The sequence below is a fragment of the Nicotiana tabacum genome, chromosome 5 (assembly GCF_000715075.1).
Source record: "Nicotiana tabacum cultivar K326 chromosome 5, ASM71507v2, whole genome shotgun sequence".
Classification (NCBI taxonomy): Eukaryota; Viridiplantae; Streptophyta; class Magnoliopsida; order Solanales; family Solanaceae; genus Nicotiana; species Nicotiana tabacum.
In genome coordinates, this window is record NC_134084.1 from 28,049,720 (window position 1) to 28,121,808 (window position 72,089).

General features: G+C 38.7%; 2 protein-coding genes across 2 annotated transcripts; both read left to right on the forward strand.

Moving 5' to 3' along the window:
- The first annotated feature begins 25,193 nt into the window (after positions 1-25,193).
- LOC107818567 (replication protein A 70 kDa DNA-binding subunit B-like) lies at positions 25,194-31,910 on the forward strand. Its single transcript, XM_075252795.1, has 9 exons — positions 25,194-25,364; positions 25,456-25,720; positions 25,840-25,909; positions 30,614-30,738; positions 30,817-30,898; positions 30,984-31,101; positions 31,180-31,337; positions 31,427-31,547; positions 31,656-31,910. Exons 1-9 carry the CDS (start codon positions 25,194-25,196, stop codon positions 31,908-31,910), a joined length of 1,365 nt encoding a protein of 454 aa, XP_075108896.1.
- A 2,035-nt stretch (positions 31,911-33,945) lies between these two features.
- Positions 33,946-36,030, forward strand: LOC142180730 (uncharacterized). The gene is made up of 4 exons (XM_075252796.1): positions 33,946-34,183; positions 34,302-34,630; positions 34,960-35,295; positions 35,455-36,030. Exons 1-4 carry the CDS (start codon positions 33,946-33,948, stop codon positions 36,028-36,030), a joined length of 1,479 nt encoding a protein of 492 aa, XP_075108897.1.
- Positions 36,031-72,089: the final 36,059 nt, after the last annotated feature.

Here is a 72,089-nt window from a genome sequence, read left to right on the forward strand (position 1 = left end):
TGACTTCAACCGATGAATCTCCATTCTATTCTTCAGGGGGGGCTCCTGACTTCAACCATTTTTTTTTCATTCAAACTTCTTCTTTTTTAATTATCCTAGGAGAAAATTCATCAGACTAGGATTTGATATCTTATCTTAGGAGAAAGATTCATCGGACTAAGATTTGATATCTTATCTTGGGAGAAAAATTTCATCGGACCAAGATTGTGACTCTAGGAGATAAATCGTCAGACTAGGTCCATTTTGTTGTGATCTTAGGAGAAAGATTCATCCGACTAAGATTTTATCTTGGGAGAAAAATTTCATCAGACCAAGATTTTGACTCTAGGAGATAAATCGTCAGACTAGGTCCATTTGTTGTGATCTTAGGAGAAAGATTCATCCGACTAAGATTTTATCTTGGGAGAACAATTTCATCAGACCAAGATTTTGACTCTAGGAGATAAATCGTCAGACTAGGTCCATTTTGTTGTGATCTTAGAAGAAAGATTCATCCGACTAAGATTTTATCTTGGGAGAAAAATTCCATCAGACCAAGATTTTGACTCTAGGAGATAAATCGTCAGACTAGGTCCATTTTGTTGTGATCTTAGGAGAAAGATTCATCCGACTAAGATTTTATCTTGGGAGAAAAATTCCATCAGACCAAGATTTTGACTCTAGGAGATAAATCGTCAGACTAGGTCCATTTGTTGTGATCTTAGGAGAAAGATTCATCCGACTAAGATTTTATCTTGGGAGAACAATTTCATCAGACCAAGATTTTGACTCTAGGAGATAAATCGTCAGACTAGGTCCATTTTGTTGTGATCTTAGGAGAAAGATTCATCCGACTAAGATTTTATCTTGGGAGAACAATTTCATCAGACCAAGATTTTGACTCTAGGAGATAAATCGTCAGACTAGGTCCATTTGTTGTGATCTTAGGAGAAAGATTCATCCGACTAAGATTTTATCTTGGGAGAACAATTTCATCAGACCAAGATTTTGACTCTAGGAGATAAATAGTCAGACTAGGTCCATTTATTGTGATCTTAGGAGAAAGATTCATCCGACTAAGATTTTATCTTGGGAGAACAATTTCATCAGACCAAGATTTTGACTCTAGGAGATAAATCGTCAAACTAGGTCCATTTTGTTGTGATCTTAGGAGAAAGATTCATCCGACTAAGATTTTATCTTGGGAGAAAAATTTCATCAGACCAAGATTTTGACTCTAGGAGATAAATCGTTAGACTAGGTCCATTTTGTTGTGATCTTAGGAGAAAGATTCATCCGACTAAGATTTTATCTTGGGAGAAAAATTTCATCAGACCAAGATTTTGACTCTAGGAGATAAATCGCCAGACTAGGTCCATTTTGTTGTGATCTTAGGAGAAAGATTCATCCGACTAAGATTTGATATCTTATCTTGGGAGAAAAATTTCATCGGACCAAGATTGTATCGGGAAGTAAATTCATCAGACTAGGACTTTTTATCCTAGGAGAAAAATGTAAAGATCAATGATTTGAGAAACTTACCTTCGTAATTTCTTATTTTCTTTTCTCCTTCCTTCGCGCTGCTTTGTTCTTGCTTGCTGGGGATAATACCACTGCGGGAGTCTTCTTTCTTCGCCTCCTTCAATTTTTTTTTTTCAGAATTTATTTTCTCTCAACACTGCTGGGGATAAAAGTGTTATCTTCTTGGGATAACGTTTTTGAGGATAACGCTGCTGGGGAATTTTATCCCTTCAAATCGATGCTTCATTCTTCTGAAAGCTGCTGGGGATGATAATGGCTTTTTGCTTTTCTGAGCACAAGCGTCATCCCTTTATTCTGTCTGCTGGGGATCAATTTCCTCCATTGGAAACTTATTATGTTGGGGGCAACCCTGGTTCAATGACCACTTCCTTGGTGCTATCTTTATTCTTCCCCAAATGGGTACCTGATTTTCCAGAAAATTTTCTAACTGAAAAGAAAATTTTCTGCCCCAGTTTGACAATCTTTCTTGCGGCATGCATTTCCGACATCAATGCCATTTCCTTTACCTGTTTTAACTCAAACAAAATTTGTTAGCTTAAAGCGTGGTAGTTGGTTGTGATACTCCACTGGGATGGCTTTTCCCTTTCTCCTTCCTTGCTCTGCATTCCACCAGGGACGATATTATTTGCTGGGGATAATCCTTTTCTGCTAGAGATATCCCTCTTCTTTCGTGACATGGCTCGGAGACTTGCATTTTTCCGACCTTTTAGTCTCGCATGAATTTTCCAAGTCATGCTTATTGCTCTCCTTGTTTGTCCACGGGCCTTGGCCTTGAGGTTTTAATAACCTCTTATTTTGGTAAGGATATCCCTCTCGACACTCGTTGATCTTTTTGTCAATTCCCTTTTGCTGGGGATATCTTTTTTTTTGACACTGGCCTCGCGCTTGTTCCTTGCTGACTATACCATTTGTATGTATTAGTTAGATCTTATCTTGGAAAGCTAATGGCCTATTTTGAAGTCATTTCCCACTGGTTCTGACCAAACAGACTCTACTGGGGAAATTTCTATGAAAGGAAAAGATAAAAGGGAACAAAATAAAAGACAACGGAAAAAGATGACTCTTTAACAAAAGAAACTATAAATAAAAACCTATCAAACGCAAATACCGACTCTAATGGTCATGACATGCACATGTGGCCTATCCTTCGTCATCAATCGCCTTTCGAGATCTTCCCTTGACTTGGCGATTCCCCATCTGATTCCCAATCTTATTCGACTTGTAGTGCCCGAAGGGTTTTCACTATCAAGCCTCTCTCATTTTGGTTTTTCTCTCAGCTTGCGTCGCCTTATGGTGTCCGTAAAGATTTTCACCGATAAGACTCTCTCATTTGTATCACTTTCCAGCTGGGGATTTGGAGTGTTGCCGGTATGACTCTCTCTGCTGGAGATTAGAGTCCTTTCTGCTGTGGAACAGAATGTTATGTTCGCCGGTAAGACTCTCATTTGTCTGACTTGGCATCTTTTGCAGACTGATCAGAATGTCTTTCTTTGGACCGTAATGTGGGTTTTTTGGATAGGCTTAGAAATAAAGGGTATTAAAGGCTCAAAAACAAATCAATTTGGAGTTCAAAATTACAACCTTCGAAATCATATTTGTTTATAACAAGCGCAACCCTTGCCCCAGTTTCTTGCTTGGGGATTATTTATTTATTATATATATTTTTTAAATTTTTTGGTTACACTATGCATACTACGCACATTATGCGCACTATGTACCCTATGACCGAGCCGTGAAGCGCCTACGTATCCTCTTTGAGGAATCAGGTCAAACGTAGTTCCTCTGTTTTCTTCCGACTTTCTTTTGTTTTTTGTTATCATTTTTCTCTCATTTTTCTTTTTTTTTTTTTATTTTTTTTTTGTTGATTTTTTCTTTACCTTCCAGGCTCGTATTTCCTAGTCGTTGCTATTGATTCCGAACGAGGGGTATGAAAGAAAATAAAATAAGGCTCAAAAGGGGTAACGAAGGATAAAGTGTTTAGGTAGCAGAACAAAATGCCTTCGTCATTCCAGTCTTCAAAACATGCCAAGTGCAAACAACACAATTGAACATAGATTTATAGTCTCTTCCGACGGTGCTGGCCTTGACAATTATGCTAAACACTTACTTTTCATTTGTCCTTTCTAAAGCACTGCTGGGCGACACTCTCACTCTCATGAACGACCCTCATGCCAATTTGGCGAATCTTGCATCTAACGGTTTTCTTTGTGTTTTACTTGCCCTAATTCCACCTGACTCGGGCTTCAAATAATCTCACACCGTTCTTATTTCCTTTAAATGGTTTGATCACCTTTCCAGAGTTTTATAATTAACTTTTAAGACTAGGCCCAAACTGTGTGCGCATGTCATGTCCCTAGAATCGGCATTGAACAAAAGAAAAACAAAAGATGACTGGAAACAATAAAAGACCGGCTTTTGTATTAGACTACCGGTGAAATGGTTTGAATAATAAAACAAACAAAACAACCAGAATAAAATCCTAACACAACCTCGACAAAACTTAAACAAACTGATATGACAAACTGGAAAGATAAGAAGGTTTGACACAAGACAATATTCAGATTACAACCCTAAGAATAATCCGGACAACAGAAATGACAACAAAATAAGCCACCACAAGCTTCTCTTTTGCTAACCAAGGAACGAAGCGTCCTCCCATTTTATCGAAATTGACATCTTTAGCCACTGAGCTTTGCATCAGTATTGTCCAGCCCATTTCCAACTTCGATATCATCAACCTTAGTCAACAAATCCCAATAGGATTCGAGTGCTTCTGTTATCATGCCTGATCCCCGCAAAGTGTGCTTCTGGGTCTTGTATTTCCGGCTTACCACAAACCAACCACCTTCTTTCTTTGCGATTCAAAACAAAACATGTTATAATGGACTCAGTTGGTCCCCATTATTAACAACATCTTTTTTTCATTTTCTTTCTTTTTTTTTTCGATTTTTGTTTTTCATTTTTTTCATTTTTTCTTTTTCATTTTTTTTTCATTTTTTTGTTGTGGTCGAATCTTATGGAGATTGCCTACGTATCATGACCCCGCATGAATCAGACCTTGCGTAGTTCGGACCAATAAAAGATGAACAATACTAATCATTTTTTTTCAATTTTCATATTAAAATAAACTGGGTTTCAATGGTTTGAAGATGACCTACAAACTCGAAAATCAAACAACCCACATATTTTAATCAAAAGATTTACAAACTCAAAAACAAACGGCCAGCTTCCTTTCCCCGTTTGACAAATGCAATCAAACGGCTATTTTTGCAAATGTGGCCCCTTCCAAATTTTGAGGTCGGAGAGGATTATTTTATGACACTTTAAAAACTTGTCCATTCTTTTACGAAAATAGCCTTTCGACAACTGAAAGATACTCTAAGGCTATTTCGGCAAGAACGGTTTAAGACACTGTCGAAGCTAGCTCGGCTTATTTTTTATTAAAAAAAAAAATTCACCTGACCGTTGACTCTTTGTTTTTTTTTTCAAATTACAATAAAAACCAGGTGGTGCAACACGGCCCTTCAGAGCCTCGGGGACGAAGATTTTTTAAGGCTGTGTGGGTCAACTGAACCAAATTTTAAAAAATGACCCAAAGGTGGCTGTTTATGCAAAGTCAGCCTTCCAGCGTCCCTTTCGGGAACATTCGGCTATGTCTTGATAAAACAGCGTCACCCGACTTCTTTATGACAAAACTAAAATTTGACATATTTTTTTTGGCTATTTTGTTTTAGCAAAAAGTGGAGGCTGGACACTGCCCGACTTATTTATGAAAAAAATTAAAATTTTGACATGTTTTTTATTTATTTATTGGTTTTTGGCTATTTTAGCAAAAATGGGGTTGGACCCGATGAGGGTTGCCTACGTATCTCACATCCGGTGAGAATCAAACCCGCGTAGTTCGGGCCAATCAAGAATAAAGTAAATAAACTAATTATTATTATTATTATTTTTTGAATTCGTGAAAGAACTGCTTTAACAGAATAAAGGAAGTGTTATATTTTTTTTGGATTTTTGATTGATTTTCTCTTATTCTAAAGAAGAAAGAAAATATTTTTTTTTTTGGAATTTTACCTTTACTAAAAGAAAATATTTTTTTTTGGAATTTTACCTTTAATAAAAGAAATGCTTTCTAAATTTTTTTTTTTGAATTTTCTTTTCAATTTTTAAAGAAGAAGGAAAATATTTTCGGATTTTGTTTTATTTTATTATATATATTTTTTAATAATTAAAAAGACTTTCTAAAGAAGTCAATAATGGAAAATATTTTTGGATTTTTTGTTTTAAAAATTGGGAATCAAAAAAAAAATTCTAGAGTTTTTGGCAGGACAAATATTTTTGCAACAAATAAAGATATATATACCTCTTTGGAAATAAAATTTTTTTTGGATTTATATATATATATATTTAAAATTTTTTTTGGATTTATATATATATATATTTGCAACAAATAATAAAACCACTTTCAACGCCCGACTCTTTTTATTTTATCTTGGCAATTTCAGAAACGAATAAGAAAACTATTTTAAAAGTAAGACTCTTTTTTCATTGTCATTTTCAGGGGAAGACAAACTATTTCCTTTTTATATTTTTTTTATTTTTTATTTTTAAAAATAAGACAGAACAATGACTTTTTTTTTATTTTTTTTTATTTCTATTAAAACAAACTAATAAACATTTTTTTTTATTTTCTCTAAATTTCGGCAGAGTTTTGACAGTATTTGGGCATTGGTTTTTTTTTTTCAAAAATAAACAATCATTTCCCTAACCGCTATATTTTTTTTCTTTTTTAAAAAAAAAATATTATTCCTGATATTCAAAAGTCAGTCAACACACAAATCCGAATCAAATAAATGCGCAAATAGTAGCAAGTAAGATGCATCAGGATGGTCATTTTCATTTTTTGGTACACCTGTCCTAGACAGACCCAACCCCTGTGTTGAGCCTCCAAAGTCAAATGCACGTGATGCAAGCAAACGTTCCTACTAGGGATCCGGCATGTAGCTGAGTTATTCTAAGTGAAAAACCTAAGGCATATTGTTCTAGCCCTGGCTTACCCAAGTGGACAGCTTGAGCCGAAATGGGGGCAACGTACCGGGAGCACGAAAGTCTGCCCGGCCTAGTTACTTGTCCCAACATCGTCTTATTTGGTATGACTTCTAACAGAAAGGTGGGCCACGCGCACGTGTACACCATAAATTTAGAAGACTCAGAAAGAAGAAGGGTTTCGTAGTAGTTTTATATACACAATTCAGATAATATTAAAGCGGTAAAAGCATCATTTAGCACATTAAGCATATATCATGTAAAAATCAGATAATAAATAAAGCCAACTATAACAGTTATTCTAAGCTCGAATTCTTGAACCCTGAACCAGTGGTTCTGGGTTTTATCCCCAGCAGAGTCGCCAGAGCTGTCACACCTCCTTTTTCCGCGCCCGCGAGGGTGCAAGGGAGTTTTCTCCAATTAAAAGACAGTCGAAACGGGATTTGTTTGTTTGTTTCAGAGTCGCCACCTGGGAATTTTAAGGCGTCCCAAGTCACCGGTTTTAATCCCTGAATCGAGGAGAATATGACTCTGTCTATTTAACAGTCTGCGCACCAGAAATCCGGATAAGGAATTCTGTTAACCCGGGAGAAGGTGTTAGGCATTCCCGAGTTCCGTGGTTCTAGCACGGTCGCTCAACTGTTAACAACATTTCAACAACAAATCACATGAACACAAATTGAACAACAAAGAACAACTAAAATTTGATTGAACAATATTTTAGCAACAAACAATTCTATTTTCGGATTCAACAACTACAACAAACAAGTATATTTAGATTTCTAACTTCAATCATATTGAACTTAAAATCAATTCTAACAACATTACAACCAACAATTCCTATATTAAACTTTATGAGACAAATTCAAGAAATAATCACAAATGGTAAACAAGAAATCAAGCTATACAAATTTCGGATTCAAGAACAATCAAACAAAGTATGAACATGAATTAAATCTATTTTAAACAACAAACATGATGGATTTAAACGATTAAACCAACATATTTCTCTAACACAACTAAATTCTTTAAACAAATAACAAGATCGACGAAGAAACAATTATGAACTTAAACTTGAACTTAACAATATTAACAATTTCTAACAATACATAAACACATGAAACAAATTGAAGAAATAGTTAATTAAATTTCAATTTGAATCTAACAAACATCAAACTAACAAATACTTACTTAAACAATAATACAAACATGAAATAAACATGAAAACAACTAATTAAACTTCTATTTTGAAATCTGAAAATTAATTTAACAAACAACATGAACACACTAGAAAATTATTTCAACGACGAACAAATCAAACAAGAATTAAATTACTTCTTTATTTTGGATCCGAAAAATACCAAACAAAATATGGACAAAATTTGAAACATAAACCAACTAACCGATTCAAAAACAACGACGAAGACGAAGATGATGGAGAGGCATGAAGCAGTAGGGAGCTGCTGCGACGAGCAGCAACAACATCGCGGCAGCAGCTATGGCGGATAGCAGCAGCTGGTCGAGGAGATGGAAGATGCAGCAGCGGAGTAGAAGAAGAAGCCGCGACAGCAGCGGTGTGGGCAGCGATGGGGTTTGTTTGCTCGATGATGGGGTGTTTGGCGATAATAGAAGCTTGACGAAGCATCACTAGCAACGTCCATGGTGGGTTGTGAAACTTCACGAGATGGAGAGCTGCTGGACATCAAGCAGCAGCGTGAGGTGAAGGAAGAAGAAAAAAAACAGCAACGTTTGGAGCTTTGACGAGGAAGAAGAAGGCGCAACGTTGTAACCATGGGAGCTCGACGTGACCGGAGGAGCTTGGGCGTTCATGGCTTGGGTAGGCGGACTGGAGGGTGGTTGATGTTGGGCAGCCATGGTTGGAAAGTTTGGAGCTTTGGGGAAGAAGAAGATAGGGAGGGGGGCGGATGGGTTAGTATAATTTTAGGGTTTTCTTCTTCTTCTTTTTTTTGTTTTTGTTTTGTTTTTTTTGTTTTGTAAAAAATGAAAGACAAAGGGGGCTTGGGTCTTTTGAGTTATGGACTGGGTCGACCCAGTTCGAAATGGACTGGGTCGTAGGGAAGATTGGGCCATTTTTTGGGCTTGTGGCTTAAATTTGAAGAAGAGGCCCAATTCCGACTTTCTTTATATTTCCGCTCTCTTTTCTTCTTTTATTTCTCTAAAACAAAATTATAAAAATACTTAAACTATTATTAAGAACTAAATTAAGTTATAAAAGCGCAAATTAACTCCCAATAACAATTAATGCACAATTAAATAATAATTAAGCATAAAATTGTATATTTGGTCATAAAATGCTAAAATACAAACGATGCCTATTTTTGTAATTTTTAAATTTTTGTAAAACAAATTTAATTACTAACAATTGTAGAATTAAATCCTACATGCAAAATGCGACATATTTTTGTATTTTTTATTAATTTAGCAAATAAACATGCACAAACAAATACAAATAATTATTCAAAATATCACAAAATTGCACACCAAAGAAAAATCATTTTATTTTTGAATTTTTTGGGAGTAATTCTCATATAGGGCAAAACTCACGTGCTTACAGTGGTGGGTAGAGAAGATGCAGTTTATACCCTTATCCTTACAATCTTAGAGCATTTCAATGGTAGATTTACCTCAAAACCTTGATTTATTAAATAAATGGACAATCCCTAAAGTTTCTATAAAAACCATTTATGATTATGGTTGGTTTGATAAACTTTCTTCTAAACAATTGATAAAAACGACTGAGCAGTCTTTAGCATTAAATTCGTCTGAACAGACTATTCGTTTGTTAAACAAACATGATATAGATTTATATAAACATCATTACCATTACCTGCATATTGGTATGGTTCAAATTGCATTTAAACCTTTAACCCTTAAAGGTTTACGAGAGACCTTCTTAGCAGCTCTTAGAGATGCTAGAAATCTTATAGATCCTTCCATACAGTCATTAAAACTATAATAGAATTCCCGTATATTTCGAATCATTAATGGTCGTGCGGACTACCGCCAACCTTTAAACGGGTACTAAAGCAGCTAGATCTGGACGGCCGTGCGGACTACCGCCCGCCTACCCTGATCCTGGTGTAAATCGATTTTATAATCAGAAACGGTCTCAATTTTATCAGCAATTTTTTTTGATAAATCGATAGGTCTAATATTTAAACCAGAAAGCTTTTTATCTAAAAGCTGGGCTAAGTCATCAAGAGATTTAAATTTAAAATCCTGAATCTCATGAGGTCTTTAAATATGAGTAGGAATAACTTGATCAACTGTTTTACTTCCTGAAGTGGAGGCAATGTCAGTTGGTCCTTTCTTAGTACTCATTTCTTTTATTAAAATAGTCAAATCATCAAGTTTTTTATCAAGAGAACCAATATGTTCTCCTAAAATTTTTACATACAAACCCAAATAATTGTTTTGAGAAATCAATTTATTAATTTCTACAATACTAATAGCTGCCACGTTATCATCAATAAATTTTTGAAAGGCAGTGAAAGTAATACCAATATTATTATGTAGAATAAAGGGATCTTGAGGAGGATAAATTGCTTTAGTAATATTACCACTCTCATCTTTATAAGATCTTTCCAATACCTTTATATAAAGAGGTAAATAAGTTGTTATAAACCAAGGAACAAAATACATAATTTGATTATGCAAGACACAAGTTTCATAAAATTCTTGAGATATATTGTTCAAATCATTTTTGCTATAAGTGTATATATATATATATATAATTTGTACAATTAAGTTATTAAAAAATATGAATTTAAATTATAATAAAAACACATAATTATTAATGATAGTTTGGTGTCACTGGTCCTCAAAATATCGAGCCCTGAACCCATATATATATATATATATATATATATATATAAATATATATATAATTTGTACAATTAAGTTATTAAAAAATATGAATTTACAGTTGACGACATGGACGCGACTATACAACCCGGCCCTCGGACGTTGGATCTATTAGCCCTACAGCTCCAACATAGATCCGAGTATATATGGGACGGACAGTTGCTTACGCAGACTTTCTAGGCTAGGAAAGTGGATCTATTGTGGGAGTTTTTGAGTCCTCCCCGCGTTCTACATCCCCGTGTGGTCCATTACCTAGAGGAGATGAGATTATATAGGATTATTAGGATTGACCGGATACAGCTCGACTATGCTTTGATCACGGCCTTGATTGAGCAGTGGCGACCGGAGACGCACATTTTCCATTTGCCCATCGGCGAGGCCACCATCACACTTCAGGACGCTGAGATTTTATATGGTCTGTCCGCTGATGGCTTGCCAGTTTTACTGCCTGCGACCATGAGATATTATTCGCGGCAGGCATATTGGGATATGCTGCACATGCTCACGGGTTTCATGCTGGAGAACGAGGAGGTAGTGTCTGGGTCCAGTCATATACAGTTGGTCCCCATTAGAGACCACCTGGTGCAGATCCACCATACTATCACCGACGAGTCAGCGGAGGTGGATGTACAGCGATATACGAGGCTGTTGTTGCTCCTTCTATTTGGAGGGGTCTTGTTCCCGAACACTTCGGGGAACCTAGTGAGCCTCCGTTTTCTACATCATATTGCCCGGTTCGAGGATACAGCCATCTACAGCTGGGGTGGTGCTGTCATCTCATATCTGTACAGGCAGATGTGTCGGGCTTGCATCGACACACAAAGAGACGTTGGTGGCTTTCTATCGCTTCTACAGGTGACAACATATTCAAATAATATGTCCATTAGTTACAATTCTACCTAGTTACAGTTTATCTTATACTTTACGTCAACTTTGTATGTTAGGTTTGGGTCTGGGAGCGATTTCTGCAGTTTCAGCTACCTCTACCACAACTACCGGCTAATGTAAAAATTCCGCAACTCCCTCTAGCCTGTAGGTGGGTTATGCGTCGTACTCTTGCACGAGAGTATGATGCCCATCATAATCTCCCCCTCTGCAGGGATGTGTTGGATCTGCTGAAGGATGCACACGTGAATATCTAACTAAACTTACCTGTTATAGATTAACTTAGTGTTGCGCATACTAACGGTTTGTGTTCTTATTTGATAGTTCATCTGGATGTTGTACAGCGATGAGGTGATAGGTACCCTGCCAGCGTATTGCACGTTCGGCCGCCATATTTGGAGGGCTTCTGTCCCCCTCATATGCCTCGATATTGTCGAGCATCATGCCTCCGAGCGGGTATTTCGTCAGTTTGGCCTGCCGCAGCCTATACCGACTCCGCCTGCATGGCATGCTTTATATTATGAGAGGGATGATCGGCCCAGGGCGGACGACACATTTATGGCATGGCTTAACGAGTAGTTGGGTACTTGGGACAGGCGAGGGGACTTGACTCCACCTCTGTAGTACTTTCCTATTCAACGTTATATGGCATGGTACCGCACTGTTTCCCGACTTTTTATCGGGAATCCAGTTCATCAGGCACACGGTCGGTACGTCCCATACGCCGGGAGACATGAGGCCCTGGTATGTTTTATGTTATTATTAATTATATACATGTAATTTAGTGCCAAATATGTAGTTTATATTTTTTACTTTGTGCAGGCGATTGGATTGCATACCGTCTATCATATGAGGCAGCAAATGCAGAGTTATGTCCACGATCCTGTGGCCATGCAGGAGTATAGTCGTCGATTCATGGATGTGGCTGCCCAGACATTGCAGCGAGCCCGATCAGATCAGCGTTTGGCACACGAGGCTGATTATGTGGACCCAGCACAATACCATCGGGGTCGTGGCATCCCACGAGCTGGTGGTGGCCGACGAGCTGGTGGTGTCGGGCAACGTGGTCGTGGGCGGAGAGGAGGTGGTCCCCAGCAAGGGGGAATTGAGGCTCCTACTGATGATGTTGCTGCTGATATGGCAGGTGGCATGTATGAGACGGACATGCCTTCTTATAGCCTTGGAATTTATCGCACTCCAGTGCCATCGCAGGTGACCCCATCGAGTTAATTATTGATCACGGGCTCGGATATTCAAGAAGTGGATTAGGGTAGATACTTCCCAGGTTCGTCTACCACTGTTGAGGATCGACCGACCCGAGATTTTTATAGTGGGCGCCGACTGAGTTATGGCTCCACATCACATGCGCAGGTATGAGTTTATTAGTATTGAATTTGAATTTGTTTTAACTGTAACTTATTTATTTTCTTTAACTTTATTAATTTCCTTTTTAAGGCTTCATGCGATGTAGCGACATATGACTACATTCAGGATCTAGAGACGATGATGGTAAGATAATATAAATTATTGTGAATTGTTATGTAGTTTTCTATACTAAGTTTCATATTATTATGTGGCCTTCTACTGGAGCTAACAGCACCACCGATACATGTCATCCTGCGCCACATCCGACTATAAGGAGACGATTTGATGATGATGATCCTGATAGCGTACCCGGGCGACAAGGGATGCGCCTCAGGCCAGCGGCTGCATTGAGACACACCGGATGCGGGACATATTGACATAATGTAAACAATATTTTTGTATACATTAACAACAATATTAAATCGAACATGCCCATTACTTTTTTTAATTCTCTATTCGTTTGATAGTTTCATAAAATAAAATTTAGAACAACACAAGCACTTAAACTTAACTTCCACTTCAATTAAAATAAAATTTAGTACAACACAAGTACTTAAACTTAACTTTTATTTCAATTAAAATAAAATTTAGTACAACAAACAAGGAAAACATTACTACAGCACAAACACAAGCACAAACACAAACATAGCAGGCCAACATAATAAAAATACATGAAATATGAAAAATACACTAAACACATACATGCCAATATTTAGAACTGGTTGGCATTTATTCTCCGCTCCAACCACTTAAATCGTTCTTCCAGTTGTTCTTTTTCTTCTTCTACCTCTATCAGTTTTGCCTTCACCTTCGCAAGTTCCAGTTTATATTTTTTTATGTTCCTTTTGTGCTTCACAATTCCATTGTGTTTTTCATTTTTCTTCTCCCACCTCCTTCAGTTTCGCCCTCAAGTCTGCAATAATTCTATTGCTTTCTTTTTCATGTTCCATTTGCCTTAAACACATATTATGAAGAAACTGCAGTTGTTTTCTGTAACATTCCTGATAACATGGTTCATCAACCCATTCCTCAAAATCACAAATAGGTTCGCCGGGAACCTTGTAAAACTGGTTCATATAGTGCCAGTAGTGGCGTCCAACTTCACCACCGTCCCAACAATTTTGCATCAAGCATGCTTTTTCACAGTTGCACTTTGGTGGACGAAGAGGTTGAGCCATTTGTGAAATATTTGCTTTTAGTAAAAAAAAACCTTACTTTTAATGAAATATTTGCTTTTAGTAAATTTTGAGCACACAAAATAACTACAATAAGCCCGTTATTTATAGGCGAGATAACACACACATAACGTACTATCTAATGACGCTATATTTTGCGTGTTAAATATCATGATGTTGACATGACAACTTTATATCAGCTGGTCAGCTTTTCAGTTCGACAAGACAACAAACACATAACGTACTATCTAATAGCACTATATTTTGCGTGTTAAATATCATGATGTTGACAAGACAACTTTATGTCAGCTGGTCAGCTTTTTCAGTTCGACAAGACAACACACACATAACGTACTATCTAATGGCGCTATATTTTGCGTGTTAAATATCATGATGTTGACAAGACAACTTTATGTCAGCTGGTCAGCTTTTTCAGTTCGACAAGATAACACACACATAACGTACTATCTAATGGCGCTATATTTTGCGTGTTAAATATCATGATGTTGACAAGACAACTTTATGTCAGCTGGTCAGCTTTTTCAGTTCGACAAGACAACACACACATAATAAATATACAGATAATTTTATTAAATTATTATTTAAATAGGTAAAATGGGAAAGTACAAATCATAATTAACAAGCATAATTTTATTTCATAAATCTTGCAACATAGACATAACAACTAATTATTACAACATCAACTCATGGGTAGTTAGGTACACTAGAAGAACACCCACCACGAGCTTGATTAGTTTTGCCACCCAAACCAGCTGAAGGACATTTACGATGGTCGTGTCCTGTTTGCGAGCATATACCACATTTACGCGCATAAACGGTGTCACTAACATCCATTTGGTTCCGTATACACGTTCTCTTCTGCACTTGTCTTTTACGCAAATAGGACTTGTTACACACCATTTTAAATGGTTCCGGAGACCAATAATGCTCAGCACCCACTGGCTGCAACTGACCACTATATGTGTTTAGGTACTTGGAAACACTATATTGTTGATCAACATAGTTGGTCTCCGCATAACCAACACGTTGAAAACACTTGATGACATGTGAGCAAGGCATGTGGTAGATGGACCATTTTCCACAGGAGCATAACTTTGCAGATTCATTTAGGGTATGTACATTATTACCCCGATTATTATGGATAGCGGTGCGAACTTCAAAAACACCTCTTTCGTTATCATACTGCAAAAATGAATGCCAATGTGCTCGCAGTCTGTATTTCTCAAATCTCTTCATAGGAACTGGCATAAATTCAACACCTCTCTCCATCAATTCCGTTGTAGCTGCATACCGTTCAACAAACCTCTCTGCCATCTGCTTGAATGACATCCGCACCATGGTTGTGACGGGCAATCCTCTTGCCGACTTCAATAACCCGTTGAATGAATCTGACATGTTTGTAGTAAGAATTCCCCATCGTCTGCCACCATCCGCATGCAACGTCCACTTTTCAGGGTCATGTCGCATTAACCAACGATAGGTTGCCTCGTCTTCTTGCCTGATAGAATCCATATGCCTCCGGAATTTATGTTGTTGGTGGTCTGTTGCTACCATCCACATCAAATCATGTAGATCCTTGTTGGGATGTGCCTTCTGGAAATTGGCCTTAAAGTGCCTCACACAGTAACGGTGGTATGCATAAGGTTCTTGCCATGCATGCAAGTTCTCCACAGAACTTAATATACCATCGTGCCGATCAAATATTAGACAAATACCTGAACGCTGTTTGACAACGTGCTCTTTCAGGTGGTTCAAAAACAGCGTCCACATCTCTGTGCTTTCATTGGCATAAACATCAAAAGATAGAAGAAATATCTGTCCATTAGCATCCACTGCCACGGCTATCAATAGCTTGATATTGTACTTTCCATAGACATGAGTTCCGTCTATGGATATTGTTAGCGGAAACGTAAAAGAAAGAACACAAGATTTAACGTGGTTCGGATCAAAATAATCCTACGTTCACCAGAGAACAATTGCCCTTTTAATATTAACAAAGGAAGGAGAGATTTCCCAATTACACTTAAGAGAATTTCTCTCTTAACTCTCTACTCACTACAATGTATTGTATTATTTTGGGATGATTTCTACAAGTGAAGGAGTGCATCTATTTATAGAGGTAAATACCTCCTCTTGATGTCATTGGTGACATCAAACTACCTCCTCTTGATGTCATGGGTGACATCAAAGGAGGAAGCTTCCTCCTAGCATCCACACCAACTCTTTCCACCAACTCTTCCAATTGGCATGACATTGTTGACTAAACATAAACCAACATTTTCAGCATGCCATTGTTAACTAAACATAAACCAACATTTTCAATCTCCACCTTGGTTTGCGTTTCGAGCGTGTGAACAACTCTGGCCAAAACTTCTAAGCTTACTGGGAAACCCCGTTGTAAGAAACAAGAAGAATCAAATCATTGTTGAACATACCACCTCCACCTAGCAACTGTTCTCTTCGGAGTTGCATCAGTTGATGCACACCCCCGCCAAGTCCTTGCAGTGTGCAAACTTAGCGAGCGGGACTATCTTGGTCAACATGTCTGCAGCATTATCGTCTGTGATAACCTTCACGACCTTGATAGTTCCCTCATCAATAACATCTCGAATAAAATGAAATCTGACATCAATGTGTTTAGTGCGCTCATGAAATCTCTGATTTTTCATTAGATGAATAGCACTCTGACTATCACATCTAAGAGTTGATTCCAGCTGAACCAAACTCAATTCCGCTACTAAACTTTTCAACCAGATAGCTTCCTTTACCGCCTCCGCTGCTGCCATGTATTCTGCTTCTGTCGTAGACAAAGCGACAATCGACTGCAAAGTCGACTTCCAACTGACGGCACTGCCAACGAGGGTAAAGATGTATCCAGTTGTGGACCTTTTTCTGTCAAGATCTCCTGCATAGTCAGAATCCACATAACCGAGAATTGAAATACCTGTACCACTTTTTCGAAAGGTAAGACCAACACCAGAAGCTCCTTTGAGATATCTCAATATCCACTTGACAGCTTCCCAATGCCTCTTTCATGGGTTGGACATGTATCTACTTACCACACTTACAGATTGAGCAATATCTGGACGTGTGCATACCATAGCATACATAATACTACCAACTGCACTGGCATAAGGAATCTTTGACATATGCTCCACCTCATCCTCGGACTGAGGCATTTGTGACTCTGAAAGTTTAAAATGAGGAGCTAATGGTGTACTTACAGGCTTGCACGTTTGCATATTGAATCTCTCGAGAACCCTTTCAATATACCTCTTCTGAGAAAGATGTACAACATCGTCTTCTCTTGAAATCTCCATACCAAGGATTTTCTTTGCAGCTCCTAAATCCTTCATGTCAAATTCCTTACTCAATAGTTTCTTCAAAGCATTTATCTCTGTAATGTTGTTAGCAGCAATAAGCATATCATCAACATACAACAGTAAATAAATCATTGAGTTACCAGACATCTTCTTGTGATACACACAACTATCAAATGCACTCCTTGAGAATTCATGTGTAGTCATGAATGCATCAAACCTCTTGTACCACTGTCTAGGGGATTGCTTCAAACCATACAAAGACTTCTTTAGTTGGCATACATGATCTTCTTTTCCCTCAGCTAGGAAACCTTCAGGTTGATCCATATAGATTGTCTCTTCTAGATCACCGTGTAAGAAAGCAGTTTTGACATCAAGCTGTTGAAGCTCCAAGTCAAATTGTGCAACCAATGCTAGTAGCACGCGAATTGAGCTATGCTTCACGACCGGAGAGAAAATATCATTGTAGTCAATTCCCTCCTTTTGGCTGAAACCTTTTGCAACCAATCTCGCCTTGAACCTAACATCTTCCACTTCAGGAATTCCCTCTTTCTTTCGGTAGACCCACTTGCATCCAACTGTCCTCTTCCCCTTTTGTCTTTTCACTAAGACCCATGTCTGATTCTTGTGAAGAGACTCCATCTCTTCAGTCATGGCTAACCGCCATTGTGCGACATCCTTGCAAGAAGTTGCTTCAATATACGAGGAGGGATCCAGATCTTTAATCTCTTCTTGTGCAGCTACGAACGCATATGCAATCAAGTTTGCTTGATTTATAAGGCGTTCCGGTTCTCGTGTCTGCCTCTTCTCCCTCCCCTTCGCAATTGTGTATGGTTCATTGACAGCAAGTTCTTCAACGCCTACATCTTCTGACTCATCTTTAACCTGAGTCTCTTGATCCTTTTCCTTGGCAAGCTCCACCGGAAGCTCCACCTACTCGTTGTTCTTGTTTCCTGAAAACTCCACGGAAACTTTACGGGGATCAAGTATAGAGGATTCATCGAAGGTGACATCTCTACTAACTATAAATTTGAGTAAAGACAAACACCAAAGTTTGTACCCTTTTACTCCATCCACATACCCTACGAATATGGCCTTCTTAGCCCTTGGTTCAAGCTTTCCTTCATTAACGTGATAATAAGCTGGACACCCAAATACTCGTAAGTATGAATAGTTAGAGGGTTCACCTGACCATACCTCATTCGGAGTCTTAAAGTCAATTGCCGATGCTGGAGATCGATTGACAATATGAGCAGCAGTGTGAACTGCTTCAGCCCAAAATACTTTGGACATTTTGGCTTGTAGGAGCATACAACGAGCCTTTTCAAGAAGAGTTCTGTTCATTCTCTCGGCAACTCCATTCTGCTGTGGGGTATGCCTGACAGTCCTATGTCTTGAGATCCCATGAACCTTGCAGAATTCATTAAACTCTTCATTGCAAAACTCCAAGCCATTGTCTGTGCGAAGATACTTGATTTTCCGCTCCATTTGATTTTCAACCAAAATCTTCCACTCTTTAAATGCTTCAAAAGCATCACTTTTTGCCTTCAAAAAATACACCCAAACCTTTCGTGAGAAATCATCAATAAAAATGAGAAGATACCTCTTTCCGCCATTCGATGGAAGTTTAGAAGGACCCCATAAATCTGAATGGATGTAGTCTAGCACTCCTCTTGTCTTGTGTTTGCCAGTGCTGAAGCTGACCTTCTTCTGCTTCCCTAGAACGCAGTGCTCACAGAAGTCAAGCGTGCTGATCTTCTCACCTTCCAAAAGTTTACGATTGCTCAACATCTCCAGTCCACGTGCGCTCATATGACCCAGTCTCATGTGCCATAGTCTTTCCTTGTCATCATTAGATAACTGCACTGTAGATGCATTTGCAGAGCCAACAATGGTGCTTCCGGCCAATGTGTAAAGGCCGTTCTCCAGCTTGCCTTTCAGCATGACTAAAGAACCTTTAGTCACCTTCATAGTTCCTGCTTCGCTCATGTACCTGTAGCCTTGTTCATCCAGAGTACCCAAGGAGATCAAATTCTTCTTCAGATCAGGAACATGACGGACTTGTGTAATAGTCCTCACGATTCCATCATGGCAGCGAACCCGAACTGAGCCAATGCCAACTATTGCACAAGTTGCATTATTGCCCATTACTACGGTTCCTCCACTTTTCTCGTAGCTACTAAACCAGTCTTTTCGGAACGTCATATGCAGAGTACAAGCAGAGTCTAACACCCATTTGTTTTCATAACTACTATTATTATTACACGATGTTGTTAGTACATAATCATTATCAAAATTATGTACTTGTTCAACTGTAGATGCACTCGCCTTTTCCTTGGACTTTGACATTGGGCAATCTCGTTCAAAGTGCCCCTTCTTGCCACAACCCCAACACTCTGTATTCTTCTTGTTCACACGAGACTTTGATCTGTGCTTTGATTTGGTCTTTCCCTGTTGGCTAGTCCGGCCTCTTACAAAGAGGCCACTTGCCTGGTCATCTCTATCTCCTTCAATGTGCCTCCGCACATCACTAGAGTTAAGTGTCTGCCGCACTTGCTCAAGCTTGATAGGCTCCTTGCTATACATCATTGAATTCTCAATATCACGATATCCTGAAGTCAATGAAAATAGCAAAGCACATGCAAGCGTCTCCTCCTCCCTTTTAATTCCTGCAATCTGTAAGTCCATGACAAGTTTATTAAACGCATCTAAATGATCTTGTAACGAAGTACCTGACCCCATCTTAAATGTGTGAAGACGCCGTTGTAACAACATTCTTGTTGTCACTGATCGGTCTTGGTATAGCCCTTCTAGCTTTTCCCACAACTGTTTGGCCGTCTCTTCGGTACCCGTACTCACTTCACAAAGCACGTTAGGTGCAAGGGATAGTTGGATTGCACTCAATGCATCCCCTTCAATCTTCTCCTTGTCGGGAGCTGATATATCCGTAGGATACTTTCCGTCAATAGCATGGATTGAACCTTCCCTCCGCAGTAACGCCATCATCTGGATCTTCCAGATATTGAAGTTGTTGCGTCCATTGAATCTATCAATTTCAAACTTCATGGAACTCATATTTGCTTGTTCTTTCTCCTTGGATCGTTAAAGAATCTTGTCGCTCTGATACCAATTGTTAGCGGAAACGTAAAAGAAAGAACACAAGATTTAACGTGGTTCGGATCAAAATAATCCTACATCCACCAGAGAACAATTGCCCTTTTAATATTAACAAAGGAAGGGGAGATTTCCCAATTACACTTAAGAGAATTTCTCTCTTAACTCTCTACTCACTACAATGTATTGTATTATTTTGGGATGATTTCTACAAGTGAAGGAGTGCATCTATTTATAGAGGTAAAGACCTTCTCTTGATGTCATTGGTGACATCAAACTACCTCCTCTTGATGTCATGGGTGACATCAAAGGAGGAAGCTTCCTCCTAGCATCCACACCAACTCTTTCCACCAACTCTTCCAATTGGCATGCCATTGTTGACTAAACATAAACCAACAATTTCAGCATGCCATTGTTAACTAAACATAAACCAACATTTTCAGATATTACGGGCCGGCAATGCGAAAAACCATCAATTACTAGCTTAAACGCCCAGAACACGTAATTGAATATGTATTCTGGTGTTCCCGGACTCTGCTCAAGCTTCCATTCAACAACTGTCCCGGGGTTAAAGTGTTGCAGTGCGGCCATGTACTTTGGTAGAGATGCAAATGACTTATCTCAATTACCATAGACAATTTCAAACGCTTGTTTGCGCCCGAGAAATGCCTTTCTTTTCGTAATGGTATGACCATATTCCTGGTGGACTGATGTAATGCACTCTTTGATTGTATACCTTATGGACGCTTCGAGGTGCGGAATAAGTACAAGAGAAATCGAGTCAATATCCAAGTTGAAGTGATTCCCGTTGAATGTGTCCATTTCGCATGTGTGGGTGAGAATGTATTTACCCACTTTCCACATACCTGTATTCTTCTTGGTCGCACGCAACATCCAATTACATGGCCAAAACCACCTGCGGCAAATAACCTTGTATACCATCGGACTTGACTCCCATACTTGCATCTCACGACACTCTTTTACGTTGTGCATTTTACAAGCCCTGCTTAAGCGCACTTTATCAGGAAAAATATCCCCTTTGCAAGCACCGTTGGTCTAGACTCATCCCACATTGCTGTTCGGATTTCATCAAAATCCCTTGTGAGAGCTTCTACATCCGGCACGGTTGGCAAGTTATCAATGTAAGGAATCTCCCTTGAATGAAACGACACTTCGGACTTGTACACTCTTCGTCTAGGGGGGTCTCTCTTCAAATCAGGTCCTTCCTCCTCATCCTGCTCATCACCATCCTCACGAAAAAAGGGTGTCTCATCTCCGGATTCATCGACATTGTTATCGTAATCACTGTTCTGTTCCTCACTCTGTGCATCTGCCAAATTCCCGATGTAATACGCTGTTTTCGGTCAATTGAGCGAGTACATGTGGTTCAACTTGCTCGTTTTCACTGCACAACTAACAAAAATATAAGCTACTGAATTAATAAATGCTTTCCATATGGCTATATCACTTCACTTACAAGTCGTAATGTGATAAAATTCCATGATGGACGTTTTCAATTAGGTGATGACTACCGGATGAGCCACTTGTAAAATTCATATCTGGCCGGTACCCCCTATTAAATATATGAGCGTTAATACAAAGTCAATACACCAAAAATATACATAATTAACACAAATGAAAATTGAAGTTTACCACTCATCTTGTTTATTATGGAAAATAGGGTATAAATTATTTTCTCGTTGCTCATTCGCCGGCGGTGATAAGTTTAAATCAAGGAAAACTCCTTCATCCGGAACCAGTCCGGCAAAAACTGCTACAGAATGACCATTCGATGACTGAGGGTTATCTCTACTACGCACAACCTCGTTTTTTGGAATGGCTTCGACCTTCACGTACATCTCCAACATTGTGATTACAAGAAATTCTCGGCATTCGTCTGGAGTCCTCGGAAAATCACTCAAAGTTTCATCATCGTCGATGTTAAACTCCGAGTAAAAAGCAACCCCTTGCGGAGTGACGGAATAAGAATATCTTCCAGTTACTTTAAGTATCACTGAACATTTCCTCACACTCATTTTTTTGCATAACAACAATATCAATTTATCGTACTCTATTGTAAGTGGCAATTTAACATGACACTGAACATGTAAACTGTAGCCCACAGAATTATTCTCCATCACAACTTCACCCCCTCAATATAATGAAACTCTTATTTTACGCTCTTCAGACATAATAAAAAAATTTTGGAGAATTTAACAACAATAAACGTTTCAACAAGAGTTAAAATTTTTTTTGAATGAATTTCTATACAATCCTAACCTCTTTATATAAGAAATGGCTAGCCGGAATTTTTTTTTATATATATATATATATATAGCGCCCAAAAAGTTGGCACTATATGCTTTTGAATTATTGAAGTGGAGTATAACGCTAAAATACCAGGCGCTATATATAAAACTTTTGTATAGCGCCAGGTATTGTGGCGCTATACCTGGGCGTGTCAGCTTTTTCAGTATAACGCCACAATACTTGGCGCTATACAGTAACGGCACATTTAACGTTACTGTATAGCGCCAAGTATTGTGGCGCTATACATAAAAATATCATCTTTTTTCCCACCTATTTATGTATTTTGAGTCCAAAAGAACCACAATTGGGTTCCGGACTCTAAAAAAAGGGGATGGGTCATTTTAATCATGGGAAGACGTGGCAATCCGTCCAATTGAGGGGTATATTTGAATGATAGTATAACGGTAGGGGCTGAGATGACCAAATAGTACAACGAAGTGTATTTTTAAACCTTTTTTTGATAGTAGAGAAATATATTTGACTCTTTTACGTAATTAATTATATCAATAACCACTTTCTTCAATGATATAAATAATAAATAAACTAAAAGACAAGCTTTTATTAAAAGTGAAATGCAAACAGAGAATTAACCAAATATTCCATTCAAGCATCAACAAGAGCAACAAAACCAAAGATTAGGTAAAGTTAGAGAATAGACCTCACGCAGCCGCAACAATCAAATTAATCGACAGAACCTCAAACTCGGATTACACAACAAATCGGGTATTTGTTCCGCAAATGACCAGAGATTAGAACCGCGAACCAAACCTCTCGAACCGCCCCTTAACTGAGACCTCAAACCTAAAATCGGACAGTTTTTTCACCTCCTTATCACTCAGATCGGGCATTTAAAACCTCAAACCCAAAGAATTTTGCTCAACTAACAGAAGCTTTAATCAATCAGAAAATATTTGAAATATCTGCATACACACTATCCTCCTTAAACCCCACTTAGTGAGACTTTATTGGGTTGTTGTTGTTATAATAGAGGCTCAAGGTGGTGATGTGGTGTGTTTTACATTGCTAAAAATGAGTGGTGTCTAATGATGATTAATAGAAAAGGAAGCTATGAAGATGGTATTTTTGGAGAAAGAGGCTGCGGCTCTATGGATCTAAAATTGCTGGGTTACTTTTCTCCTCCAACTGCTGCCTAATCTCTCTCTTTTCTCTATGTCTGTTTCGTGCCTTCTTATCAAAGTCCCTCCGTTTTTTGGACTGAATCATCGTTCCCTTCTCCCGCTCTTTCTCACTGTTTCTCTCACCTCCCTCACTTTGCTCTTGTGTGTATTTTTTATTGAATGAGTGTTCTTGGGGAATAAGAAATGGGTAGAACCAGCCGTGCGGGCCCTCTGTCAAAATCAGATTCCTCCTCCGTGAATTCTTGTGCAATTATCTATATTATATTAAAAGTACGAAGGCCCTTAGCGAAATGTCGTTCGTCTTTTTTACCCTTTAAGACATATAGTTTCCATAGGACAATATAGTAATTTAAGTATTTCATAAATATTTAAAAATATCACTTAACTAATTTAGTTTTCTGATTTTTTGATAAATTTTTCTTCAATTATTTGTTATTAAACTTTGCCTTAATTAATTGGTTAAATTTTGTCACGTTTCTTACCGAAGGAAAGTTAACAAAAAAAAATTCCTAAATTTTTACTCTCATTAAATTTTGTCCTGTTTCTAACCCAAGGAAACTTAACAAAAAAAATTTCCTTCGTCCGTTGCACACAAGGAAAGTGTAAAAAAATTTCCTTCGTCCGTTGCACACAAGGAAAGTGTTTAGAATTTGACTTCGTCCAGGGAAATATTTTGGTAGAAGTTTTTATTATTTGATAAATTTTTCTTGTCTCTTTAACTTACACACAAATTTACTTTATATAATTCCTTTTATGTGTCAAATTGTGTACCATAATACTTCTATAAAAGAAGCTACAATGTCACAATTTAATCATCAAAGTTCACCCTATTCCAATATCGCGATTTCAGGTGTTGTTTTTTTACTAATATCAACATCTTTTGCTACTTTGTATTTTCCAAGCACGTTTGCATGCACCAGTTTTTAGTGTTGTATCACTAATTTATTTTTATTGTTGCATCAATAATTTTTTATTATATAGTTTTTGTTTCATGTTTTTGACTTGGCTAATTTTACATCTCACATAATTTATAAATTTTGTTACAGGTTATTGAAGAATTGCAATTCATCACAGAAAATCGGTTAGACATTCGATCTAAGTCTTATCATTTAAATATTAGTATTATTTATTTCCTTTGTTGTATAATTAATAATACTTATAATTGCTATGCCAGCTCAAGTTGCTTGTTTTAAAAAGAATTAAAAATTATACTATCTGCTTTAATTTGTGTTATATTAATACTACATGATTTGCGTTATTGCAATTTCCATGCTTGAATCACTCAGATTTCAACAATTACATCTGTTCAGGTAAACAATCTTCCTTATATTATAAAAATAATCAATTATTGAATTAGTCACTTTGATAACTTATAAAACTCTTAAGCATGTTTCATTTTAGGTACACTTGCAATGGCCAGTGAAAAGGAATTGTTAGACCAATGTGTCCCAATTAATAGTCTAAGAGTATCCAATTCAAGTTGGGTAATACGAGTGTTAGTGTTTGGGAGTGGAATAGTAAAAGAGTTCAACAATAAAACAAATCAAGGCACCCGAAAAATTGTGACATTAGTTGACGAAGAGGTAATTGTTATTTTATATCAATATTTTACTTCATGTCTTTTCATATTATAGTTTTAACCATCAGATTAACTTACAGTGAAATTTTTTATAGGGAACAAAAATTCACGCTACACTTTTCAATGGTTATATTGAGTTGTGGAAAAATTATTTACAACAAAACAAGATCTGTTATATCATAAACGGACGCATCAATAGTGCAAATCCAAATTTTCAATCTGTGCACAAGGAGCTTGAGATTGGATTTAAGGAAAATATGTTAGTTGAAGAAAACAATAGTCACTTTTCGACAATTGGTTTTTCAAATAATTTTATTTCATTCGATGAGGCATCAAAGTGTACCAATGGAACAATTTTTGGTAAGTTGTTTAGATTTCATCCCATAATCTTTCACTAAATATACAAACAATATTTTATTTCTATTCTGCTTATTAATTTTTGGGTAATATACATATAATTATTTTGATATTCTTTTTAGATATAGTTGGAATTTTAGTGGATATTAAACCCTCCATGGGAGAAGGTTCAAAGAAACGAAGGGAGATAGTGTAAGCACATGATTTTTGCCCGATATGAGAATTACTCCCAAAAAATTCAAAAATAAAATGATTTTTCTTTGGTATGCAATTTTGTGATATTTTGTGATATTTTGAATAATTATTTGTATTTGTCTGTGCATGTTTATTTGTTAAATTAATAAAAATACAAAAATATGTCGCATTTTGCATGTAGGATTTAATTCTACAATTGTTAGTAATTAAATTTGTTTTACAAAAATTAAAAATTACAAAAATAGGCATCGTTTGCATTTTTAGCATTTAATATCCAAATATACAATTTTATGCTTAATTATTACTTAATTGAGCGTTAATTGTTATTGGGAGTTAATTTGCGCTTTTATAACTTAATTTAGTTCTTAATAATAAGTTAAGTATTTTTATAATTTAGTTTTAGAGAAATAAAATAAGAAAAGAGAGCAAAAATATAAGGAAAGTCGGAATTGGGCCTCTTCTTCGATTTCAAGCCACAAGCCCAAAAAATGGCCCAATCTTCCCTACGACCCAGTCCATTTCGAACTGGGTCGACCCAGTCCATAACCCAAAAGATCCAAACCCCCTTTGTCTTTCATTTTTTACAAAACAAAAACAAAACAAAACAAAAAAATAAAAGAAGAAAACCCTAGACTAAGTCATCCGCCCCCACCCCTCCTATCTTCTTCTTCTTCCTCTCTTTCTCCTCCTACCCCAAGCTCCTCCCATGGCAGCCCTTCCCCCTCACACCCCTGCCCCCCTCACGTCAACACACACACAACACAACCACTCTCACCCCCCACGACATCCCCTCGCTGCCATGGCTGCGTTTTTCAAGTTCGTCGAGCAACTTTTACGCAACCATTGTTGCTCGTAGTTGCTTCTCCTCCTGCTGCTGCATTTTTCATCCTTCATGTTGCTGCTGCGTCGTCCAAACAAACCACCACAACTGCTGCCCGCCGCTTCCAGCCATGGACGAGCTTCATCGAGCTCGAACTCGAGCTCCCATGGCTGTCGTTGCATCTTCTCCGACACTGCTGCTGCTACTGTTTCGTGCTACTGCTCCAGCAGTGTTGCTGCTGCTGCTCGTCGCAGCAGGTGTTGGACGGATTGCTGCTGCTGCTCGTCGCGGCAGTAGCTGCGGGCTGCTTCTACTTTTTCTTCGTCTTCGTCGTCCTTCGTTCGAGCTTTGGTCGAGGCTTGGACAGATTTGTTTACAATCGAAGTTCGTCGTTGATTCATCTCCGGTTAGTTGTTTTTGAGTTTTATTTTGTCCCTATTTCGTTTTTATATTTTTTGAAGTAAAAATCGATAAATGTTCGATCCTTGCTTTATTCATGTCTATCGTTTGAAATAATTTTCTAGTTTGTTCATGTGTTTTGTTGATTTTAATTTTCAGATTCAAATGGTAAATTAATTAATTTGTTTTCATGTTTATTTCATGTTTGTTTTATTATTTAGGTAAGAATTTGTTAGTTTGATGTTTGTTAGATTCAAATTGAAATTTAATTAACTATTTCTTCAATTTGTTTCATGTGTTTATGTATTGTTAGAAATTGTTAATATTGTTAAGTTCAAGCTTAAGTTCATAATTGTTTATTCGTCGATCTTGTTATTTGTCTAAAAAGAATTTAGTTGTGTTAAAGGAAATATATTGATTTAATCGTTTTAATCCGTCATGTTTGTTGTGTTAAAATAGATTCATTCATGTTCATACTTTGTTTGGATGATCTTGAATCCAAATTTTGTATAGTTTGATTTCTTGTTTACCATTTATGATTATTTCTTGAATTTGTCTCATAATCTTGTTTAAGTTTAAGATAGGAATTGTTTGTTGTAATGTTGTTAGAGTAGTTGATTTTAAGTTCAATATTATTGAATTTAGAAATCTAAATATACTTGTTTGTTGTTGTTGTTGAATCCGAAAATAGGATTGTTTGTTGCTAAAATATTGTTCAATCAAATTTTAGTTGTTCTTTGTTGTTCAATTTGTAATCATGTGATTTGTTGTTGAAATGTTGAAGAAATCATGTTCATGTGATTTGTTGTTGAAATGTTGAAGAAAGCATGTTCATGAAATTTGTTGTTTGAACATTGTTAGAAATTAATCATATTGTCTATATTTTGGTTAAGTTTGATTAATTAATGTGTTATAGTTGATGGGTAGTTTGGTAATTTGCAGTACGTTCAGGGGGTAGTTTGGTAATTTCAGTAAGGTCGGAGGGGTAGTTTAGGAATTGTACATTTTGTAATTGTTTATTTGAAGCATGAGGGACAAAATAAAATGGGGTGGGTTGTGATATGATTATTTAATATAAAGGGGGGACAAGACAAAATTTAGTGGGGGGAATCTTGCATTATTTTATGCTAGGCATGGAGGACAAAATATAATGGGATGGTGTGATATGTTTATTTAATATAATGGGGATGAGTGGGAAGATAATGAGTTTGGTAGAGAAAAAGTATTGGTTTTAATTAATTGAAAGATTTATGGGATGAGTTATATATATGAAGTCTTGAAATCAGATTTATAAGAGAATACAGATAGAGAAAAACACACACAGATAGAGAGAAAAAACGGACAGAGAATAGAAGAGAGAAAAAAAAGGGGCTGAACATTTAAGAGAAAGAAAAATTCCGAAAAATATTTAAGCTTTCAAAATAAAAATAAAAACTAAAAATCTTCTGCTTTCTTTCTTTGTTTGAAATTAGTATTAATGGTTGTTGTTTTATTTAAAGCTTAAAGCTTTTGTTTTTGGGATTACTACTCCACCGGTCGGTTATTGGGTTGTTACTGTTGCTGGGAAGTTGTTGTTGTTGTACTGTTATTACTGCTGCTGATTCTCATCTTCATTTTTCTTTTGCTTCCAATATCAGGTATATATTTTAGACTCATGTTGTGGAAAGCTTCAACATTGCCAAATAAATGAAGTTCGGAATTATAATTATGTCTTTTACTCGTTTAAATCTATTAGTTTAAATTTCAGTTTTGTTTCAGCTGGTTAATATAGTAGCTTACATTTGATGTGAGAACTGTTAGTTAATCATCCTTTGAAATTTGCATAAGCTTTGTAATAATATTATTTATTTCAGAATTTCATTAAGTATAGCTATATTCAAATTATAAGATAGGGAGCATGACAGAAAGCTAGCCATTAATTAAATCTTATGATATTGTTGGCTAAATATGGAATAGTATGGAAGTATCAAAAAACTACATTACTAGCATATTTTGTCACAAAAGTCCGATTTTATTTAAAGCTAGATTGATGAAATTTGTATGTTATTCGTACATGGCGTAATAACAGTTACATGTATAACCATAAGTGAAAGGTGAGTTGATATAATTCGTTACGAGTTTAGAATATTAGGAATGGTTCAAACGTACAACTATATTGCATGTGATGCAATTTTATTGAATCAATTTGTATAATAGTTCTCTTTCTTATCAACTTGATTCTTATCTACCATTGTAAACAAATTAACCAAACGATTACAACTTTGGATTAAAAAACAAGTAATGTAGAAGGTGATTAGGTTTATAGATTATAACATTTTTTTTAGCATTCGCTTCAAATAGAACAATGAAAATTCTTCAAAAATATCACTTCCTTTCTTACATCCATTCTTTCCCAATTTTTATACGTAATTTGCATGTTGTTTATTTGGGTAGGCAAATATTGTATTCACTAAATGGTAGTATTAATCACACGTTGTTTATTTTTACTCCTCAAATTCGAATGGTTTGAGGAATATAATTCATGCGCGAAAAAATATAAATTGCGATCAACGTCCAATAAATTGTAAATTCTTTTTAAGGAATTTAGAGACTAGAAGAATATTTATTTCTCATGATGTTCACATAAAAATACGTGGATATAATAAACAATTTGTAAACAAATTTATACTACCATCAAGAATATTTTTGTGATTAGGGATACGTTCGCGTAACCTAATTATATTTCTAAAAGCAATTCGGATTATGCGTTCGCGTGACTTCGATCGAATATTTAATAAAAGGGATTTCTCGGAGAATATCATTATTAATTTCATAAAAACCCGAGATGTGAGGTTCACTACTTAATCATACCAAAAGGGCGAATGTTCTTGATTTATTTTAAAGCATAATTTCGAAAATAATTATTTTAATAAAAATATTATCTATATTATTGTGTACACGTGCGCGTGACACAACTCCGCATGTTTTAAAAATATAATTTATAACACGAATATACGTACGCGTGATTCGATTCAAAGAAGGGTCTTTAAATCTAAATAGAAGCGGTAACAATAAAATCATGCAATAAAAATGTATTTAACAAATCAAAATAATCAAGCCGAATATAACAGTTGAGCGACCGTGCTAGAACCACGGAACTCGGGAATGCCTAACACCTTCTCCCGGGTTAACAGAATTCCTTATCCGGATTTCTGGTGCGCAGACTGTTAAATAGAGTCATTCTTTTCCTCGATTCGGGATTAAAATTGGTGACTTGGGACACCCTAAATCTCCTAAGTGGCGACTCTGAAACAAACAAACAAATCCCGTTTCGACTGTCCTTTAATTGGAGAAAACTCCCTACGCCCCTCGCGGGCGCGGAAAAAGGAGGTGTGACAGATAGTGCTTATCAACGAGATGTAAGTTGGTAGTTTTAGTTCAATATGTTAAATGTTTCTTCGTAATTAAGATGAATGTCTAATATATTTAATTGTAAATTTCAGGGTTGATAGAAAGACTGTAACCTTATGGAATGATTTCTCAGAGATAGACGGTCAAGTACTACAAAAATTGATTGATGAAAAACATGTCGTTGCGGCATGTGATGTTAGGAAAACAACATATAGAGGTAATATATCAAGAGCTTTGGTATTTTTTGTAAATTGTAGAATTTTTTATTATATTTAACCTTTTTTTATCTGTGAAGGAAATTTTTCAATATCTACTACATACATTAGTAGTATAATGATAAATCCAAAGTTTGAAAAGGCGGTAGCTCTCCAAAAATGGTAATATTTGCTTAGTTTTTCTTTTAAGTTTAAGCAATCTTAGTAAAATATAGTTATTATTATTTACTAATTACACAATATGCAGGCATGACTATAAAAAGGCAAAAAACATAGATATTAGTTTATTACCAAGTATACAACTGAAAAATGCTCGAGAAGTAAAGATTGAGGACATCAAAGATGATTCGTTCGACAATAAAGAGGTAAATTATTCCAACTACTTAATATTTATACTTTTTAAAAATGACCTATTTAACCTATTTTTTTATATTTATTTGCAGGATACATATTTTAAATTTAATGCAAGAATAAAAGATATAATGAACAAAGACGAACCATGGTATTCTTCTTGCAAGAAATGTTACAAGAAAGTGGACGTTATAAATAATATTGCAAAATGTCATCGTTGTGGCGTCGAGAATGTTGATTACCAGGAAAAGTAAAACACGTAAAAAAAAATTAATTCTTTCTCTACATTTTCACATATCAATAAATGAGCTAATTGTTTGATTATTTATGAATTTGTAGGTATATTCTAAAGCTTGAGGTGTTTGATAAGAAAGAACGTTGTTATGTTACACTGTTTGAATCTACAAGATACTTGCTTGGTTGTGATGTTACAACGTATATACAATCAATATCTCAAAAGGTCAGATTATCTCTTGATTACACCATTACAAAATATACAAATTAGTGACATTTATGTGGTTTGAATACCTTATTCAATCTTAACTAATTTACTCTTTTTTTTGTACAGAAAGAAGAATCCAAATTTTATCGCAAATTGGTGTTGAGTCGGGAAAAAGAGTTCACCTTTCTTGTCAAAATTGATTCCAAAAATGGTGGCGATCGAGATGGAAGACGATTTATTGCGGAGGAGATACAGGAAGTTGAAAAAATTGCTGCAATTGAAATAGATGAAGAGATACAAACGGAAACAGGAATCAAGAAGACCAAAAAAGTCGAAGAAGACATCAACAACCCAATAATTTGCAAAAAAAGTCAAAATTGAAAAGGATTAGTATTGTTGCATTCTCTAAGAAATATAAGCTCTTTTTTCCCCGTATTCTAGATAGTTATTGATTGTTGAAGTTTCTATTTTCTTTTAAATAATAAGGAACAACTTTTGCTGGCATAGCATATATAATATTTAAATATCAATTTTACTCGGTGTATTCTTTGTACTATGTGTGTTTTAGCTGAATTAGAATACGATATTAACTACTAATTGTATTTCACAGGCTATGATTCATTAACCACATATGGCAAAACAAGGTACATATAAACATAATTAACAAATTATGTTCTTTATAATTTTGTTAATTGCTGCATTAATTTTTAAAAAAACATTTCTTTCTATATGTATAGATCAAGGCAATGTTTCTTATGCGATTCGGAGATTTAGAAAATATAATGCTTTACATGCGTCAAAGTCAAATTATGGAAACAACAATATATATGAAGAACAAAATTCAGGTAAAATTACTATTAGCCTGTAGTTGTTTCCTTGGCAAAATTCACTTCAAGTTGCATATTTTAACTTATTACATCAGATCAATACATAATCACTTTTATTCATGCATGTGTATTAATTATTTTTAAATAATTTTTGCTCCACTAAAATATTATAGGCTAAAAATGTTTATTTACTGCAACTTCTGCAAATGAAATTCTAATTCATTATAGCATAAATCAATTTAATTGTTGGGACCATTATCCATCTAAAATCCTACTATAAATTCGTTACCCTTTACTTAGTTATACTATATTAAAAGCACGAAGGCCCTTAGCGAAATGTTGTTCATCTTTTTTACCCTTTTAAAATAAAGTTCACACTAGACAAAATAGTCATTTAATTATTTTTCTAATATTTAGTATTTTAAAGTCAACTAAAACTTTACTTATTAAAGTTTTCCTTATTTGAACGACTACACAAAAAAATCTAAGTATATATCAAAATCAGTTACATTTACCATATACAATATTATAATACTAAAAATATGAATGTTTCCGTATTATATTTTCTAAGAGGATGTGCATATAATTAATGGAAGGAAACAGCCAAACTTATAATAGAATAGCCCGATCATAATTTGAAAAGAAAGAATTACAAGAAAACATATATGACTTCACACCATAACAAAAAATGGTCCATGTTTGATATTTGTCGGTGATTGATATATTGTGCATTAAATGTTTTGTTTTACCATCTGAAATTAAAACTAGCCATTTCTTGTGGATGCTTTTCCATGCTGACATATATAGTATAACCATTGACCATAGAAGAATGTCAAAAATGCTTGAGAAGTTTGCCTTTGAAAAACATAACGTATCAGCATGTGGAGTCCATCTTAATAGTATGGTCATTGACCATTTTAAGTTTTTCATGCTCAAATGGAACAAGTCCTCATGCACCTTGTCTCTTCATATAGCCTATTCTGCAGGTGTCCATGTAGGATACCAATTATTCAGACAGATAAGCCATTTAAGCTTGGACCATTGACTACGGTAGCATCGGTCATAGAAGCACGGAGGTTAAAATCACCGGCGTTGAATGCTATAGTTGCAGCGCCGGTAGCGGCGGCTTTGTCACTCTCATATTTAGCTTTCACTGATACCTTCGTCATTTTTGCCATAATTTTTTTAAGGACCTTGTCTTTTTTTTCTTCTTCTATTTATAAACCTTTGCATGTCGTCAATTTTTTGAAATATAATTAGTAGAATTTACTTTGGATCTAAAATATGCTTCTTATTTTTGGGAAATCTTGACTCAATCAATGGAAGATATTGATATTGAAGAAGAAGACCAAGGAAGCAACGCAGGATAAATTGGTTTTTGAAGGCTCTATCAAAAGAGTGTGAAATTGAAGGTAATATGCAGTACTAAATTATCCAGCAAAATTACTTATATATTATTTGTGTTCGAGTTATTACCTTCTACTATTCATAACATTTGGCTACATAAATATAGGTGAATTGTCTCTAAACCATCTACATCCTGTACTCAAAAGTTGGAAAATGTTCCCGATTGTATTCATTGTCACGCTATGAGGTTTCAACATGAAACTCCAACATTTTGTTGCGGGGAGGGATCAGTAAGATTGGTAAATACTGAAGTTCCAATACAATTATACGAGTTACTTGTTGACGAGTCAGACGAAGCAAAAGAGTTCCGTCGAAACATTAGAGCATATAATAGTATATTTGCATTTATGTCTTTTGGTGTTAGACTTGACAAAGAACTTGCATCTTCAAGGAAAGGAGTTTACACCTTTAAGGCACAAGGTCAAATTTATCACAATCTTCCATCATTGCTTCCACGTGAGGATAATCCATGTTATTTTCAATTATAATTTTTTTGACGCGGACAATGAATTATGCAATCGGATTTCAAAATTGCAAGAAGCCAACTTATCTGAGGAAGTTGTGACAAAAATTAGGCAGCTAATGGATGGGAATCCTTATGCACAATTCCTTTGCCAGCTAAAGGATCATTCAAGCTTCCAAGATTTACAAATTCGAATTGCTGCTAATGCTACACTGGATCAACGTGTCTACAACAAACCATCGGTAGATCAAATTGCTGCAATTTGGGTAGATGGAAACAATCCAAATGTATCATTCGATAGAGAGATTATTGTTCATGAGCATTCCGACAACAAACATAGAGTCAAACATTATTATGGTTGCTATGACCCACTCCAATATCCTCTGCTTTTTCCAAATGGAGAGGTTGGCTGGCACTAAGGAATACACAATTATAAATCAAAAAGAGGTGCAAGTACATCTGAAGTTGCCAATGTAAACCATAATGTCCGAACATACACGTCCGCTAATGAGGTGTATCACAAAGAGGAGCAAGGTAAAGTATTGCAATTAAATTACGTATCACTTTAGTTTTCTTATTTGAATATTAACTACACTAATAGATACGACTTATTTTTGTAGGGGTACGTCGTGAATCTAAATCATGTGTGTCTTGTAGAGAGTATTATTGCTACAAATTTCAAATACGCAAAGGAGAAAAGACAATACTACTATTGTGCGGACGGTTATTGCAGCAATTTGTGGTTGACATGTACATCAAGTTAGAAACAACAAGACTTGAATTCTTTAGATTAGAGCAAGCACTACTTAGAAGGGAAATATTTCAAGGTATAGTTGATAGTATCATGGCTGGAGAATATAGAGGAGATAAAGTTGGCCAAAGAGTAATATTGTCGGCATCATTCATCGGAGGCCCTAGAGAAATGCACCGTAGGTATATGGATGCAATGGCTTTGGTTCAACGTTTTGGAAAACCAGATTTATTTATCATAATGACATGTAATCCCGATTGGGCGGAGATCCAGGAAAATCTATGTGAAGGACAATTTGCACAAGATAGACCAGACTTAGTGACTAGAATTTTTAGGGCAAAATTACAAGATTTAAAGGATTAGATTTTTAAGAAAAAAATATTTGGTCCTGTTGCGGCACATGTCTTTGTGGTTGAATTTCAAAAAAGAGGCCTACCACACATACACCTTTTGATAATACTTGAACAATGGTACAAGATAATATCAGCAGACCAATATGACAAGTTTATTTCTGCAGAACTTCCTGATGAAGAAGAATATCCACTCTTGCATGACTTAGTTATCAAGCATATGATGCATGGTCCATGTGGAAAACATCGTCCAACAAATTCATGCATGAAGGATGGTCAGTGCAAGAATCACTATCCTAGGCCATTTAGTAATAAATCAATACAAGGAAAGGATGGATACCCTATTTATAAGAGAAGAAATGATGGAAAGATCGTAAATGTTCGTGGCATGAGAATGCATAATCAGTGGGTTGTGCCATATAATCCTTACTTACTAACTAGATACAATTGTCATATTAATGTGGAGTCTTGCTCTGGAGTGAAAGCAAACAAGTATCTCTATAAGTATATATATAAAGGGCATGATAGGTGTGTTGTTTATATTAAACCAGATGATGGCGAAAAAGTAGTTGATGAAATCCAAAATTTTCAAGACGCACGTTGGGTATCTCCGCCAGAAGCACTATGGAGAATTTATGAATTCAATCTCAGTGAAATGCAACCTCCTGTCCTTAACCTTCAACTACATCTCCCGGATAGATAAACAGGTAAATATTTATCTCCAACAAGGTTAATTAAAACTTTTGATGAAATAAATAACTATACAAGTTTCTGTGAAATGTCAATACACAGTGTGCTATTGGAGCAAGCAAAATTTGCAAAATGTGATTGCGTGGGAATATGCCATGCTCACGGAGTATTTTCGGACATGCTCGAGGGATACTGAAGCACGACAATACCTATACAAAGAATTTCCAGAGTATTATGTGTGGAACTCACATGGAAAGATATGGATAAAAAGAAAAACAAGATCAGTTATTGGTCGAATTGCTACTGGTAAGATGATCTATCTATTCTCTTTCAGATAAATCTTGATGAAATTAATAATTTGAAACAATATTAGTCTTGTAAGATTGGGCACTTTGTGTTTGATAAATTAAAACAATTAAGGCGTCAACCAGATAATACACAGTCTAGGATCTGATATACAGGCTATCAAAAAACAGAAGTCAGGGGTAGAAAGTTCACAACATAAATGTGAGTTTCAGAATGTAGCCAATCCTAAACCCAAATAAAAGAGGAGGGTAATGACAGGTTGACGCCAACGCAAAAATAGTCAAAAGTATAACGAAGCTGTGATTTATAGTCCGGAAACAAATGCGAGTCTTTTGGAACTATTATGCAAAATAGAATAGGGTTATTACTTAAAGTTCTAATCAATAAGAACAAGAATCAGTAATTCTAGATGGTTTTTTCCGGGGGTCCTATTCCTTTTACTGCAATATGGCTATATAGCAGTCTATAAGAGTTCATCATTATTTCTTAGAGCTGAATCCATTAGCTTCGTTACATGATTGATTGAAATAAAATAAGACACAATGACTTCAGCTAATGCCTAATCTATTTTCGGCATATGGCCGATTTGAAGTTAACGTGATGAAGATACTAAATGGAAAATATTTTTTGTGCTGCATACAAAAATATCTACAAATGTGTATAATGCAAAATTATCAAAAACTATTTGCACTTGTCACAGCAAAGTTAGAAGCTGGTGTTATATGTTTCTTGATAAACATATTTCAATTCTTATCAGTTAAGAATATTCTAAGGCTTCAACAAGAATTCAGAATCCAACATGTTTTTAAATAACGACACTTCTTTTAAGTAAAGAAGGAATATATTTTGGCATCATTCATTGACTTGGCTACATTATACTGACAGTTTGCACCCTATTGTATTTTATCTGGATAAATGACAATGATTAGTCTTAACAGTTAATATAGAATTTTACTCAATGTTACAACTAATCCTAGAGAAGGCGAAAGGTATTATTTGAGATTATTGTTGAATCACGTCAGAGGACCCTTATCTTTTAAAGACTTGCTAATTGTTAATGGAAGAGAGTGTGAAACATTCAAAGAAGCTGCAAAGGAAAGAGGTTTATTAGAATCAGACAACAGTATTTCAGAATGCTTACGTGAAGCGGTCCTCTTCAAAATGCCATCGGCGCTGAGAAATTTATTTGCAACAATTTTGGTTCATTGTAATCCAACAGACATTAGGAAGCTCTGGGAAACCTATTACGAAGATATGTCAGAAGATTTTAGAAAAATACATGACAATTCTCCTGTTGCTCAACTCCAATGCACATTGAAGAGCATCAATTATTTCTTAGAGAGCATGGGCAAGAAAATTGACAAGTATGACTTACCTAAACTTGATCATGGTAGGGATAATGGTAATGTATCAGAATGCAGAGAAATAATCGAAGAAAGGTCTATAAATGTATCGCCCGAAGATTTTGATGCACAATCAAAACTAAATCCTGAACAAGAACAAGCTTTCAAGACTATATTAGAGAGAGTCGACTCTGGCAGAGCGGGATTGTTCTTTGTGGATGGACCTGGAGGAACTGGAAAAACATTCCTATATCGTGCATTGCTTGGAAATCTCAGATCAAGAGGCATGATAGATTTAGCAACGGCAACAAGTGGTGTAGCAGCTGCAATTTTACCCGGAGGTCGTACAGCTCACTCTAGATTCGACATCCCTCTTCAGACAACTGATACAACAATCACAAATATGTCAAAACAGAGTGGTGGTGCTAAATTGATAAGAAAATCAAAGCTAATAATTTGGGATGAAGCACCTATGGCCAATCGTCAGACGATTGAAACCGTTGATAGGAGCTTCAGAGATATAATGGATATTAATGAACCCTTTGGTGGAAAAGTGATGGTCTTCAGAGGTGATTTTCGTCAAGTACTACCAGTAGCCAAAATCTACCAGAGCTGAAACAATAAATGCAAGCTTGGTAAAATCATATTTGTGGAATAAAATGGAAAAGATTCAATTAATAAGAAATATGAGGGCAAGAGCAGATCCAACATTCAGCGATTTCTTACTACAGATCGGTAATGAAGAGGAACCTACAATAAGAGATGATATGGTCCTTCTTCTAGAAAAATTGATCGTCAAACATGATGGTGATAGTACTGGTGAAGATAATTTAATAAGAGAAATATTTCCATCTCTAGATGAAATGTCAAGCTGTGCAAAATACATGACAGAAAGGGCTATCTTGGCTAGCAGAAATGAGTATGTTGATCAACTAAATGAGATGTTAATTGCTAAATTTCCTGGTGAAAGCAGAACTTTTTTGAGTTTTGACTCCACAGAGGATGATACCAACAACTACTACCAGGAAGAGCACTTAAATACTTTAACACCAAGTGGCCTTCCACCACACGGGTTTGTGTCAAATTGCTATTCTCTATCTTTCTGTGAATTCATTGTGTACTAGATCTACCAATATAAAAAGAATCTCTCGATATGTTTTTAATTGAAATAAATTTATTAAACTTACCGTAATCATATTATGTATACTCTTGCAAATTCATCTTATACAATTTTTCCTTCAGAGTTTTACACAAAAGTTGCATGCGTTCCTTTTAGTTCTAAGAATACTCAGTTCTATTATTGAAGTCAATATTCGAAACTTATAGCAAATGTAACATTCAGGATAGACAAAAAAATAGAAGATCATTCTGAGAATTGGGAATTATATTAATATATACTATCACATACAGTAGCTTCATCTTTACAATCTACAATTGCAGATTTATTTGAATATTTTATAGTTTGCAGGTAATTATTTTTTTGTGTGAATGGTGGTTTTTTTTTGGATTTTTCTATAATTTCTAAAATATTCTGTTTGTTACATTCTACGTATCTGTCAAGGAAATAAAGACAAAGTAACATACTTCATCCTTAGACTCGGTAATTTTAGCGTTACTGTAATAAAGTATGTCTATTTCTCTGTCGTCTTCCTTGTGTGCATTTTTATACTCAAAATCAAGCAGAAAAATGGACATCAGGGATGAATAATTCTAATTATCTTGGTGGCTTGCAAAACAACTAAAGGAATTAAAAAATAAAAAAGAAAAGAAAAGAAAGAGTATTGTGAAATCATTTGGATGATAACCTGAACTTCTGCTTGTTATGTTTTAAGATATTATTTGTTGTTTGATAGGGTGGTTTTAAAGAAAAATGCTCCGATCATGTTATTAAGAAATTTGGACCCGGCAAATGGCTAATGTAATGGTACAAGAATGATATGTAGAGGCTTTGACAATAATGTCATCCATGCAGAAATAATGATGGGCGAAAATGCTTCCAAACATGTGTTTATTCCCAGAATTCAACTTTCGCCTCCAGAAAATGTACTCTTTCAAATTCATCAGAAAACAATTTCCAGTACGTCTATGCTTTTCGATGACAATAAATAAAGCACAAGGACAAACAATACCTAATGTGGGACTGTACTTACCACAACATGTATTCTCACATGGACAACTATATGTTGCACTCTCAAGGGGAATATCTATGTCAACAACAAAGGTTTTAGTCTTGACCAAGCAGCCAAAGCGAAAAAAGGAACATATACCAAGAACATCGTCTATAAAGAGATATTAGGTAAGATTCACCACCATAACATAGCATATATCATAGAAACATAATTGTATGATGATCTGTTGTTATTCTTCAAGCAATATTTTCTTTTTCATGAAACTTCCTCAACTATACACAAATTAATTATACATATTATACATGAATTTTACATATATTATAACTATAATTATATTTATTTTTACAGACTCTGAACTGTTTCACTGAATGCATCGACAATACCGTTATATTTTAGAGGCGCCTTCCTCTTACCAGAATCAACTGAAGCAACATTCTTCATGGCGCACATCAACATTGTTCCACAGATGACATCAAGAGGGTAGCAACAGTCTGACTAATAGTTCCAGCAACATCATCACACCCATGCTTCATTGTAACACTCAATTTAGTGTCTGCATGCTCAATACAACTATTTCTTTAATGTAATAACTTTTTTTTGCATCGTCAAATGCTATTTCACTTAATTCATTCTTATTCAATTTAATATGCACTATTTTAGACAGTTTACCATTTAAATATTTGTTGTATCATCAATTACCTTTATACTTAATTCATTCTTATTCTACCTAATTAAAATACGTTCTTTTGTGCATAACACATAATACACGTGCAACGCACGTACACTAAATCTAATCTATTTAATAATGTGTCCTGTAGTGATACAAAATAACAATAAAAGAAGAAATAAAAAAGATTGAAAGAAAAGTAACAAGAAAAAAAAGGTTAGTAATTTGTGCCAAACGTGAATTCATGTAGGTGAGAATTTGTTAAAGTAGGATAAGATGGAATCTTCATTTGCCTTTCTTTTCATTTCAATTGTGTAAGATAAAAAATTTACAAAAATATCTAAAATAATTAAACTCAAAACTATGGTTGTCCAATCGGATGGGCCGTCCCGTCCCGTCCCGATCCCGTCCCATGTCCCATCCCATCCCACTTCATTTTAAACAGGATGAGCCAATGTTAAACGGGATACGGGGTGGGACGAGATAGCCATTTCGTCACGTTTGTCCAGTCCTGTTTTGTCCTGTTTCGTCTCATCCCGCCTGTCCTGCGTAATAAACATTTTTTGTTTGAATTCTAGCCGTTGGGCAACGGATTCAATGACAAACATAGCCATTCCCAACGGCCAAAATGGTCATAAATGGCCTCCACTCCCCCGCCCCCACCCCAAAAAAACACCCCTACCCCTACCTCAAACTTTTAATATAACCCCTAAGTTTATTAAATTACACTTTCGCCTTTTTTCTACTATAAATACCCCATCCTTCTTCATTTTTTCCCACAAAAAATCAGTCATCCTCTTTCAAATCTCTTACATTCTATCTAATATTATTCTCTCAATTTTCTCACTATCAAGTGATAACTTTCAAGTATTTGGGCAAGTTTTTGGAGCAACTTTCAAGCTTCAAATTAATTCGTCAAGTATTTGGAGCAATATTTTTGGGCAATTTCTTCAAGTTTCAATATTTAATCACGGTGCACTTGTTCCATCTCCTAATTTTAATATATAATTTTTGCAAATAATTTTAGTGCTTAATTTTTGTGTTTACTTTACGTGTTCTATGTTTGTATTTCATTTGTGTGTTTAAATTTTGTGTTAACTTTTTTGATTTAATTTCGTATTTAAATTATGGGACCTAAAAATGTATTTGGCATATTTAAAAAAAAGTAGTAAAAAAAATAATAAAGGCGAAAGTAGTAGTAATCCTAGTCCTAGTCGTAATCCTAACTCTTCTCCTAATTTATAAAACATACAGATAAAATGACTCATGTTGATGAAGCTTCATTTTCCCAAACCCCCGCATATTATAATATTAATTTCGGAGAACAACTAGATCATGAAACTTTACAAAGACAATTTGGCAATGATATTTTTTTGAGGATGAAGAAAATGAGGAAGAAGAATTAGATGAAACACCCAATAGTCCCGCAACACAAACTCCAACTCAGAGTCAATCTCGGTCTGGAGCTTTACCCTTTGTACCCCCTATAAGGGGTAAGCCTAAGGCTGAACGTCCAAAAATATCACTTGTATGAAATTTTTGTAAATATAATAAAGTCAATAATCGTGCTATATGTGAAAAATATAAGCAAAATTTTGCACACACAAAAAGTGGTGGGACGAGGGGTTTAACCAGACACTTACGTAAAAATCACAAATCTTTATGGATACAAGCTAACATAGAAAATAAAAAAATTATGGATCCTAACACCGGTACTGACACTCCTAGTGGATATGGCGGGGGTTCTAATTTGTATAACAACAGCTTGGCCCTGCTTTTGGTATGGTTTTACGCCCATATAACAAAGATAGAGGTCGTGAGAACTTAGCAAAAATGGTGGCTGTCTGTGACTTACCTTTTACTTTTCCTTCTCACCCTGCTTTTGTGCATTATATACAAGAAACTTATAACCCTGCTTTTCAAGATTTTCCTAAGACCACGGTTAAAAATGATGTTTTTAAATTTCAAACTGAATATCTTCAGTATATTCGTTGTGTATTTTTTTAGTTAGATTGTAACGTGTCTATCACATCTGAAATAGTTCGTAGTCGTAATGGTTGTGATTATTTAACCGTTATATGTCATTGGGTGAATCATCACTAGAACATGCAAAAATGTATTATTGGTTATAAATTTGTTGATTCAAAACACACTGGAGCATATATTGCAACTACTATTCTACAAATACTTGATTTTTATGAACTCATTGATAAAGTTTTAACTATCACCTTAGATAATTCTTCTGCTAACACAACCGCAACAACTAACTTAAAAACTAGACTTTGTCCAATTAATCCAGTAATTTTTCATATTAGATGTGCATGCTATATTTTTAACTTGGTTGTAAAAGATGGTCTTAATTTATTTTATGATGCTTGTAGTAAAATACAACATGCTTGAGGCTACATTTTTCGTGCTAATAAAGCGAGTAGAATTCGTGAATTTTCTCAACAATGTGCTAGCGCTAACCTTCCATTTAGAAAAGTTCCAAAAGATGTGTGTACTAGGTGGAATTCTACTTATGAAATACTTAAAGTTGCTTATGATTATCGGGTGCCTATCCAAAAGGTATTCAATATGCATAATAGTATCCGCTATGATCAAATTGTTGATTCTGATTGGGATGAGATCAAAGAGCTTACGAAATTTTTTTTAAAAAATTATTATGCTACAAAATATTTTTTTTGGTATATATTATCCTATTGTTACGCAAATATTATGGTATATTTGTGGAATTTCTATTGTATTTAGTAAGTATAAAATAAATCCAACTTATGCATCGACCAATAATGAATTAATTTCAAAATTTAAAAAGTATTTTTCCCCTATTCCCCAAGTTTATTTAATTTCTACTCTACTTAACCCATCTTTAAAACTAAGAGGTGAAAAGGGACTTGTTCGTAAATTTATGAGAATTTAGCAATTCAAGAAAATAAACAACCATCTCTCGAAGACTGCCAAGCTAGCATATATTTTATGCTAGATCAATGTTTAATAAATATAAATCTATGGAAACAACAGGTCGTGAAATTGCTCCTTCTACTTCTAAGTCTAGAGCAGAAGTTTTATGGGAAGATATGGATGATATAACAGGTTTTGATTCCTCTATTGATGATGAACTTCATTCTTATCTTAATCAAGGATTGGAAAGTATTAAAGATGAAGAAGGCAACGAACAACTTTTGGCATGGTAGAGGGAGCGTGGCAAGACTTTTCCAACACTTTCAATAATGACCCAATATATTCTGGCCATTCAAGCATCATCAGTAGCATCGCAGAGTCCTTTTAGCGTTGCAAGATTTTAAATTGGAGATCATAGACATGCATTAGCGGAGGACAATCTAGAGATTTCCCTATTGTTCAGAGATTGGATTAATTCAGAAAGAAAAAATCTTGGTTTTAAAAAATTAACCACTAGGGAAGAAGAAGAATACAATGAGATATTTAGCACTGGGAGCGATGACGACATGGGGCTCATGAAACATCAATCAACATTGCCAATTCCAGAACAATGTCTGAGAGAAATTATTGATAAGTTACAAAGAAGCTATATAGGAGCTTACAAATATTAGTATGATAATTTGTAATTGGCTACTAAGAGGCCTAGTTCAAACATAATCCTTCCTAGAAGGTGGCTGCGTAGATTAGATGCTCTTCAAAAGAATTATATTTGTATGTGGGATTTGAAAGTTCTATTAATAAAACAAAAGGCTCTAAGCGTTGAATTATTTTTATGAATTGTCTTAGTTACTTAATACTTAAATTATATTAAATAAATTATAACTCTATTATAATTACTAGAATATTTAATTACAAGTCTTTTGTTTTAATATTTTATAATTCTTTACTTAGTTTTCTAATTTCCGTTTTAACATTTAAGTTTATTAAATAAGTCAAAAAACTAGTCGTTGCAAACTTTAAAAATTTAGTCATTGTCAAAAAAACTAGACTTTTTTTTTAAAGCTGCACTTAAGGCCCTTGAACCCGTCCCGTCCCGTCCCGTTTGTTAGCGTGACGGGATAGGCCTACCATTTCGTCCCTTTTGTCTCGCCCTATTACGTCTTGTCCCGTCCCGTCCCTCCATCGTCCCGACTAAGTATCATCCCATCCCGTCTCATTAGTTTTATTTCGTACCGTCTCGTTGGACAATCATACTCAAAACGGTATAATTAACTATAATTGTGAAAATAATTTCACAAAACTAAACTTCTTAAAATTAGATAAAACTGGGTAAAATGTATTTTTCTACTTTATTTGGGGAAAACAACGTCTCAAGAATAAGAAAGAAGAAGTTAAAATCCTAATTGTCATGAAAACATATTTAAGAAGAACACGTGACTATTTTTGTTAATTTTTAGTTTTATCAAAAATAAGATAAATCATATGTAGCTAGACAAACTTACCAATTAGTTAAAATAAATGAATTTTTTGTGGTTTTTATTTTTGTGATAAATAGCAAATTAGACCCAAAACCGATATTTAAGGGCTAAAAGGTGCAAAATTTCGGAGAGAGTGAAACATTACATGTCTACAATCATACTAGGTCTCTAATAATTGATAAAGCAACAAAATAGTTAACAAACAATTTGAAGAAATCCGAACCTGTCACGATCCAAATTCTCTCTCCGTGAACCGTCGTGATGGCACCTAGACTCTACGACTAGGTAAGCCTAACACTTTACGGAAATGAAATAGAAAACATGAAAATATAACAACTAACAGTAGCAGATATTTAAATAAGCAATTGAGATGCCGCTCAACATATACAATATTCAACTCTCAAATATGTACACAACTCTCCCAAGACCCGGAACACCGTAAGTCACAAGCTTCTACGATTCTCTAACTATTCTATACATCTGAACTAGAATAAATAAAAGGGAAGCAACATCAGAAGGGGTCTCCGAGGTCTGCAGACGCGGCGGATGTGCCTTGAAGTCTCCGGAAATGGCAGCAATCGAATAACTAAGAATGCGGCCGGTAGGAGGTACCTAGATCTGCACACAAAAAATATGTGCAGGAAAGGACATGAGTACATCACAATGGTACCCAGTAAGTGCCAAGCCTAACCTCGGCCGAGTAGTGACGAGGTCAGGTCAGGGCCCTACTGGTATATATATGATAAAACAAGACAGAATGAAATACCGCAGTAAAGTAGATACTGAAATTTAACAAGAATGAAGTAATAGAAGATAACAGCTCAGTACACAGAGATAATAACCGAGGATCTACCGAGATACCATCTCGTAGTCCCAAACGTAAATGTGTAAGGGGATCTCCCTGAATACCGTTCCGTAGGCCAAAGTAAATGTGCAGTGCAGGGGGATCTCCCTGAATACTGTTCCGTAGTCCCAAAGTAAATATGCAGTACAAAAGGATCTCCCGGATTACCGTTCCATAGTCCCAAAGTAAATATGCGGCACAACCAACGAAAATAATAGTTACAGCAAGAAAACCGATAGTTCAAACTAATTTCAAGTCAAAGAAAAGTAGGAAATTCACTAAACATGCTGCACACAGTACAAATTAGTAGTTAAGGCAAGTAGACATGCTATTCTAAGCTAACAGGTTTCTACACATGCTGATATGACTTAAATAAGGAGGTAAATAGGTTATTACTTAGCAGAAATCGGGTTTTTACAGCAATTATCCCGTGTACGTACTCGTCACCTCACGTACACGGTGCTCACATATTAAAAACATTACCAAATCCTAAGGGGAGTTTCCCCCCCACAAGGTTAGGCAAGCCACTGACCTCAAACCAAGCCAAATCAATCGGTAGCAATGCTCTTTCCACGAATATCCGACTCTGAATGGCCCAAATCTAGCCTAATTAATTACATAACATAAATATAACTACAAGAAAACCAATCTAGCTAATGAAATCAAAGCTAAAGCAAGAAATTGGAAAAACATCACCCCAAAAAGCCTCCCCGGGCCCACGTCTCGGAATCGGGTAAAAGTCACCAAATATGAACACCCATTCACTCACAAGTTCACTCGTACCAAAATTACTCATATCCGATACAAAAATCTTGATCAAAACCCCAAAATTCGGCCTAAGAACTTTTCTCAAATTTTCCCCAAATTTTCACCCCAAATCACTAATTTAATGATGAAATTAAAGACATAATCATGGGAAACCAAAACTAGGTAAGAATCACTTTCCCCAAACTCCACGTGAAAATCCCTCCAATAATTGCCTAATTCCGAGCTCTCAAGTCCAAATGGTAGAAAATGACATAAACCCTCGACTTTGAACTTTTAAATCTGCCCAGGTAATTCCTTCTTCGCGAACGCGGTCAAAGCCTCGCATTCGTAAAGCACAAGCTGCTTCAGTCCTAAAAACACTCATCACGAACGCGATGCACTGGTCACGAACGCGAAGCTCACATTGCCTGACCTTACGCGAACGCGGGAGTCACATCGCGACGTAGGCTATTTTGCCTGGAAGCCATCTGACCGTTGGCTCTAAGCGAATGCGAGGTCCATATCGCGAACGCATAGCCTTAATGTTCCATATCTTCAAAAACGAAGGAAAATGTCGTGAACACGAAGAACAAACACAGATGGCCTCCCAGATGCCCTATATGAATGCGATACCTCTCTCGCGAACGCGATGAAGGAAGAGTCTGCAACAAAACACCAGAAATCTACTAACTCCCAAAGTCCAAAAATGATCCGTTAAGCACCCGAAACTCACCCGAGGCCCCCGGACCTCAACAAAACATACCAACCAATCCTAAAACATCATACGAACTTAGTAAAGACCTCAAATCACATCAAAAAAATGCTAAAATCACGAATCACCCTCCAATTCAAACTTAAGGAACTTGAAACTTCAAATTTCTACAACTGATGTCGAAATCTACCAAACCACATCCCAATAAACTCAAATTTTGCTCACAAGTCATATTCAACATTATGGACCTACTCCAACTTCCAGAATCGAAATCCAACTCCGATTTCAAAAATTCCACTACCGGTCCACATCTCCAAATATTTGACTTTCGCCATTTCAAGCCTAAATAAGTTACGAACCTCCAAAACACGATTTGGACACTCCCCTAAGCCCAAAATCACCCAACAGAGCTAGCAAAATTGATGTAACTCCATTTTGGAGTCGTCTTCATACAATTCCAACTACGGTCTAAATGCTAAGAATTAAACCTCCGTTTAGGGACTAAGTGTCCCAAAACACTCCGAAAACCAAAATGAAACCTCCCAGGAAGTCACAATAGCAGAAATAGATATGGGTGAAGCAGTTAATAGGGGATCGAGGCGATAAATCATAAAATGACCGACCCGGTCGTTACATCTTCCCCCTCTTAAAACATTCTTTCGTCCTCGAACAAGCATAGAGACATACCTGATGTGGTGAAAAGATGAGGATAATGGTTGCGCATATCCTGCTCGGTCTCCTAAGTTGCCTCCTTGACCGGCTGACCCCTCCATTGAACCTTCACCTAAGAAATGTTCTTTAACCTTAGATTTCGAACATGCCTATCCAAAATAGCCACTGGCTCCTCCTCAACTTAAGATAGATTCTTGTCAAACTGGACTGAACTAAAATCCAACATATGAGATGGATCATTGTGATACTTCCGGAGCATTGAAACATGAAATACCAGATGAACTCCTGCTAGGGTGGGAGGTAAATCAAGCTCATATGCAACCTCCCCAACTCACTGCAACACCTCAAAAGGACCAATATACCTTGGGCTCAACTTGCCCTTCTTTCCAAACCTCATAACGCCCTTCATAGGCAAAACCCGGAGTAAGACTCTCTCTCCGATCATAACGCCCTTCTGGACTGGGCTATGCGAAGTCTACCCTGAATTACCTTAACCTTTCTCATCTCTCAACAATCAATTTTGCTACTAGCCTCAGCTGCTTATGACTGGGTCTGACATCTGGATCTACATAATTAAGTATAGAGTGTAGCATGAGTATGTCTCCAAGGAAACCTGAACCAAGTTCGTACCCAATAATCTGGTCTCGCCCAGCTCAAACCAACCCACTAGGGACCGACACTGCCTACCATACAAAGCCCCATACAGTGCAATCTGGATGATGGACTGATAACTACTGTTGTAGGCAAACTTCGCAAGGGGCAAGAACTGATCCCAAGCACCTCCAAACTTCATCACACACGCACGAAGCACATCCTCAAGAATCTGAATAGTGCGCTTGGACTGCCCGTCCGCCTGGGGGTGAAATATTGTGCTCAACTCTACCCGAATACCTAACTCCTATTGTACGGCCCTCCAGAACCGTGTTTTAAACTGCGTACCTTGGTCAGAGATGATTAGATATAGGCACACATGAAGCCTGGCAATCTCGCGGATATAAACGCGAGCCAGCTGCTCGGAAGAATAGGTAGTCATCACAGGAAAGAAATGAGCTGACTTGGTAAGTCTATCCACAATTATCCAAACTGCATCAAACTTCCACTAAGTCCGTGGGAGTCTAACAACGACATCCATAGCGATCCACTCCCATTTCCACTCTAGAATCTCTAACTTCTGAAGGAATCCACCCTATCGATGATGCTCATACTTCACCTGCTGGCAATTTAGACACCGGGCTACATATTCCACTATGTCCTTCATCATTCTACACCACTAATAATGTTGCCTCAAGTCTTGATACATCTTCGTGGCACCCAGATGGATGGAGTACCGCGAGCTGTGAGCCTCCTGAAGAATCAACAAACGCAATCCGTCCATATTGGGCACACATAGCCTGCCCTACATCCTCAATGCACCATAATCTCCAATAGTGACATCATTAGCATCATCGTGCTAAACCGTGCCCTTAAGGACAAATAGATGGGGGTCATCATACTGACGCTCCCTGATATGATCATAAAGAGAAACTTGGGAGACCACACAAGCCAAAACTCGACTCGGCTTAGAAATATCAAATCTAACAAACTGGTTGGCTAAGGCCTAAACATCTAGTGCCAATGGCCTCTCTGCTGCTGGTAAATATGCTAAGCTCCCCAAACTCTCTGCCCTGCGACTTAAGGCATCGACCACCACATTGGTCTTCCCGGGATGGTACAAAATAGTGATATCATAATCCTTAAGCAACTCTAACCATCTCTGCTAATGCAAGTTGAGATCCTTCTGCTTGAAAAGATGTTGCGAACTCTAGTGATCAGTGTAGATCTCACAAGGGACACCGTACAAATAGTGTCTCCAAATCTTTAAGGCATGAACAATAGTTGCTAACTCAAGGTCATGGGCAGGATTGTTCTTTTCATGCACCTTCAGATGTTTGGACGCGTAGGTGATCACCCTACGGTCCTACATCAACACCGCGCCTAGGCTAACTCGCGACGCATCATAATAAACTATATAAGACCCTGAACGTGAAGGCAATATCGATATTGAGGCTGTAGTCAAAGCTGTTTTGAGCTTTTGAAAGCTCTCCTCACACTCTTCTGTCCACCTGAACGGAGTGCCCTTCTAGGTAAGCCTGGTTATAGGCGCCGCAATAGATGAGAATCCATCAACAAACCAACGGTAATACCCCGCCAAACTAAGGAAACTCCAGATCTCTCTAGGTGAGGATGGTCTGGGCCAACTCTGCATTGCTTCCACCTTCTTCGGATCTACCTTGATCCCTTCACTCTACACTACATGACCCAAAAATGCCACAGACTCCAACCAGAACTCACATTTTGAGAACATTGCATATAACTTCATTTCTCTCAAGGTCTGAAGCACTGTCCTCAGGTGTTCATGATCCTCCCGACCCGGGGAGTACACCAGAATGTCATCAATAAAGACAATGATGAATGAGTCAAGATAAGGCCAAAATACACTATGCATGAACTACATAAATGCTGCTGGGGCATTGGTTAGCCTAAATGACATCGCAAGGAACTCGTAATGACCATACCAAGTCCTAAAAGCAGTCTTCGGGATACCTGGCTCCCGAATCTTCAACTGATGATTACCTAAACGTAAGTGAATCTTGGAAAACACTCTGGCACCTTGTAATTGATCAAATAGGTCATTAATGTGAGGCAAAGGATACCGGTTATTCACTGTAACTTTGTTCAACTGGCGATAATCAATGCACACACGCATAAAACCATCATTTTTCTTCACCAAACAAGATAGGAGCACCCCAATGTGACATACTGGGCCAAATGAAGCCCTTATCAAGCAATTCCTGTAACTGTTCCTTCAACTCCTTTAACTCAGCAGGGGCCATACGATATGGAGGAATAGAGATGGGCGGAGTGCTCGACAATAAATCAATGCCAAAATCAATATTTTTGTCGGGCGGAATACTCAAAAGATTAGTTGGAAACACATCAGGGAAACCCTCGCTACTGGGACTGACTGAATTGTAGGGGTTCAATATTGACATCTCTCACATAAGCTAGATACACATCACACCCCTTCTCAACTATTCGTTGAGCTTTAAGAAATGAAATAACTCTGCTGAGAGTGTAATATGAGGTACCCCACCACTTTAATAGCAGTAAATGTGGCATAGCCAACATCACAGTCTTGGCGTGAGAATCAAGAATAGCATAATGGGGCAACAACCAGTCCATGCCCAAAATAACATCAAAGTCTACCATGCTGAGCAATAATAAATCGACTCTAGTCTCAAAACCACTAAGAGTAATCAAACACGACCGATACACATGGTCCACAACAAGAGAATCTCCCATAGGAGTAGACACATAAATAGAGAAACTCAAAGAATCCCGAGACACACCCAAATACGAGGTAAAATAAGATGACACATAGGAATAACTAGAGCCTGGATCGAATAGATACGATGCATCTCTATGACAGAATGGAACAATACCTGTAATGACAAAATTGGAAGCAACTACCTTTGTACGAGCATGAAGGGAATAGTATCTATCCCGGCCTCACCCTTTAGGGCAACCTCTACCTCCCCGACCTCCACCTCGAGAGGGCTGAGTAGGTGGAGTGGCAGCTGGTGCTGTAATCATAGCCTGAGGACCTTATAGAGCACGCTGTGGCTGAAAAGTCCGTGGAGGAGCACCCTTCCGAAGTCTGGGGCAGTCCCTCACCATATGATGAGTGTCGCCACACTCAAAATAAGCTCTAGGAGGGCATGGATGGCTTGGGCCAAGTCTGTTGGACTGACCGCTAAAATCACCCTATGTAGGATGCACGCTAGCTATCAGGGGTGCATAATAAGGCTCATGAGGCCTAGAAGGGACTAGAACACCACTGGCGGCTAGAAGAGCTGAATGAACAGGGAGACTCACAAAGCCCCTACCATGTCGAACTGTAGTTGGGGCACGTGAACCAGAATAATGGCCAAACTCTCGAGACCTCTTGGCCTCTCTCCTCCCTCTCTCGAGCAAACAGCTCCACTATCCTAGCAATACTCACAACCTGCTAATACGAGATATCCATATCTAAATCTCGGGACATGCTAGTCCTAATGCTGTGATGAAGTCCCTCAATAAACCGACGGACCCTCTCTTGAACTATAGAAACCAAGGTCGGTGCATGTCGAGCCCAAGTCATTGAAATGAACTGCATACTCTGAAACAGTCATAACATCCCTGGCACAACTACTCAAACACTACACGCCATTCGTCCTTAAGGATTTGAGGGACATACTCTCTCAAAAACATGTCCGAGAACTAAGTCCTTGTAAGTGAATATGCCTTAGCCGGACGGTCCAACACATAAGCACGCCACCATTGATAGGCTACTTCTCTAAGCTGAAATGCAGTGAAAGAAACCCCACTTGACTCTGCTATTCCCATAGTGCGGAGGATACAGTGGCACTCCTCAAGAAATCCCTGGGCATCCTCTAATGCTAGGCCACTGAATGCAGGAGGGTCGTACTTCTTGTACCTCTCGAGCCTACATTGCTCCTCCTCTGAAACTGCTGCCCTACCGTCAGACCGAGCTGGGGCTACAGGTGGCACCAGTATAACCTCTAGAATCTGATCAACTTGAACCCGCTGCTCTGGGGTGCAAGAGCGGGAGTCTATGCTTCCCCCTAGTTTGAGATGTGGCTAGAGTAAGGGGAATCAACACTAATTGAGCTAGAACGCCAAACATGCTCAGGAACTGTGCAAGGGTTTCCTGAAGAGCTGGTGTAGTAGTAAGCCTTTTAGGTACCTGCGCTCTAACTGGAGCTACTGGTGGCTTGATCATGCCCAACTCTAGTCCTAAAAAGGATAAGCGGTCGCTGCAATATATCCGGTCTAAAAGTCTGGAGTCGAATCCCACAGAGAACTAAGGCTTAGCTATAGTTGTTTATTATCACTAAGAAGACAAGTTTGAACAATTCCTAAGTTACAATATTAAGATTTTTATGTTTAACTAATCAAATAAAAAATTAAAGAAGTAAATTAAAAACTAGGGATACTAAGGGTTGGAGACTAAATTAAGGAGGTCTAGAGTTATGATTTCCCCAATTGTCGGAATCATTCCAGCTATGTCCCCTACAATTTCGCTGATATATTCTCTACTGATAGTGAGCACTTTAGTGCCATAATTCTCTCTCGAGCAACTACAACAATTTAGTAGACATATTCTCTCGAACTACGCTAGTTGGCTTCATCTAACCGCTCACTATGACCACGTCAAAGCTTTGTTATTTCTAAACCTACATTTTTACCCTCCGTATTGATCTCTCACAAACGTTAGGAGTGATGTTGTTCAACAACTACCTAAATATATACTCTCTCTCTCGAGCAGTACACACTAAATATGCACAGTCATTGATGGCCATTCAATCAACAGCAACAAACACATTGTTGAACAAGTAGAGAAATCCAACGACTCAATTATATTAAAAAACATAACATGAATTCATCCTCCAAAGGTTCCATCAAAACCCTAGATAATAAATTAGCTATTCATAATAGTATGAAAAAATACAATACTAGAATTTATAACCAATAATGGAAATAGGAAGAAGGAAGTGAAAAACTCGTGGAAGAATTCTTCGCCTTGCTCCTAATGTCCTTAGCCTCCTTAGGTCGAATCTCCGGTCTCCTTGGCCTCCTTAGGTCTAAATTATGTCAAAAGTATGTCAAAGGTCCTCAAAATACCATTTTTAATATATATATATACCAAGTAGGGTCAGGCCCAAACAATTATACGTTCTCCTACATGAAAAAGGATACTTTTCCAGGTCATGATGTCCGTGGCCGCGGATTTTGAACAGTGTTCTATCCACGGCAGCGGATCTGACCGCAAAGTGTTTGAAATTTGGAACACATGTAAACCATAAAAGTTGTAGCCTTTTGAATTAGCTTTCCAACCATACACTATGGAGCCCAAATGGAGTTTTGACCGAAAGGTTATGTGCATTTGACTAGACAATGTGCAATATCCCTACTCGATTCTTCGTTCGTTCTTAACTATCATCCGTTGATCCCCGAATACAATCCTGACTTAATTCCTTAGGCTTTTACTCAGACTTCAAAGCTCTAAGTCACTTGAATTCATTCCATAGCATCTACATAGCTCCGAAGCACTCCTACAAGGCATAAATCACACAATTAGTGCAAAATACTAGCGATTAAGGCTCAAACTCAACTGAAGTACAATGAATTGGAATGTAATAATTGACTAAAATATGTAATTATAGCCTATCATCATGGCTCCTCTGTAGCAGCTCACTTGGGTGCTCTAGCTACACTACGTGGGCGTCCTCAGTCTCTACCCTGGCCCCGGCCTCTAGCGGCTCTAGTAGGGGGCTCGGGTGCCTGGTCATCTTCGGCTGCACATGTCCTCACCATATGTGAGAGAAGAGAATATAGAAGTTTAGAATTTCGTAGTCAACAATTTCGCACGACAAGGAATCCAAAAAGTGAAATTTTTTCTAACAGTTCCATAGCCTCCCGAAGATAAGTACAGACATCTCCGTATTGATTCCCGAGACACTAATAGACCAACTCGTGACTCACGATATCTATGAACCTAGAGCTCTGATACCAACTTGTCACGACCCAAATTCTCCCTCCGTAAACCGTTGTGACGACACCTAGTCTCTACAACTAGGTAAGCTTAACACTGCGGAAATGAAATGAAAAACATGAAAATATAACAACTAACATTAGCAGATATTTAAATAAGTAATTGAGATGCCGCTCGACATATATAATATTCAACTCTCAAATATGTACAAATCTCTCCCAAGAGCCGAAACACCGTAAGTCACAAGCTTCTACAATTCTCTAACTGTTCTATGCATCTGTACTAGAATAAATAAAAGGGAAGCAACATCATAAGGTATATAAGGGGACTCCGAGGTCTGCGGATGTGGTAGATGTACCTTGAAGTCTTCGAAAATGGCAGCAACTAAACAAGTAAGAATGCAGCTGATTTCTTTTGAAATCATTTGAGTAAAGAAAGTACCCTTTTTAAATTTAAAATACAACATCGAATGGATTATTACCTTTAACAAGAGATGTCACGACCCTAAACCCGGACCCGATCGTGATGACGCCTCTCGTGAAGACAAGGCCAACCGACACATTCCCATTTCAATTTTAAGCAATTAAAATAATAAGTATTAAGTCTTAAACATGATAAAATCCCAAAATAAGCAGTGAACAGTACAATTTGCAGAAAACAAACCCAACACAGCCTGATACCGGGGTATCACCAATCATGAGCATCTATCAATATATTACAAGTCTAAAGAGTCTACAAATCTATTACAGAATCATTAACAAGAGATAGGAAATGAGATAAAAGGGAGAAGCACGGGGTTGCGGATGCTGAACAGCTACCTCGTGAACTCCGAAATCTGCTGGGAGCTCTCAACCCTTATAAGAAAGATCAGCAGCGCCTGAATATGCACACGGGGTGCAGGGAATAAAGTGAGTATTCCAACTCAGTGAGTAATAATCATAAATAAAGACTGAGAAATAAGAAATCACGTAGGGCACATCACGGGCTATAAGGAAGTAGTAAAAGCCAGTAAAAAGTCATAAAAACAGTGAAATTATGCAAAGTCACTTTAGTTCAGTTTAAGCTTCTTAAAATCCCCTTTTAAACAGTTAAGCAAGTAAAAGACAGGCAACTAGAAAAGGTAAACATATAAATAAATGCCCCTCGGGCACAATACCAACAAAATCAGCCGCTCGGGCAACACATGAAACAATAACCAGCCCCTCGAGCTATATCTCTCATCCCAATAGGTACCCGCGCTCACTAGGGGTGTGCAGATTCCTGGAGGGGCCCTTTACGACCCAAGCACAATATCAAGCCATCTCGTGGCATCATCACTAGGCTCTCGGTGTCATATCAAAAAGCCACCTCGTGGCGTACAAATCTTAGGCCCTCGGCCTCGTAATCATAATCAGGTGTTTCCTCACAACATAGGCTCTCAAACTTACTCAGTCAGAATCTCGAAAGCCACTCGGGCAATAACAAAAATGATGCCAGCCCAAAATATCATTTAAGTGTTAAAGCTGAGTAGACATGGCTGAGTTATGAAAAACAGTAGACATAGCATGACTAAGTTCAAGTATAGAGTCAAAACAGTAAGGAAATATCCGTAAAAATCCCCTAAGGGTTCAAATAGTTGGCACGAGGCCCAAATATGGCATTCAACCCAAAACATGATGATAGCAAATAGTTTTAAGTCAAATACGCGGTAAAACAATCATTCGGAATGGACTAAATCACAATCCCCAATAGTGTACGACCCCACGCTCGTCATCTAGCGTGTGCATCACCTTAATATAGCACAACGATGTGCAATCTAGGGTTTCATACCCTCTGGACAACATTTACAATGATTACTTACCTCTACCCGGTCCAAATCACTAGCTCGCGATGCCTTTTCCCCTCGAATCGGCCTCCGGATGCTTCAAATATTACCAAAATCATTGCAAAACCAACGAAATATGCTAAGGGAACAAAGCGCACTCGAAAGAAATCAAATTACAACACAAATCCTGAAATTGGCCGAACCCAACCCCCAGGCCCACATCTCGGATTTCGATAAAAATCGCATCAATGGACTCCTTATCACTCCCCGAGTTCATTCATACCAAAAGCATCAAAATCCAACCACAAACGACCCCTCAAATCCAAAATTCTAGGTCTCCAATTACAAGCCCTAGTTCTTCAATTTTAGGCTTAAATTCTATGATTAATTAGGTAGAATTCACATTAGAATCGAGTATTAAGTCCATGAATATTACCTCCAAGTATTTCCCCTTGAATTCCTCTTCAAAAGCTCCAAAATCGCTCAAAAATGGTGGAAATAAACCCAAAAATCGCGGACAAGATGGCTATTTAAACATTTTGCCTAGGCCTCAATTCCTTCTTCGCGAACGCGGTCAATGCCTCGCGCGAAGCACAATCCAACTTTGACCAGATTTTCCTATTACGCGGTCACGACCAGCCCCTCGTGAACGCGATGGCTCTCCCGCTCCTCCTTCGCGAACATGCTCCTCTTCTCGCGAATGCGATGAACAAACCAATCCTCAAACCCAGTTGCCCAACTTCTTCTACGTGAATGCGGAGCCTCCCTCGCGAATGCAATGCACAACGACCCTACCCCTTCGGAAACGCAGAGCCTTCCTCACAAACGGGAAAGCTAAAATCTCAGCCTCACCAGCTAGCCCTTCATGAACACGAGGAGCTACTCGCGGACGTGAAGGTTAAAATCCTCTGCAACACTTCAGTAGTTTTCTGCAATTCTCAACAACATGAAATGGTCCGGTTGACTACCCAAAAGTCACCCGAGGCCCCCGGGACCCCATCCAAACATGCCAAGATATCCCATAACATCATTCAAACTTGATCCAACCTTCGAAATGCTCGAAACAACATCAACACACTAAATTTGCATCTCATTCAAGCCTACGAATTCCAAAATCTTCTAAATTACGCTTTTGATAAAAAACCCAACCCAACCATGCCCGAATGACCTAAAATGTTTCACACACATCCCAAATGACACAACAGATCTACTGCAACTCTTGGCATTCCATTCCCACCCCTATATCAAAATCTCACCTATCAACCGAAAAACACCAAAAATCCAATTTCGCCAATTCAAGCCTAAATCTACTCTGCACCTCCAAAACACATTCCGATCACGCTCCTAAGTCCCAAATCACCTCCTGAAGCTATCCAAATCATCAGAATTCACATCTGATCCCTCTAATGCATAAGTCAACATCCGGTTGACCGTTCCAACTTAAGCTTCCTCAAAAGAGACTAAGTGTCTCAAATCTTACCAAATCCTTTCCAAACCCGAGCCAACCAACCCAATCCCTCATAAAACCAATAAACAAAGTAATAAGAAGCAGAAATGGGGGAAACAGAGTGGTAACTCATAAGATGACTGGCTGGGTCATCACATCCTCCCCCTCTTAAATAAACGTTCGTCCTCGAACGAGTCAAGAAACATACCTGAAGCCTCAAATAGGTGAGGATATCTGCTCCGCATCTCCTGCTCGGTCTCCCAAGTAGCCTCCTCCACGAGCCGACATCTCCACTGCACTTTCACTGAAGCTATATCCTTTGATCTCAACTTTCGAACTTGACGCTCCAAAATAGTTACTGGCTCCACATCATAAGTCAAATAACCATCCAACTGAACTGTGCTGAAATCCAGAACATGAAACGGATCCTCAATATACTTCCAGAGCATAAAAATATAAAATACCGGATGCACACTCGACAAGCTGGGTGGCAAAGCAAGCTCATAAGCCACCTCCCCAATCCTCCAAAGCACCTCAAAAGGCCCAATGAACCGAGGACTCAACTTACCTTTCTTCCAAAACCTTATAACACCGTTCATGTATGAAACCTTCAATAGAACATTCGCACCAACTATGTAGGACACATCCCGAACCTTCCTATCAGCATAACTCTTTTACCTCGATTGCTCTGTACGATGTTTCTCTTTAATTACCTTCACCTTTTCTAAAGCATCCTGCACCAAGTTTGTCCCCAATAGCCTAGCCTCACCTGGCTCGAACCAACCAACTGGAGATCTACACCGCCTCCCATACAAAGCCTCATATGGAGCCATCTGAATACTCGACTGGTAGATATTGTTATAAGCAAACTCTGCAAGTAGGAGAAACTGATCCCATAACCCTCTGAAATCAATGACACAAGCATGCAACATGTCCTCCAATATCAGAATAGTGCGCTCGGACTGCCCGTCTGTCTGAGGGTGAAAAGATGTGCTCAACTCAACCTGAGTACCCAACTCTCGCTGCACAGACCTTCAAAAATGTGAAGTAAACTGAGTGCCCCTATCTGAAATGATGGAAATTGGGACACCATACGAACGAATAATCTCCCGGATATAGATCTTTACCAACAACTCTGAAGAATAGGTAGTACACACCGGAATGAAGTGCGCGAACTTGGTCAGCCAATCCACAATCACCCAAATAGCATCGAACTTCTTCAAAGTCCGTGGAAGTCCAACTATAAAGTCCATAGTGATCCTCTTCCACTTCCACTCTAGAATATCCATCTGCTGAAGCAAGCCACCAGGTCTCTGATGCTCGTATTTCACCTGCTGACAATTGAGACACCGAGCTACAAATTCCTCAATGTCCTTCTTCATTCTCCTCCACCAATAATGCTACCTCAAATCTTGATACATCTTCACGGCACCCAGATGAATGGAATACCCCAAACTATGGGCCTCCTCCAGAATCAACTCCCGAATCCCATCTACATTGGGCACACATATCCAGCCTTGCATCCTCAACACCCCATCATCACCAATTGTCACATATCTGGAATCATTGTGCTAAACTCTATTCTTAAGGACAAGCAAATGTGGATCATCATACCGACGCTCTCTGATGCAATCATATAAGGAAGATCGAGAAACCACACAAGCCAATACTCGACTGGGCTCCAAAATATCTAACCTTACGAATCAATTGGCCAAGGCTTGAACATCAACTGCAAGAGGTCTCTCCCCAACTGGAATATATGCCAAACTCCCAATACTCACCACCTTTCGGCTAAAAGTATCGGCCACGACATTTGCCTTTCCGGGATGGTACAATATAGTAATATCATAATCCTTTTGTAACTCCAACCATCTCCGCCGCCTCAAATTGAGATCCTTCTGTTTGAACAAGTGTTGGAGACTACGATGATTAGTAAACACCTCACAAGACACACTATACACATAATGCCTCCAAATCTTCAACGCGTGAACTATGGCAGCCAACTCTAAATCATGAACGGAGTAGTTCTTCTCATGGGTCTTCAACTGACGAGAAGCATAAGTAATAACTCTACCCTCCTGCATCAATACAAACCCAATACTAACTCTCGAAGCATCACAATACACGGTACATGAACCTGAAGCTAAAGCTGAAGGTAAAACTAACACTGGAGTTATGGTCAGGGTTGTCTTGAGCTTTTGAAAGCTCTCCTCACGCTCATCCGACCATACAAATGAAGCACCCTTCTAAGTCAACTTGGTCAGGGGCGATGCGATGGATGAAAATCCATGAACAAATCGGCGATAATAACCCACCAAACCAAGAAAGCTGCAAATCTCTGTAGCTGAGGACGGTTTGGGCTAACTCTGAACCGCCTCTATCTTCTTCGGATCAACCTGGATACCCTTGCTGGACACATGTGCCCCAAGAAAGCCACTGAACTAAGCCAAAACTCACACTTGGAGAATTTTGCATAAAGCTTCTCCTCCTTCAATATCTGCAACACAACTCTCAAATCTTAGCGTGCTCCTCCTGACTACGCGAATACACCAGAATATCATCAATGAAGACTATGACAAATGAGTCAAGATAAGGCCGGAACACGCAGTTCATCAAATTTATAAACGCTGATGGGGCATTGGTCAGCCCAAAAGACATCACCAAGAACTCATAATGACCATATCGGGTCCTGAAAGCTATCTTAAGAATATCTGAGTCCCTGATCTTCAACTGGTGATAACCTGAACGGAAATCAATCTTGGAGAACACTCTCGCTCCCTGAAGTTGGTCGAACAAATCATCAATGCGAGGCAAAGGATACTTGTTCTTAACTGTTACTTCATTCAATTGCCAATAATCAATGCACATCCTCATAATGCCATCCTTCTTCTTCACATATAGTACCGACGCACCCCAAGGTGACACACAAGGCCATATGATCCCCTTATCAATGAGCTCCTGAAGCTGCTCCTTTACCTCCTTCAACTCTGCTGGTGCCATACGATACGACAGAATAGATACATGAACAAGTGAAACCAGAGACTCATGGAGTGTATCCAAATAACGAGCAAAGTATGATGGCATATAAGAAAAGGTGGAACCGGGATCAAATAATACAGAGGTATCTATGTGGCAGACTGAAACAATACCTGTAATATAAACATTGGAAGTAATAACATTGGGTCTAGCTAGAAGTTCATAGAAATAGGCCTGACCACCACCTGATCGACCTTCCCCTCTAGGGTGACCCCTAGCTGATTGGCCTCCAACCCTAGCTGGCTGGGCGGGTGGTGGTAAAGTAACTGGTGCTGAAGCCGATGGCTGACTCGTCTGTTGGGATGAACCCGCAAGATGACGAGGACACTACCTCCACATATGAACCATCTCTCCACACTCATAGCAACTCCATAGTGCTGGAGAAGGGGACTGAAGGGAACCCTTCACACTAAAATGACTAGCAGATTCACCTGGCATAGAAGAGACCTGAACTGATGGAACACGGAACGAACTCTAAGTTGTAAGGGCACTAAGTGATGACTGGCCCTGATGAGAACTGTGAGAACCATGACCCGATGACGCCCAACGATAACTTGGGTGAGCTGGCTGAGCTTGCCTGAATGGACACCCTCTGCCGTGCTGAAACTGACCTCTCGAAGGAGCACCACTATAACTACCAGATCCTCGAGGCCGTTTGGCCTCCCTCTCCTCTTGCACATGGCAACGAACAAACTCAATCTCATGAGAAATGTCTACAACCTCCTCAAAAGTCGCACCAGTCACCCTCTCCCTGGTAACGAGAACACGAAGCTCATAAGTGAGGCCATCAGCAAACCTCCTAATCCTCTCTCTATCTATTGGAACCAACCAAATCGCATGATGAGCTAACTCAGAAAACCTCATCTCATACTGCGTCACAGTTATCTCTCCCTAACACAACCACTCAAACTTCCTGCGCAGCTCCTCTCTGCGAGACTGTGGCACATACTTCTCAAAAAAGAGAACGGAGAACTGCTTCTAGGTAAGGGGTGCTGCACCAATAGGCCTATGCCTCTCAAAAGCCTCCCACCATGTGAAGGCAGCTCCAGAAAACGGATAAGTAGTGAAAGCGACCGCGCTGGCCTCCAAAATACCCACCGTACGAAGCATCCTCTAACACTTATCCAAGAAACCCTAGGCATCCTCGCCCTCTGCACCACTGAAGGTCGGAGGCTGAAGTCTACCAAACCTCTGCAACCTACGCTACTCGTCCTCTGGCATGGCAGAAACTACATAGTCCTGAGTAGCTACAACCGGCTGGGCTGGATGTGACCCTGGTGTTTGAAGTCCCTACACGACCTGCTCAGGTGTGCGAGCGGCGGGAGTCTGAGTAAAAGACAGGCAACTAGAAAAGGTAAACACATAAAGAAACACCCTTCGGGCAGAATACCAACAAAACCAGCCCCTCGGGCAACACATGGAACAATAACCAGCCCCTCGGTCTATATCTCTCATCACAATAGGTACCCGCACTCACTGGGGGTGTGCAGACTCCTAGAGGGGCCCCTTACGGCCCCACCACAATATCAAGCCATCTCGTGGCATCATCACTAGGCTCTTGGTCTCATATCAACAAGCCACCTCGTGGCGTACAAATATCAGGCCCTCGTCCTCGTAATCATAATCAGGTGTTTCCTCACAACATAGGCCCTCGGCCTTACTCAGTCTAAATCTTGAAAGACACTTGGGCAATAGTAAAAATGATACTCAACCCAAAATATCATTTAAGTGTTAAAGTAGAGTAGACATGGCTGAGTTATGAAAAACAGTAGACATAGCATGACTGAGTACATGTATAAAGTAAAAACAGCGAGGAAATATCAGTAAAAATACCCTAAGAGTTCAAATAGTTGGCACGAGGCCCAAATATGGCATTCAGCTCAAAACAAGATGATAACAAATAGTTGTCAGTCAAATACGCGGTAAAACAGTCATTTAGGATGGACAAAGTCACAATCCCCAACAGTGCACGACCCCACGGTTGTCATCTAGCATGTGTGTCACCTCAATATAGCACAACGATGTGCAATATGGGGTTTCATACCCTCAGGACAACATTTACAATCATTACTCACCTCTACCTGGTCGAAATCTTTAGCTTGCGTTGCCTTTGCCCATCGAATCGGCCTACGAATGCTCCAAATCTAACAAAAATCAGTGCAAAACCATCAAAATATGCAAAGGGAACAAAGCCCACTTGAAAAAAATCAAATTACAACACAAATCCCAAAATTGGCCAAACCCGACCTCCGGGCCACATCTCGAATTCTGATAAAAATCACAACAATGGACTCCTTATCACCCCCCCAAGTTCATTCATACCAAAAGCATCAAAATCCAACCACAAACGACCCCTCAAATCTAAAATTCTAGCTCTCCAATTACAAGCCCTAGTTCTTAAATTTTAGGCTTACCATGATTAATTAGGTAGAATTCACATTAGAATCGAGTATTAAGTCCATGCATATTACATCCAAGTGTTTCCTCTTGAATCCCTCTTCAATCCTCTTCAAAAAGCTCCAAAATCGCTCAACAATGGTGGAAATAAACCCCAAAATCGTGGACAAGATGACTATTTAAACATTCTGCTCAGGCCTCAATTCCTTCTTTGCGAACGCGGTCAACGCCTTGCGTTCGCGAAGCACAATCCTACTTTGACCAGATTTTCCTCTTACCCATTCGTGACCAGCCCCTCGCGAACGCGATGGCTCTTCCGCTCCTCCTTCACGAACGTGCTCCTCTTCTCGCGAACGCGATAAACAAATCAATCCTCAAACCCGCTGCCCAACTTCTTCTACGCGAACGCGGAGCCTCCCTCATGAACGCAATGCACAACGACCCCACCTGTTCGTGAACACGGAGCCTTCCTCACGAACGTGAAGGCTAAAATCTCAGCCTCACCAGCTAACCCTTCGCGAATGCGAGGACCTACTCGCGAACGTGAAGGTCAAATTCCTCTGCAACACTTCAGCAGTTTTCTACAATTCTCAACAACATGAAATGGTCTTGTTGACCACCTGAAACTCACCCGAGGCCCCCGGGACCCCAGCCAAACATGCCAACATATCCCATAACATCATTCAATCTTGCTCCAACCTTCATAATGCTTGAAACAACATTAAAAGACTAAATTCGCATCAGAATCAAGCCTAAGAATTCTAAAATCTTCTAAATTATGCTTTTGATCAAAAACCCAACCAAACCACGTCCGAATGACCTGAAATTTTGAACACAAGTCCCAAATGACACAACGGAACTACTGAAACTCTCGAAATTCCATTCCAACCCCTATCAAAATCTCACCTATCAATCAGAAAACGCAAAAATTCATTTTTGCCAATTCAAGCCTAAATCTACTCCGGACCTCCAAAACACATTCCGATCATGCTCCTAAGTCCCAAATATCCTCTCGAAGCTATCCGAACCATCAGAATTCACATCCAAGCTCTCTAATACATAAGTCAATATTCAGTTAACTTTTCCAACTTAAGTTTCATCAAAAGAGACTAAGTGTCTCAAACCTTACCAAATCCTTTCCGAACCTGAGCCAACCAACCCGATCCCTCATAGAACCGATAAAAAAAGCAATACGAAGCAGAAATAGGGGTAATACAGCGGTAACTCATGAGATTAAATTGCAAAAAACTGCTGAAGTGTTGTAGAGGAATTGGACATTCGCGTTCGCGAGTAGGTCCTCGCGTTCGTGAAGGGTTAGCTGGTGAGGTTGAGATTTTAACCATCGCGTTTGCGAGGATGGCTACGCATTTGCAAAGGGCTGGGTTCATTGTCCATCGTGTTCGCGAGTGAGGCTCCGCATTCGCGTAGAGGAAGTTGGGCAGCTGGGTTTGAGGTTGATTTTCTCATTGCGTTCGCGAGAAGAGGATCGCATTCACGAAGGAGGAGCGGAAGAGCCATCACGTTCACGAGAGGCTGGTCTCAATCGCATAAGAGGAAAATCTGGTAAAAGTTGGATTATGCTTCACGAACGAGAGGCGTTGACCGCGTTCGCGAAGAAGGAATTGAGGCCTGGGCAGAATGTTTAAGTAGTCATCTTGTCCGTGATTTGGGGTTTATTTCCACCATTTTGAGCAATTTTGGAGATATTTGAAGAGGATTGAAGAGGGATTCAAGGGGAAACACTTGGAGGTAAGATTCATGGACTTAATGCTGGATTCTAATGTGAATTCTACCTAATTAATCATGGAATTTAAGCCTAAAATTGAAGAACTAGGGCTTGTAATTGGAGATCTAGAATTTGGGATTTGAGGGGTCGTTTTTGGTTGGATTTTGATGCTTTTGGTATGAATGAACTCGGGGAGTGATAAGGAGTCCATAAAGAGTCCACTAATGTGATTTTTATCAGAATTTGAGACGTGGGCCAGGAGGTCAGGTTTGGCCAATTTTGGGATTTATGTTGTAATTTGATTTCTTTCGAGTGGGCTTTTTTCCCTTAGCATATTTTGATGGTTTTGCACTAATTTTGGTTAGATTTGGAGCATATGGAGGCTAATTCGAGGGGCAAAGGCATCGCGAGCTAGAGATTTGGACTGGGTAGAGGTGACTAATGATTGTAAATATTGTCCTGAGGGTGTGAAACCCTGGATTGCACCTCGTTATGCTATATTGAGGTGACACACACGCTAGAGGACGAGCATGGGATCGTGCATTGTTGGGGATTGTGACTTAGTCCGTCCTAAATGACTATTTTACCACGTATTTGACTGAAAACTATTTGTTATCATCATGTTTTGGGCTGAATGCCATACTTGGGCCTCGTGCCAACTATTTGAACCCTTAGGGGATTTTTATTGAAATTTTCTCACTGTTTTGACTTTATACTTGAACTCAGTCATGCTATATCCTATTGTTTTCCTAACTCAGCCATGTTTACTCTACTTTAACACTTGAAATGATATTTTAAATGATAATTTGGGCGGAGCATCATGTTTTACTATTGCCCGAGTGGCTTTTGAGATTCTAATTGAGTAAGGCTGAGGGCTTATGTTGTAATGAAACACCTGATTATGATTATGAGGCCGAGGGCCTGAGATTTGTACGTCACGAGGTGGCTTGTTGATATGAGGCCGAGAGCCTAGTGATGATGCCACAAGATGGCTTGATATTGTGTTTGGGCTGCAAGGGGCCCCTCTAGGAGTCTGCACACCCCTAGTGAGCACGGGTACCCATTGTGATGTGATATAGCCCGAGGGGATAGTTATTGTTCCATGTGTTGCCCGAGGGGCTGATTCTGTTGGTATTGTGCCCGAGGGGCGTTTCTTTATGTGTTTACCTTTTCTAGTTGCCTGTCTTTTATTTGCTTAACTGTTTAAAAGGGGATTTTTAAGAAGCTTAAACTAAACTAAAGTGACTTTACATAATTTCACTGTTTTTTGACTTTTTCTGGCTTTTACTACTTCCTTATAGCTTGTGATATGCCTTACATGATTTTTTCTTTCTCAGTATTTATTTATGAATATTAGTAACTGAGTTGGAGTACTCAGTTTACTCCTTGCACCCCCTGTGCAGATTCAGGCGTTGCTGATCCCGCTTGCGAGGGTTGAGATCTCCCGGTAGATTTTGGAGTTCACGAGGTAGCTGTTCGGCGTCTGCAGCCCCGTGCTTCTCCCCATTTATCTCATTTACTATCTCTTGTTAATGATTCTATAATAGATTTATAGACTTTTCAGACTTGTAGTATATTGGTAGATGCTCATGACTGGTGACACCCCGGTATCAGGCTGTGTTGTGTTTGTTTTCCGCAAATTGTACTGTTGACTGCTTATTTTGGGATTTTATCATGTTTAAGACTTAATACTTATTATTTTAATTGCTTAAAATTGAAATAGGAATGTGTCGGCTGGCCTTGTCTTCACGAGAGGCGCCATCACGACCAGGTCCGGGTTTAGGATCCTGACAGGTTAGTATTAGAGCCTAGGTTACATAGGTCTTACAAGTCATGATCAGGTTTAGTATAGTCTCGTGGGTCAGTACGGAGACGTCTGTATTTATCCTGTAAAGGATGCAGAACCTTTAGGAAAAACTTCATATTCTTGGAATTCTTGTCGGGCGAATTTGTTGATCCGAGTACTAAACTTCTGTTATTCTATTCTCTCATAGATGGCGAGGACACGTGCTACTGGTTAGGATGGGCGACCACCAGTACCACCAGTTATGGCCACTAGAGGCCAAGGACGCGGTCGTAGTCATAGTAGGGGCAGTGGTGTGGCCCGCACAGCAGCTAGGGAAGCACCTGCAGGTCCACCAACCACCCTAGTTCAGGATCAGGTCCAGTTGTGGATGCTCCAGTAGCACCAGCTCAGGCACCTGCTGTGCCCATTGTGCTTCCGGGTCTTCAGAAGGCCTTGGCTCAAATTCTATCAGTTTGCACCAGCCTAACTCAGGCGGTCTCAATTACTACAACCATAACTACTTCTCAGGCAAGGGGAGACACTTAAACTCCCACCGCTCGCACACCTGAGCAGGTCATGCAGAGACTTTAGACACTAGGGGCGCATCCAGCCAGTCAGTTGCAGCTGCTTAGGACTATGTAGTTCCTTCTATGCCAGAGGACAAGCAGCATAGGTTAGAGAAGTTTGGTAGACTTCAGCCTTCAACTTTCAATGGTGCTGATGGCAAAGATGCCAGGGTTTCTTGGATAAGTGTTAGAGGATGCTTCGTACAGCAGGTATTCTGGAGACCAGCGGGTTCGCTTTCACTACTTATTAGTTTTATGGAGCTGCCTTCACTTGGTGGGAGACTTTTCGGAGGCGTAGGACTGTTGGTGCAGCACCACTTACCTGGCAGCAGTTCTCCATTCTCTTCTTGGAAAAGTATGTGCCGTAGTCTCGTAGAGAGGAGCTGCGCAGATAGTTTGAGTGGTTGCATTAAGGAGAGATGACTGTGATACAATGTGACATGAGGTTCTCCGAGTTAGCTTGTCATGCTATTTGGTTGGTTCCGACAGATAGAGAGAGGATTAGGAGGTTTGTTAATGGCCTCACTTATCAGCTTCGTATTTTTATGACCAGGGAGAGGGTGACTGGTGCTACCTTCGAGGAGGTTGTAGACATTGCTCATGAGATTGAGTCTATTCGTTGCCAGGAGTGAGAGGAGAGGGAGGCCAAGAGGCCTCAAGAATCTGGTAGTTATAGTGGTGTTCCTTTGAGAGGTCAGTTTCAGCACGGCCGAGGCCGTCCATTCAGGCATGCTCAGCCAGCTCGCCCAGATTATCGTGGGGCGTCATCGGGTCATGGTTCTCACAGTTCTCATCAGGGCCAGTCATTACTTAGTGCCCTTCCAGCTTAGAGTTCGTCTCGTTCTCCATCAGTTCAGGGCTCTTCTATGCCAAGTGCATTTGCTAGTTATTCCGATGCGAGGGGTTCCCTTCAGTCCCCTTCTCCAGCACCGGGGAGTTGCTATGAGTGTGGCGAGATGAGTCATATGTGGAGGCAGTGTCCTCGTCATCTTGCGGGTTCATCTCAGTAGAGCAGTCAGCCATCGACTTCAACACCAATTACTTCACCACCACCCGCCCAGCCAGCTAGGGGTGGAGGTTAGTCATCTAGGGGTCTCCCTAGAGGGGGAGGTCGATCATGTGGTGCTCAGACCCGTTTCTATGCACTTCAAGCTAGACCCGATGTTATTGCTTCTGATGATGTTATTATAGGTATTGTTTCAGTCTGTCACATAGATGCCTTTGTATTATTTGATCCCGATTCCACCTTTTTTTATGTGTCATCATACTTTGCTCGTTATTTGGATACACCCTGTGAGTCTCTTGTTTCACATGTTCATGTATCTACCCCGGTGGGCGATACTATTGTTGTAGACCGTGTGTACCAGTCATGTGTGGTGACTATTGGGGGTCTGGAGACCCAAGTGGATCTTTTATTATTGTGTATGGTGGATTTCGATGTCATTTTAGGAATGGATTGGTTATCTTTGTGTCGTGCTATTCTGGACTATCATGCTAAGATAGTCACATTGGCTATACCAGGTGTGCCATGGATAGAGTGGAGAGGTTTGACTGATTATGTTCCCAATAGAGTAATCTCATTCTTGAAGGCCCATCGTATGGTTGGGAAGGGTTTTCTTTCATATCTAGACTTTGTGAGGGATGTCGGTGCAGAGACTCCCAATATTGATTCTGTTCCAGTTATGAGGGATTTTCCCGATATGTTTCTTGCTGACCTGCCGAGTATGCCACCGGATAGGGATATTGACTTTGGTATTGACCTGGTGTCAGGCACTCAGCCCATCTCTATTCTGCTGTATCGTATGGCACCAGCGAAGTTGAAGGAGTTAAAGGAGCAGCTTCAGTAACTCCTTAATAAGGGGTTCATTCGGCCTAGTGTGTCATCTTGGGGTGCGCCGGTTCTATTTGTGAAGAAGAAGGATGTCACTATGAGGATGTGAATTTATTATAGTCAATTGAACAAAGTAACAGTTAAGAACAAGTATCCTTTGCCCCACATTGATGATTTGTTCGACCAGCTTCAGGGAGCGAGAGTGTTCTCCAAGATTGATCTCCATTCAGGTTATCACCGTTGAAGATCAGGGACTCGGATATTCTTAAAACAACTTTCAGAACCCGATATGGTCATTATGAGTTCTTAGTGATGTATTTTGGGCTGACCAATGCCCCAACAACATTCATGCATTTTTTGAACAGCGTGTTCCGGCTTTATCTTGACTCGCTTGTCATAGTCTTCATTGATGATATTCTGGTGTATTTACGTAGTTAGAAGGAGCACGTGGAGCATTTGAGAGTTGTGTTGCAGAAATTGAGGGAGGAGAAACTTTATGAAAAATTCTCCAAGTGTGAGTTTTAGCTCAATTCAATGGTTTTGTTGGGGCACGTGGTGTCCAGTGAGGGTATCCAAGTTAATCCGGAGAAGATAGAGGCGGTTTTGGGTTGGTCCAGACCATCCTCAGCCACAGAGATTCGCAACTTTCTTGGTTTGGCGGATTATTATCGCCAGTTTGTTCAGGGATTTTCATCTATCGCATTGCCCTTGACCAAGTTGACTCACAAGGGTGCTTCATTTGTATGGTCGGATGAGTGTAAGGAGAGCTTTTAGAATCGCAAGACAACCTTGACCATAGCTCTAGTGTTAGTTTTGCCATCAGCTTCAGGTTCATATACCTTGTATTGTGATGGTTTGAGAGTTGGTATTGGGTGTATATTGATACAGGAGGGTAAAGTTATTGCTTATGCTTCTCGTTAGTTGAAGCCCCATGAGAAGAACTACCCCGTTCATGATTTAGAGTTGGCTACCATAGTTCACACATTGAAGATTTGGAGGCATTATCTGTATGGTGTGTTTTGTGAGGTGTTTACTGATCATCGTAGTCTCGAGCGCTTGTTCAAACGAAAGGATCTCAATTTTAGGCATCGGAGATGGTTGGAGTTGCTAAAGGATTATGATATTACTATATTGTACCATCCGAGGAAGGCCTATGTGGTGGCCGATGCTTTGAACCGAAAGGTAGTGAGTATGGGGAGTTTGGCATATATTCCAGTTGGGTAGAGACCTCTTGCAGATGATGTTTAGGCCTTGGCCAATCGGTTCGTGAGGTTAGATATTTCGGAGCCCATTCGAGTATTGGCTTGTGTGGTTTCTCGGTCTTCCTTATATGATCGCATCAGAGAGCGCCAGTATGATGATCTGTATTTGCTTGTCCTTAAGGATAAAGTTCAGCATGATGATGCCAGAGATGTGACCATTGGTGATGATGGGGTGTTAATGATGCAGGGCTGAATATGTGTGCCCAATGTAGATGGGCTTCGAGAGTTGATTCTGGAGGAGGCCCATAGTTTGCGATATTCCATTCATCCGGGTACCGCAAAGATGTATTAGGATTTGAGGCAGCATTATTGCTGGAGGAGAATGAAGAAGGACATTGTGGAATTTGTAGCTCGGTGTCTCAATTGTCAGCAGGTGAAATACAAGTATCAGAGACCGGGTGGCTTGCTTCAGCAGATGGATATTCTAGAGTGGAAGTGGGAGAGGATCACTATGGTATTTGTAGTTGGACTTCCACGGACTTTGAAGAAGTTCGATGCTATTTGGGTGATTGTGGATCGGCTGACCAAGTCTGTGCTCTTTATTCTGGTGTGTACTACCTATTCTTCAAAGCGGTTGGCAGAGATCTATATCGGGGAGATTGTTCGTTTGCATGATGTCCCAGTTTCCATCATTTCAGATAGAGTCACTCAGTTTACTTTACAATTTTGGAGGTTTGTGCAGCGAGTGTTGGGTACTCAGGTTGAGTTGAGCACAACTTTTCACCCTTAGACGGACGGGCAGTCTGAGCTCATTATTCAGATATTGGAGGACATGTTGCATGCTTGTGTCATTGATTTCGGAGGTTCATGGGATCAGTTTCTATCGCTTGCAGAGTTTGCATATAACAACAGCTACCAGTCGAGTATTCAGATGGCTCCATATGAGGCTTTGTATGGGAGGCGGTGTAGATCTCTAGTTGGTTGGTTCGAACCGGGTGAGGCTAGGCTATTGGGGACAGACTTGGTGTGGGATGCTTTAGAAAAGGTGAAGGTAATTCAGGAGAAGCTTCGTACAGCGCAGTTGAGGCAAAAGAGTTATGCTGATAGGAAGGTTCGAGATGTGACCTACATGGTTGGTGAGAAGGTTCTGTTGAATGTTTCACCCATGAAGGGTGTTATGAGGTTTGGGAAGAAAGGTAAGTTGAGTCCTCGGTTCATTGGGCCTTTTTAGGTGCTTCAGAGGATTGGGATATGGCTTATGAGCTTGTTTTGACACCTAGATTATCGAGTGTGCATCCGATATTTCATGTTTCTATGCTCTGAAAGTATATTGGGGATCCGTCTCATGTTCTAGATTTCAGCCGGTTCAGTTGGATGGTGATTTGACTTATGATGTGGAGCCAACAGCTATTTTGGAGCATCAGGTTCGAAAGTTGAGATCAAAGGATATAACTTTAGTGAAAGTGCAGTAGAGAGGTCGGCCCATGGAGGAGGCTACATGGGAGACCGAGCGAAAGATGCGGAGCAGAGATCCTCACCTGTTTGAGGCCTCAGGTATGTTTCTTGACTCGTTCGAGGACGAATGTTTGTTTAAGAGGGGGAGAATGTGATGACCCAGCCAGTCGTCTCATGAGTTATCGCTCTGTTTTCCATATTTATTCTTCTTATTGCTTTGTTTATCAGTTCTATGAGTGATCGGGTTGGTTGGCTCGGGTTCGGAAAGGATTTGGTAAGGTTTGAGACACTTAGTCTCTTTTGAGGAAGCTTAAGTTGGAAAAGGTAACCGGATGTTGACTTATGTGTTAGAGGGCTCGGATGTGAGTTCCGATGGTTCGGTTAGCTTCGGGAGGTGATTTGGGACTTAAGAGCGTTATCAGAATGTG

Coding starts and splice junctions, on each gene's coding strand:
- LOC142180730 (XM_075252796.1), top strand. CDS start 33,946: ATGAGGTTTCAACATGAAACTCCAACATTTTGTTGCGGGGAGGGATCA. Junction 34,184..34,301: donor TTACACCTTTAAGGCACAAG/GTCAAATTTATC, acceptor CAAAATTGCAAG/AAGCCAACTTATCTGAGGAA. Junction 34,631..34,959: donor TGCTTTTTCCAAATGGAGAG/GTTGGCTGGCAC, acceptor CGGTTATTGCAG/CAATTTGTGGTTGACATGTA.
- LOC107818567 (XM_075252795.1), top strand. CDS start 25,194: ATGGCCAGTGAAAAGGAATTGTTAGACCAATGTGTCCCAATTAATAGT. Junction 25,721..25,839: donor TACCAATGGAACAATTTTTG/GTAAGTTGTTTA, acceptor TATTCTTTTTAG/ATATAGTTGGAATTTTAGTG. Junction 31,548..31,655: donor TACAATCAATATCTCAAAAG/GTCAGATTATCT, acceptor TTTTTTGTACAG/AAAGAAGAATCCAAATTTTA.